The sequence below is a fragment of the Rhinopithecus bieti genome, unplaced genomic scaffold (genome assembly GCF_001698545.2).
Source record: "Rhinopithecus bieti isolate Rb0 unplaced genomic scaffold, ASM169854v2 scaffold_24392, whole genome shotgun sequence".
Taxonomy (NCBI): Eukaryota; Metazoa; Chordata; class Mammalia; order Primates; family Cercopithecidae; genus Rhinopithecus; species Rhinopithecus bieti.
This window is the reverse complement of record NW_016812542.1, coordinates 2,639,406-2,703,310: the sequence shown is the minus strand read 5'-3', so window position 1 is coordinate 2,703,310 and position 63,905 is coordinate 2,639,406. Positions and strand designations below refer to the sequence as shown.

Sequence of the window (63,905 nt, the reverse complement as noted above, 5' to 3'; positions counted from 1 at the left end):
AAAAAAGAGATATTACCAAATTGATTTTCAACTGTTGGAAAACTGTTTCCCCAGATACTTTCCAACATTCGTCAGACTTCTTAATCTTTGCCAATTCTAGGGGTAACAAATGGTTTTCTCTGGGCTTTCTAGCTTAATTTCAGTTCATCCTTTTCATAGTTGCTGGCCTAATCCTCTCTAATGACAGCACGGCTCAGGGCCTTGCCTGATCAAACACTCTCAGAAGCTCTCCCGCTATCTACTCAGTCCAAACTGCATCAAGTCCTCTGCAATCAACCTGTCCCACCTCATCCATCTGTGCCCAGCTGGACCAGAACGTACAACTTACCACTTTCTCAAACTCAGCTTTTATTTTTCTGCCTCTGCAACTTGATCATGCTCTTCTGCATTCCTGTATTGATTCAATAAATATTTATTGAGCTCTTTACTTCCTGCCAGGTGCTGGGAATATAAGGGTGAAAAAGAAAGACAATATCTGGCACTTATGTGACTTAATTTTTAGCAGAGGATGGACATGGGCAGAAAATAATCCAGTAAAAAATTTGAACACGGTAATTTTCCATGGTACTTTATAAGTACTATAAAGAAAGTAAAATAGAATGTTAATGAGTTTGGGCGGAGGAGTGATGGGGGTGGATATGGGGCATGTCCAGGTGGGAACTTTAGAGGGGCAGGTGCTCAGTGAAGGCTTTACAGAGAAGGTTATATTCCCCTTGAGACCAGCAGTGTGAAGCTCATTCACAGACTAGAAGTATTTCTGATCCTGAGCAAGTGCAGATGCCTGCATGTAGGGGTGGCCTCGAAGGATCCTGAGAGGAACAGAGCTGCTCTTGTGGCTGGCAGTCGGGGCTAGGAGAGTGGTGGATGCTGTAGGAGATAAAGGCAGGCAAAGCCATGCCTCTGAGGGCCTTGTGGATGCTGTCTTCCAAAGCCACTACAGGAAACTGTAGTTTGCCCTTTAAAGCCCTGTAAAGCTGTGATCAAATCCTTTCTTCATAATCATTCCTGATCCAGCTGGCTGAGCGCGCTCTTTCTGGACCACCATTGCACAGTGGCGGTTCCTCTTAAGGCATTTAACATAGAACTTTGGGATCTTGATGTCTGTTCTTCCCATGAGCTATTAGAATTTGTTTTCATGTTGCTATTTTGTTTCTACCTCACAAGGGACAATACTTTATTGTCTGGTATGAGGAAAGTAGGGGGAGAAAAGGTAGAACACAGAAGAAGCCTATCTTTTTTGATTGAGTCACTTTGGAATGAACTGAGTTTCAGTGAAATAAGCTTTCCTGTTGTATATTTGAGCTGACTTTCACAGTGGCAAATATGACAAATTTAATTTTCCTTAAAAATTGATAAGACCAGTTGGAGTTCTAAAAGTGATTTTTTCCACCCCTTGAAGATCTTTTCTCAGAATAGCAGTCTGTAGGCTGTCACCTAAAGTGTCCTGTTTTCAGTGCCGCACCTGCTCTGAGCTTCAGCTATTTATGAAGACGTCATGGTGTGCTATCTGTACTGGGAACCTTTCCCCAGCATCAGCCAGCTCCTGAAGATAACATTGTCTGCTAGAGATTGTCATGTATGTGGATTGTATCTCTTTATCTTCATGGTAATTTTGGAGTTGTGTGTTAGACCTATCTTACTGGTGAAAAGAATGAAGGTTCGTAGAGGTCATTGCTTGTCTGTTCCCAGGTTACGGAATGAGAGAATAGTGAACCTGACACTTGAATCTGGGGCTACTGACCAATTCTCTATGAAGCTTCCATGCTTTAACTAGTAACATAGCAAAGACCAAGCACTTGCAATTATTTCTAGATGAAGCCTTTGTGCTCTGAACCACTGTGATCACTGTTGATCGCATTTTCCTTCTTGAACTCATTTTCTATTAATAGGAGCATTTATCACAGACAGTGAGAAGCAGTTTGTGCAGTGGAGAAGAGCATGGGCTGTCTGAAGCTAGATTGTCTGAGTCAGGGTCTTCTCTGCCAGCTTGCTAGATATGTGGGGGAAGTTACTTAACATTTCTGTGGTTAAGTTTCCTTATTTTTAGTATGAGGATAATAACAGCACCTACATCGTTGGGTTGTTGTAAGGATTAAATAGGATAATGTACTTAAAAGGCTTAGAACAGAGCCTTGTACTTAATAAGTCCTCAGTTAATGCTCTCCTAGTCTCAGGTCTCAGCTCAAATGTCCTCTCCTAGGGAGGCCTTACCTGGCCCCTGTAGCTAGCCTGGGCCTCCCTCAGGCACTTACCATCTCCACACTCTGCCTGCACCCTGCCTACTTCCCTCGTGGTGGTTTCCCTCTTTTGGGGTACCAGGTTTATTATAGGGTTGTATCCTCGGTGACAATGTGAGCTTTCCACGGGTTAACTTGTATGTTCCAGTTTCCAGCTCCAGGGCAGTGCCTGGCATGTAGTTTGCTCTCAGTGTACATTTTTTAATGGCTCTCTGTTTCTGACAATCCTGAATCAGAGCTTTCATTTTGAGCAAAATAGTTGCTACTCTGGTTTCTTCTCAATATGCCATATGTATTAGTGTTCCCTGAAACTTCATTCCCACAGCTACAAACATGATCCCAAATGGCTCATAAATTTGTACTTCTAGCCCTGACTCCTCTTTCTTTCTTTTCTTTTCCTTTTTTTTTTTTTTTATGGGATGGAGTCTCACTCTGTCACCCGGGCTGGAGTATAGTGATGCGATCTCGGCTCACTGCAACCTCTGCCTGCCGGGTTCAAGCAATTCTGCTGCCTCAGCCTCCCAAGTAGCTGAGATTACAGGCGCCTGCCACTATGCCCAGCTAATTTTTTGTATTTTTAGTAGAGACAGGGTTTCACCATGTGTTGGCCAGGCTGGTCTCAAACTCCTGATTTTGTGATTCACCCACCTTAGCCTCCCAAAGTCCTGGGATTACAGGTGTGAGCCACCATGCCTGGCCCTGACTCCTCTTTCAATCTGTATTTCCAACTAACTGTTCATAAAACAAATTCTGGTAGGTACCCTTAGCACAACATGTTCAAAACAAATGCGCTGCTTTTTTTTTTTTTTTTTTTTTTTCCAAAACCAGGTCCTCTTTCTGTGCCCCCAGCCTGGTTGACAATGTGTGCCTTCATTCACCCGATTAGAAACCTTGGAGGTATCCTGTACTCTTCTATCACTTACCCTCAGCCTAAAGCCAGTCAGTCACTAAAGTGTTGTCTGTCATTGTCATTATCATTATCATCATCATTATCGTCATCATCATCATCAATGCTATCACCACTGATGGAGTGAGAACCTTGTGCAGATGAGCATGAACCCCAATTTCATTTGCAAAATGACCCAGACAGCAGATTTCATCTCATCTGCAATAAACAAGGTGAGGTTTTGATGACATTAAGGACATGGCTAAGAAGAGGTTGAGAATCAGCATTCAGCCCACCTGACTCCAAAGCTCATGACCCAAACCTCAGAGATTTCTCCAGCGAGGTCCTTTTTTTTAATGGCAGGATCACACCATTAGTCTGGACTGGATCCAACCTTGATTGTTGCAACAGCCTTTGATCTGATCCGTCAAGCCCTGTGCCTTCTGTGCAACCCATTCTCTTTTTTTTTTGCTTATTTTTTTTATTGTTTTTTTTTTTTTTTTTTTTTTCTTGTGCAACCCATTCTCTACCCTGGCACAAGCATTACTAAAATACCAATCTGGTCCTATGACTCCTCTGCATAAAAACCACTGCTGGGGCTGGTCAAGTGCAACAGTGTTTACAACTAATTGATCACAACCAGTTACAGATATCTTTGTTCCTTCTTTAGCCAAAACACACACACACACACACACACACACACACACACACACACACACACACACACAAAACCCCATTATTGGTTCCCTTTTGTATCTTTGGAATTTTAAACTCCTCACATAGCATAAAATCCCCTTCTGGGTCTTTTCCCAGCCTACACCCCACCTCCCCACCTGCCCCATTCCCCCTGTTGCTCCTACCTCTGGCCTTACTTCAGCCCCAGGGTCTCCTGCTGGACATGGCAGGCCTAGTACATTCTGCCCTGGGCCCTTTTACTTTGCTTTGTGACATATTTTTCATCCTTCAACCTTCAGCTCATAAGCCATATTCTCTGTGAAGGCATCCAGAGGGCCCCAGACAGCCCCTCCCACCTGTGTTCCTCAGAACATTCTGTGCCCGTAATTAGGGTGAACACATTTCTGAATCAGCAGTGGAAATGTTTCAGTTCAGACAGCTACGCATGCGTCCCTGAAGACAATGGGACAGTTAATTGAGCAAAGTCCAGAAGAAGCTCTTGGAGGTGATTTCTCTTTGTCTGTCTGCTACCCTGTAGAGGGGTGGGGAAGGTACTTCCAGGATAGAGAGCTGTGGGGGGTCCTTGTATTCGCCCACACCTGACACGATGCCTAACTCATTGTTTGCTGAATGTATGAAGATTATGCCAGGCCTGAGATTCTTTTGAACATATCCAAATGTCATGTGTTAGTTTCTCCAAATAACCAACCAACCAACAAACCCAGCTCTTTATAACAATGGACAACCCAGCATGAGTATTAGGACTCTGTTTCAGTCTCAGCTTTATCACTAGAACAGTTCTCATAGCCACACTTCTTCATCTGTAAAATGGGGAGAATAGTCATTACTTACAGGAGTTGCAGTGAAGATTTTATGAATGAATTGAAGGAAATTAGCAGGCACAGAGTCTGGCAAAGAAGTCTTTGTTTCAGGCACAAAGATATGTGTAGCCCATCACTATAAACAGGAACTAGAAGGCAAGGTCATGTTCTAAAATAACTTTTAAAAGTTAGGATATCATTGGGAATTTTAAAAGGTAAGACAATTAAAAATACGACTAATATTTGTCAAGTTTTTTTTTTGTTTTGTTTTTTTGTTTTGTTTTGTTTTTTTTTTTGATACAGAGTCTCACTCTTTCACCCAGGCTGGAGTGAAGTGGTGCCATCTCGGCTCACTGCAACCTCTGCCTCCTGGGTTTAAGTGATTCTCCCTCCTCAGCCTCTTGAGTAGCTGGGATTACAGGCACCCGCCATCATGCCCGGCTAAGTTTTGTATTTTTAGTAGAGACGGGTGTTCACCATGTTGGTAAGGCTGGTCGTGAACTCCTGACTTCAAGTTATCCACCCACCTCGGCCTCCCAAAGTGCTGGGATTACAGGCGTGAGCCACCGCGCCTGGCCTTATTTGTCAGCTTTAACATATGAAGAGACATCCTCCTAAATGTTAAAGTACCCTTTGACTTTTTACACATGCATTTTATAGTTGGGCTGGGAGAGATGTGACTCCCGGTTTGTTTTGCCTCACCTTTGCATTTCATCACCTGTGTCTGATCCCAGCCTAACCTGTGTGTCGGAATCACGTGGATGAGTGTTTTACAGACTCCTGGGCTCTACCCCAAACCCACTGAATCAGAATGGGGACAGGAAGGGAACTGTCAATCTACATTTATGAAAACCTCCCCTATGGTTTTGATAGTCTGCAAGGTTTGGGAATCACTAGTTCCCAAACACACCAGTAGAAAAGCAGATAGTGCTTAACATTCTCAATTTCTCAACTTTACAGTCTCTGTAATTTAACAAAATTTAGTTTATTTGCTTTTTTGTAAGTAACATTAGCTTTCTCAATGTCTGTTTCACCTTCTTTGCAGTCTGTTTATCCAGCCTGGGGAAAAAACTGGCTCCATTTAAACAATGGGACAAAAAAGGTGCAAACTTGACCAGCTTCCCTACCTTTTTTGCATTAGCGTGTAGGTATTTCCTCCATGTCCTACCGGGGCCATTTAAATGCTAATGTAGTTAAGTACAACAATCTTTTAGCAATCAGATAGAATTGTTTTACCACAATCTTATTTCTCATTTCTCCAGTCCATACTTTCCTTTTTTGGGGCAGGGTGGGGGTAGGGCTAGAGGGGCATACATTTAAATTCTTTGACCTTACAAACCTTAACAAAAATCCTCTCCTAATATCTTCTCAGCAGTTCTTGCAATGTATCTATCCTCTAAACCTGAGCTCTGCAATTTGAATGTGCTGAGTCACCTTGTCTTTGCAGGGTCGAACATTTTGCATCCAGGAAAAGTACTGCAGAAAATCACACTGTGGGCAGCTATCTGGTATGTTGTTATTTGAATATTTGAATACAAATAGGAAGACTGGAAAGGAGAAAGTTACTGTGTACACAGATACATAGTCACTTATATATACTTAAAACAACTTTTTTTTTTTTTTTTTTACAGATTTCTAATAGTCTGCTAAGTCCTCTTTCTGATTGATGATTTGTGTGTGTGTGTGAAATTCTCTAAATATTTATTTGTATTCCTAGAAAGTGAAAATGAATATAAATGGTAAAGCAGTTGCCTTGCAATGTTTAATAAAAGGAGAAAATAGTCTTTGCCATTATTCTGAAGCTTTGCATAATTAAGATTCTTGAATTAATTTTAAAGAATTAATAACAAAAAATACAATCATGAACCAGATATTGAGAGTTAATGTCTAACTTAAGTTCAACTTTTAGGAAGTCTGTTTTCCTATTTTGATTATGTAGTTGAATAGACAGTGAGGAGATGTTACTACAACTGTATTAATAGAGGAAGTGGCAGGAAGCTACAGTTTCCTTAGAATCAGAAAGAAAGTTTATGGAACTCACTGGAAATGAGGGTTATAGATAAAGATTGAAGTCGGAATAACTTTTATTTAGAACTGCTATTGTATTTTTGTAACATAAGAGTGGTTTTCTTTAAAGTAAGTATTTGGAGCTAAAGAGAATGCCAACACTCATCTCACAGGGAAGTCGGAAAGCTTACCAGTATTAACAAACATCCGAAGTCATTTCACAAGGTGGAAATTTACTGTAGAACCAATGAACATAATCTTCCTTCAGGGTGTTTTGAGTCATGAATGGGGAGCAACTTGCTCCCTTTGTGGATGGAGCACTGGGGACAAGCTTCTCTGCATCAGAGCCTGTGAAATATCAGTAGCAACAGCTACTGTACTCTGAGTGCTCACTTCCTCTATGCCAGAGGCTGGCTCTGGTCTTTCATCGAATTTGCTCACTCCATCCTTACAGCCCCCTGTAAAGAAAGAACACTAATTTTCAATACCTTAAAGAGGCCAAATCATTCCCACAGCATCGGTGGCAGAGGGGGTATTTGAACTCGAACTCCCTGGTAATTAGCCATGGTGGAGAATGTCTCCCAGCTCACAAAAATGACTACTCACTGGCAAGTAACACTAAGTACAGAAAGAACGTCATCAGTTGGTTGGTGTTCTTGCTTTCTCTCAATGAACAATTAAGAGGGAGCAGAGGTGAGATGGGGTGGGGTGGGATAAAGGGAAGGCCTGGAAGAAGGGACAGAAGGGTTGCAAATAATCACACAGGAGCCCAGTGAGACTCAGAGAAAGATTCTAACCTAAAATGCGTTTCTGCTGTCAGCCATTCTGTAATTGACATCCACAGATGAAAACATGAAATGTATTAAGAATCCTTTGCGTTTTTTTCCTTTTTTTTTTGAGATGGAGTCTTGCTCTGTTGCCCAGGCTAGAGTGCAGTGGAGCGATCTCAGCTCACTGTTAGCTCTGCCTCTCAGGTTCGCGCCATTCTCCTGCCTCAGCCTCCCAAGTAGCTGGGACTACAGGAGCCTGCCACCACGCCCGGCTAATTTTTTGTATTTTGTTTAGTAGAGACGGAGTTTCACCGTGTTAGCCAGGATGGTCTTGATCTCTTGACCTCGTGATCTGCCCACCTCGGCCTCCCAGAGTGCTGGGATTACAGACGTGAGCCACTGCGCCTGGCCGTTTTTTTCCAATTTTGACTGATGGACATAATAAAATGACTTGATAATTAAAAAAAAAAAAAAAAAAAAAAAAAATCCACAAAAACCAACAATCCCAAATCCTCAACTAACTGCTTTTCATCATTCTACTCCCTGATTAGACATGGAATTGGGCTCGTTGCTAGGGGTAGAATAATGGCCTATGTTGGGCAGGACAAGGGCATGGAGCTCTCCAGCAAGCAGCACAGTGGGACAGGCTTCTAACATGCATGGTTTCAGTCTCAATTGTTTACAAGCCTTGGGATCTGGAACAATTGATTTGAGCCCTATAACATTAGAATGGTTCCTTTTCTTGGAACCTAATATGGGGCCAGAGAAGGCACTCAGCCAGGAGGGTTTTTTCAGAGGCCCAGGAAGAACTAGTTAAGAGGCCGAGCCTCCTGGGAGACCACGTAGATGAGTGGGGTCAGGTGCCTATGTCTGAGATCTAGCTCAGGTCAGGGCAGTTTTCATTGAGAAGGTGAGATTTGAACAAAGATTTGAAGTTGCTAGCCATGTGGGAATCTCAACAGAAGAGATTTCCAAGAAGAGGAAACAACTAAGGAGAAACAGGAAATTGCCTTCTGGCAAGATCTAGGAACAGCAAGGAAGTAAGTGTGGCTGGAACAGAGTGAGTGAGGGGTAAAGTAGTTGAAAGTGAGGTCGGGGAGTAAGGGAGTCAGACTGGCCAGCGTCATTTTAAGGACTCTGAGTTTTAATGATGAGAGCAACATGGAGCCATTGCAAAGTTCTGAGTGGAGGAGGACATGTGACTGAGAGTTTAAAAAGATTGCTCTAAGCCAGGTGCAATGGCTCATGCCTGTAATCCCAGCACTCTGGGAGGCCAAGGCAGTAGGATCACTTGAGACCAGGAGTTCGAGACCAGCCTGGACAACGTAGCCTGACCTCGTCTCTACTAAAAAAGAAACAAAGCTGGGTATGCTGGTGTATACCTGTAGTCCTAGCTACTCAGGAGGCTGAGGCGGGAGGATCACTTGAGCCTGGGAAGTTGAGGGTGCAGTGAGCCATGATCATGCCACTGCACTCCAGCCTGGGCAACAGAGCAAGACCCTGTCTCAAAAACAACAGCAACAACAAAAATCTAAAAATATTGCTCTGATTGCTATATTCAGAATAGACTGGGTTTGAAGCAGAAATACCAGTTAGGAGCCATTGAGTAATCCAGACAAGAGATGATGATGGGTCTGACCAGGGCTCATAACAGTACGGGGGTGAGTAGTAGGAAGATTCTGGGTATATATTGAAGGTAGAACCAATAGGATTTATCCCTGGGTTGGATATGGAATGTGAGTGGAAAAGAGAAGGTGAGGATTTACTCCAGGGCTTTTGGCATGAGCACCTGGAAGGATGGCGTTGCCAATACCTGGGGTGGGAAGGATATGCAGAGGAAACAGATTTGGGGGGAACACCGAGGGTTCATTTTTGCCCATGTTGAGTGTGAGATGTCCACTTGATATCCAAGTGGAGATCAAATGGAGGAGGGAAAGGGTCTGGTCTGGTGATACGCTTTTAGAAATTACCAGCGTTTAAATATTTAAAGCCCGGAGAGAGAGAGAGAGATCATAAAGGGAGTACTGATAGAGAAGAGAAGGGGTCAACAGACTGAGCTTTGAGGTGCTACAATACTGCGAGTTCTAGAAAAAGAGGAGGGAGCCGCAGAGGGGACTTGAGATGGAGTAACAAATGAGGCTATCTTGAAAGGTGGCATTCACCAGGCAGAGTAGGGAAAGAATTCTAGGTGAGGGGAAGAGTGGGTACCCAGACCCACAGATGTGAAAGCCTGATTTGGGAGAGGGACAGGGAGAATAGTAAGTGGTGTGGTGTGGGGAAGAGTAGAGGAGAGGCTGCAAGATGGGCTTCTCTGACATGTAAGGGACTTGGACCCTCAATGGAAGACTTTAGGAGTTAATTTCATGATAATTATGAGGAAGATGATGGCAGCTAAGACTCACTGAGGTATTATTCTAACTTACCATGTGTCAAGCACTGTGCTAAGCAAATTACGTACATTATCTCACTTAATCTTTACACCTGCCCTTTAAGAAAGATAGTATTATACTCTGCAGATGAAGAGATGGACTCAGGGAGGTCAAAGTTATCAGTGAGTAAACTGCCTTTAACCCAGGTAGTTCCATTCCAGAGTCCATCCTTTTAACCGCTAACCTGTCCTGTCTCCTTGAGGTCCGGCACTTCTTAACCAGGTCTCAGAGGGTCAGCCTGAGAGCATGTGTCATTTCCCCATAGAGGACCTGACTTCACTGTTTCTCAGATGAGGTGCATTGCATGCAAAGGGTTAAGGTAGATTCTGGGCATCAGTGAAGGAGTTCAAGTGGAGCAGCAATTTGACAGGATTTGCTTGTGTAGGATGTTGATCTGGCAGCAGTGTGGTGAACAGAGTGCATGAGGGTGCCTGTTAGTAAGGGAGATACATTTGGGGAAGATTAGCTCAATGTGAGACCTATTGAGACCCCTATAGTGAGGGGCCTGAGGGCTGATGAAGCAGGGTGCTTCAGGCTGCAGGGTCAAGGGCTTAGTAAGAGATGAGCTAGATTTGAGAGTCACATGGCTGTAAATAGAATCAGTGGTTCTGAGGGAGGGAAGCAATTTTCAGACCTTCACTGTCCATATATACACACTTTTCTCAAATGGATCCCTTGGAGAACAGGGAAAATACACACCTCTTGCACTTCCATTATCTTGCTGTGGTGTGTTTGGGAAGGTAAAAAAAAAAAAAATAAAAACACCTCTGGGACCTAAACCTAGGGGGCAATTTCAAATGTAATGCATGTAGGAGAATGTGAAGGACTCAGGGCATGTGACGCTTCCTTTTACAAGTCAGGTGGGTCTGGCTTCTGGCTGTTCGCTTTCAACATACTTGAAGGGAGACCTAACACACACACACACACACACACACACACACACACACACACACACTTTCTCTGTCTCTCTGTCTCTCTTTAGAGATAGGGTCTCAGTATGTAGCCCAGGCTGGAGTGCAGTGGCTGTTCACAAGTGTGATCATAGCACACTACAGCCTGGAACTTCAAGTGGTCCTCCCACCTCAGCCTCACAGGATCGGTGGGATTACAGTTGAGCACCACTGTGCCTGGCTGAACATAAGGATAGATTACAAAGTGATTTGGGGCTATGACTTTCAAGGATTTCAAAGATTTGAGTGACATTGCTATAGCTAAAATACATCCATTCTTTTACTTATTTAAAGAGAGTTTATCACTTATTGTATCTATAAAAAGAAAAGTAGTGATATCATTATACCAAACTGTTTCATTATAATAATAAGTCATCCACAAACCCATTAATGAATAACAGGAAAATAAACCCGGTTCATCTCATTAATCTCATTAAAGAATGTATTTCTAATAAAACTTTATGTTGAATGATTGTCAAAGTTTATAATATACTTATGATGTTTTGATTAATTGTGTACTATGAATAACTAGAATTTACTACTACTTAATCCAGAGGAATTTTCTTTGTATACCTAGAAGATGATGGTCACAAATTTTTTTCTATTTTAAATTTTAATTTATGTCCATAGTTTTGTGGATGAAATATGTGAAAGGGTTATTAATAAAAGCTTTTTTTTTTTTTGAGATAGAGTCTCACTTTGTCACCCAGGCTGGAGTACAGCGGCATGATCTCAGCTCACTGCATCCTCCAACTTCCAGGTTCAAGTGATTCTTGTGCCTCAGCCTCCCGAGTAGCTGGGTTACAGGTGCTCGCCACCATGCCCAGCTAATTTTTGTATTTTTAGTAGAGATGGAGTTTTCCCATGTTGGCCAGGCTGGTCTTGAACTCCTGACCTCAGGTCATCTGCTGGCCTCGGCTTCCCAAAGTGCTGAGATTACAGGCATGGGCCACTGTGCGTGGCCAATAAAAGCTTTTGAAGCATAAAACAAATTTCATTTATAATTGGTGGGTAAAACAAAACTTTTATCCAAATGTTTATAGCAGCCTTATTCATTTTTTTTTTTTTTTTTTTTGAGATGGAGTCTCGCTCTGTCACCCAGGCTGGAGTGCAGTGGCTCGCTCCACTCACTGCAACCTCCGCCTCCTGGGTTTACGCCATTCTCTGCCTCAGCCTCCTGAGTAGCTGGGACTACAGTGCCTGCCACCACTACAGGCGCCTGCCACCATGCCCGGCTAAGTTTTTGTATTTTTAGTAGAGACGGAGTTTCACCATGTTAGCTAGGATGGTCTTGATCTCCTGACCTTGGGATCCGCCCACCTCCACCTCCCAAAGTGCTGGGATTACAGACGTGAGCCACCGCGCCTGGCTATAGCAGCCTTATTCATAATAACCAAAAAGTGGAAACAATTCAAATGTCCACCAGCTGCTGAATGGATAAACAAACTGTGGCATATCCATACAATTGAATATTATTGGACAGTGAAAGGAATGAGTACTGATTCATTCTACATCATGGGTGAACCTTGAAATATTATGCTAAGTGAAAGAAGCCAGTCACAAAAGATTACGTATTATATGATTCCATTTGTATGAAATGTTCAGAATAGGCAAATTTATGGAGACAGAAAGTAGATCAGTGGTTGCTTAGGGCTGTAGTAGGGGAGGAGACAATGAAGAATGAGTGCTAATGAGTACTAGGTTTCTTTTTGGGGTGATGGGATGATGAGGATGGCTTAAGGCTGATTGTACCAGTGGTTGCAGGCTGTAAATACGCTGAAAACCATTAAGTTGCATTCTTTAAATGGATATATGGTATTTTTTTTTTGAGACGGAGTCTCACTCTGTCACCCAGGTTGGAGTGCAGTGGCACAGTCTCAGCTCACTGCAACTTCTGTCTCCTGGGTTCAAGTGATTCTCCTGCCTCAGCCTCCCCAATAGCTGGGATTACAGGTGCACACCACCATGCCTGGCTAATTTTCTTGTATTTTTAGTAGAGACGGGGTTTCACCATGCTGACCAGGCTGGTCTCGATCTCCTGACCCTGTGATCCACCCACCTTGGCCTCCCACAGTGTTGGGATTACAGGTGTGGGCCACTGCACATGGCCTGTATGTGTTTTATATCTCAATAAATTATTGAGATATTTTAAAATATTTGTGGGAGGTTGGGCACAGTAGCTTATGCCTGTAATCCCAGCACATTTTTTTGTTTTTTTTTTTGAGATGGAGTCTCATTTTGTCACACAGGCTGCAGTTCAGTGGCGAGATCTCGGCTTACTGCAACCTCCGCCTCCTGGGTTCAGGTGATTCTCCTGCCTCAGCGTCCCAAGTAGCTGGGACTACAGGAGCGTGCCACCACGCCCGGCTAATTTTTTGTATTTTTAGTGGAGATGGGGTTTCACCGTGTTAGCCAGGATGGTCTTGATCTCTTGACCTCATGATTCGCCTGCCTTGGCCTCCCAAAGTGCTGGGATTACAGGTGTGAGCCACCATGCCCAACCTAATCCCAGCACTTTGGGAGGCCAAGGGAGGAGGATCACTTAAGGCCAGGAGTTCAAAACCAGCCCGGGTAACATAGTGAGAACCCAGTCTCTATACTTTTGTAAAAAAAAAAAAAGAGTAAAAAGTTAGCTGGATGTGGTGGCCCATACCTGTAGCCTCAGCTACTTGAGAGGCTGAGACAGAGAATCTCTTGAGCTCAGGAGTTTGAAGCCACATGAGCTGTCACTGCACCACTGCACTTCAGCCTGAACAACAGAACAAGACCCAGTCTCCCCCACCCTCCTCCCAACCAGAATTCTGTGGAGTAAGTGAATGAAAACAGAAGTTAAAGCAGAAATAAGAATGATATAATATTCTGACTACAAAAGAAGATATTGTATATTTACAAAACACTATCAATTCATTGCAACCATTTAAATTTGGGATTATAGCTACTTCGGAGGCTGAGGCAGTTGGACTGCTTGAGTTCAGGAGTTCGAGACTACAGTGAGCCATAATCTCCCCACTGTACTCTAACTTGGATGAAGAGTGAGCCCCTGTCAAGTAAATAAATAATAAATAAAATAAAATAAAATAAAATATTTGAATGTCAAATCAGAAATTGCATAGGAGGGCTCAGTGAGGTGGCTCATGCCTGTAATCCTAGCACTTTGGGAGGCCCAGGCGGGCAGATCATCAGGTCAGGAGATTGAGACCAGCCTTGCCGACATGGTGAAACCCCCGTCTCTACTAAAATACAAAAAATTAGTTGGGCGTGGTGCTGCACGCCTGTAGTCCCAGCTACTCAGAAGGCTGAGGCAGGGGAATTGCTTGAACCAGGGAAGTGGAGGTTGCATGAGCCGAGGTCGTGCCACTGCACTCCAGCCTGGTGACAGAGCGAGACTCTGTCTCAAAACAAACAAACAAACAAACAAAAAGAAAGTGCATAGGAGTATATAGTTTTGTTTTTGTGGGGTTTTTTGTTTTGTTTTGTTTTTTTGAGACAGGATCTTGCTCACTGCAAGCCTCTGCCTCCTGGGTTCAAGTGATTCTCCCACCTCAGCCTCCTGGGTGGCTGGGACCACAGGCCTATGGCCACAAAACCACTTGCCTCGACCTCCCACAGTGCTGGGATTACAAGTGTGAGCCACTATGTCCAGCCCGGTAGTTTTTATTTTAGGAGATTCTTAAGCAAAAAAGCCTGAAGCCCACTGAATTAAATCTCCTAAAGAGAATGGCTAGATTAAATGAGAAAAGAGGACTAAAGAAGGAAAATTTCAGACTAGCCAATGTGGCAAAACCCTGTGTCTACAAAAAATGCAAAAATTAGCTGGGCATGGTGGTGTGTACCTGTAGTCTCAGGTACTCAGGAGGCTGAGGCAGGAGGATCACTTTGACCCAGTCTCATTTAAAAACAACAAAACAAAACAAAACAAAAGGAAAGACAGAAAATTAGGAATACTAGCATCTAAAGAAAATGCAGGAGAAATGGAGAAGTAGGACTGGAAACACAGAAGGACGGTTTCCAGCTAGAGGGTAGCGTCAAGCATCCCTCAGGACTGTGGAAGCTCAGGACTCAAAATCATCTGTGATTGGCAATTATGAAGTCTTTGACTTTGACACCACCCATTTCAGTGAATTAATTGCAGTCCAGTGCAGAGACTGATGGCTGGGAACAGGAGTTCAGAGAGGTTAGAGGCAAGAATCAGAGGGAGGAAGTGAAGACATCAACTGTGAACTACGTTCTTGAGAAGTTAGAACACAGAAATAATACGGCAGTAGTTTGGTAACTTTTGGGAGAAGTGGTGTAAAGGTAGTTGTTACTGCTTTGAAAATGGGATTGATTTGAACATAAACCAAAGGTAAAAAGCTGGTGAGTGAGACAGTGAGTGAGAGAGAGGAGGGATGCTCATTTCTGTCGTATGCAAAATGTTCTGCAAATCAGCTAGCCTTGGCTGTGACCCCTGGGAAGCCAGATGGGATGCCATCCCCCTTACTTCAGAATTGTGGCCTTTCTCTTCTGGTGAGTTAGGAATTTTACTAAGTACTTCTCAGGAATTTTACAAACTCTCATCTAGGCAGTGAGCCACTATCTTGATACTCAGTTTCCAAAACTGCTTGTTTCTACAGAGCTCATTTTCAATGTTGCCAATGTTTAGGGCTACAACAGGGATGGGGGTGTGGATGGACCAACAGGCTAGCTCAACATTCTTTTGAATTTGGGTAAGTAACTGATTTAGGGTAAGAGTGGCTCCCAAATTTCTTGGGTAGGAGCAAAAAAGAGATTTTAAGGTTTGGTTTTTTTTTCTCACCTTAGTTCTTTAGAACTATACTGGAAGAAACCAATTCACCTCAAATACCAAGGAAATGGGTGTGATGTAGGAGGCAGAAGAGTAGCCTTTTCCATGCTGCCGAGGCAGAACAGTAGCCTTTTCCATGCTGCCGGCAGAATGGAGACAGACCTGGGCTCACACCCACCACCCGGACCCAGGAGTGGATGGTTCAACGTGTACTGTAAGGCTAAAGAAGGTTGGCCAGGCATGGTGGCTCATGCATGTAATCCCAACACTTTGGGAGGCCAACGCCGGCGGACCGCTCGAGTGCAGGAGTTTGAGACCAGCCTGGGCAACATGGCGAAACTCCATCTCTACAAAAAATACAGAAAAGCTGGGCGTGTTGGCATGCACCTGTGGTCCCAGCTGCTCTGGAGGTTGAGATGGGAGAATCACCTGCGCCCAGGAGGTGGAGGTCGTGTGAGCCCTGGTTGCACCACTGCACTCCAGCCTGGGCGACAGAGACCCTGTCTCAATTAAAATAAAAGACTAAAGAGGTCATGTGAAAGCTCACTGTGAACAGGATTTTTTTTTCTCTGTAGGTACTTCATTGTTACTTCAGTTTACTTGAACTCATTTCATTGTTTTCACACTCTTATGAAATGCTCTCAACAATAACTGCAACAATAAATAGAGAAGAAAGGAAGTATTTAGTAATATCAAGAGAGGGCCGTGGTTAGCATGAAATATCTTGCATTATTCACCACTGCAATGAGAAGAAAGACTGAGCAAAGGGAATTTCATCCATTTCTCAAGGATTTAGAGAGCTACATGCTCCATTTGAAGGTCATATTGTACATGTTGAGGTCACATTAAGGGAACTGACTTCCTCCTCTAAACCCCCCTGATCTTTATCTATTTCTTTCCTTGGTTTTATGCTAATACTTTGAAGAATTGAAGAATGTTATGAGGTGGCCAGGGAATGCTATGGTTCCAGGTAAATGTATTTTCAAGGTCTTTGGCAGTCGGTAAACCATTTTCCAGGACATACTTTGGTGTAAGCCTACTAGTCGTAACAGCAACAAGTATTAGCAGGATAAACTATCTTAGTTTTTTGAATTTATACTTAATATTGTTATTGTTATTGCATTGTTTTGTAGCTGAGATATTAAGTTCCCTGCTGTGTGCCGAGAGCATTGAGAACCCAAAGATAAAGAGGACACAGCCCCTCTAAACAGCTGTTCTTTCTAGGGCCCTGTGGCTCCTTGTCCTTGGGTGGAATTCAGGGGCCCGTGAACTTTTATAGGAAAAGATTACAGTTTCACCACCCTCTAACTGCAATACAGTATTTCCTTCAGTTATCAATGGTAATGACAAGCCACAGGAGTGGTAGCTATTCCCGTTTATACAGATCACTACTTTGAAATAATGGCAGTCATTTGACCTACCACTAGATCAATAACAAGGCGCATACGGTGTGACAGTCAATAAATGTTTGAATAGTTTGATAACCGTATTTCATAATTAGTTTTCTGAGTATGCCTGTGTCTATTTTACCTTATTTTGAGAAGGCTTTAGGAGGCACAAAAAAAGGTTAAGAACCCCTTTCTGTTTACTGTCTCATGAGAAAGACTAGAAGCTTCAACAGATAAAATCAGTACAAAGTGGTGAGTGGCAGCTAGAAACATGCTCAGGAGCTTTGGAGCACAGGCTTGAGCTGAGATTCAGGGAAGGCTGGTGGAGAAGATTCCTGATCTGCATCTGGAATGAAGAAGAAACGGAAGCAGGAGGAGGTCATTTCCAGGGAGAGAACAGAACAGATCTTAGGACAGGAAATGGCCTGTGTGGAAGGCGGGTACTGAGAGTCAGGGCTTGCTTACTGTGCTAAGTCTCGGGGGCTCAAGAATGAATGAGGCATCTCCTAGGTGGTCATTGTGCTCACTGTTCAGACCAATGTTTATGGGGACAGGGTGGAGAGGGGTACTGTTTGAAAAAGGAATTTTTTGTTTTTTTTTGGACACGGAGTCTCACTCTGTCTCCCAGGCTGGAGTGCAGTGGCACGATCTTGGCTCACTGCAATGTCTGCCTCCCAGGTTCAAGTGATTCTCCTGCCTCAGCCTCTTGAGTAGCTGAGATTACAGGCGTCCACCACCATGCCTGACTAATGTTTGTATTTTTAGTAGAGATGGGGTTTCACCATGTTGGCCAGGCTGGTCTCGAACTCCCAAGCTTAGGTGATCCGCTCGCCTTGGCCTCCCAAAGTGCTGGGATTACAGGCATGAGCCACTGTGCCTGGCTGCCTTTCTAGAATTTTATATGAGTGGAATCATACACCATGTGCTCTTCTTTTTGGTCTAGCTTCTTTCACATGGCATAATGCATTTGAGATCTGTTCATGCTGTTGCAAATCAGTTCATTCCCATTTTTTTTGCCAAGCAGTATTTATTATAGAATTATATACTTTGAAAAGGGGAAAAAATCAACCTTTGTTTTCATAAAACAAAATTTTAAAAGGAGTGAGATTTTAATGCTCGTCAAATGGGAATATGAGTTAAAAATTGTTGAGAAATGCTGCTCCAGCGTGTGGTCAGAGCGCATTCCAGCCCAAGATTTTCTTACCGTCAATGCTACATTTGAGCACATTTGGAAGTATTTTAGACCTGAAAGAAGGCAGGACATGAAAACAACCACTAGAGCCGAGTGGGCCTTTGTAACCACAGACTCTCTGACGAAAAGATTTGTAAAGACTCTGCCTAATGAAGAGTTCAAAAAGCATTTTGTGTGTCATCTGTTTTCCTTACAGTCTCCTCACTTGGTAGATAAGGGGCAAGGATTATTTTCCATGTTGCATAAATAGGAAATGAGGTATAGCGAGTTTGAGATACTTATTACCCAAGATCCCAGGGAGTCAGAGGCAGACTGAGGACTGCAAAAAGATCCCTCCCAGTCCTGAATCCTAGCCTTGCCAGTAGGCTGGGCTGAAAGCTTTAAAAAGAATACAGTAATTTCACTTTCACTTTTGTTCTTGTTTGAGTTGTGATAGAATCTTTAATTTGAAGGAATGAAGGGTTTTGCTTTCCTTCTTTGTTTTTAAACTTCCCCCTCTTCTTGGTAAACACCAACATGTGTGGTGACTCTATCCAGTTGAACTCAACGACCTAATGCCTGTTTTGTACCAGGCTCTTTTCCAGGCACTAAGGAGGCACTGATCTGGATAAATCCTGGAGGTTACTGTGAAGCAGGTGGGACAAAATGACCAAATGAGAATTAAATTACTTTTCTGGGGTCATGGAAGATTTGAAAATCTGGAGAAGCATATGTGTCCTCCCTCCTCCCAAAACTGCACATAGTGTGTGTACACACACACAAACACACACACACACGTGTGCGTGTGTGGGCCCACATGATTTTGCAATGATTTTAGGGTGTTTAGAGATCCCCCTGGAGCTTGTGTGTAGGATTGGCCTTTGGATGAGTATTTTTGGCATAGAATGAAACAGTAATGCCTTGAAGGCAGCACAAAGCCATAGTCACTGAATAGAGAGAAAGATTCAGAGGATCCTGTGAGATGGGTGGGGCTATTAGAGTTAGTGTTAGTGTTCTGATAGACACATGTACTGAGTTAGGAGGGTACTAATCTCTGGAAAGCAATATTCCAGGCAGAGGCCACGTCTGAGAAAGCTAGGAGGGGAGGGAAGCAGAAAAATGCAAAGCAATCTGAGAAACCCAGTTTGGCTGGAGGACAGATTATATGAAGAGGAATCTTCAGAAACACCCATAGAAAGGTAGGCAGGGGTCATATTGTGAGCGATACTGTAAGCAAGGTGAGTAGTCTTGTATTGTTTTTATCTAGATTCACCAGTTAACATTTTGCTGTATTAACACTGGTTCTCCCTCCCAAACCCCCTTCCTAAACCATTTGAAAGTAAGATGCAGTCACAGTGGCCTTTACAGTTAAGTAACTGAAAAATAAGAATATTTTCCTACATAACCATAATATAATTATTACATAAAGAAATTTAACCTTGGTTTTATACCATTACCTAACATGCGGTCTATATTTGCTCTTCATAGCTCTTTGTTTTTTTTTTTGATTCCCAGATCCAGTTCAAAATCAGGCATTGCATCCAGTTGTCATGGCTTTAATCTTAATGCCTTCCCTGCACTGTTTTGGGAATATCTTGATACTGATATTTTTGAAGAGTCCACATCAGTTATTCTGCAGAATGTCTGTTGATTTGGCTTTGACTGTTTCCTCATGAGTAGATTCAGATTATACATTTTTGTTGATGTTGGGTTCTTCTCAGTGAATCACATCAGATGATGTCAGCACAAGGCCTGCTCGTTTGGTTTAGGCAGCTTTCACTAGACTTTTTCATTGTAAAGGTACCTATCCCTTTTCTAATTAATAAGTAATATGTTGGGTGATAGTTTGTGTGTGACTATCCTTTTCTCCGGTGACCTTTCACCCAATAGTTTCAGCATCTTAGATGATCCTTGCTTGAGTCAGTAGTTTCAGTGGCGGCTGCAAACTTGTGGTTTTCCAATTCTAGTTTTTTATTTTTTTGTACCTTTTTTTTTTTTTTTTTTTTTAGTAGAGACAGGGTTTCACCGTGTTAGCCAGGATGGTCTCGATCTCCTGACCTCGTGATCCGCCCGTCTCGGCCTCCCAAAGTGCTGGGATTACAGGCTTGAGCCACCGCACTCGGCCTAGTTTTCCAATTCTATCATCACTTTTACATTTATTAATTGGCAGTCTATGACTTCTTATAGCCACATAAAGATAATCCAGGAATTATCTGAACCTATGAATGTTACTTTATTTGGAAAAAGAGTCTTTGCAGATACAATTCAATTAAGAATCTTGAGATGAGGAGATTATCCTGGATTATCCAATGGGCCCTAAATCCAATGACAAATGTCCTTGGTGGAGGGAGATTTGAGACAGACAGGAGAAGAGAAGACATGAAGGAGGGAAGGAAGCAATGTGACCACAGAGGCAGAGACTGGAGTGATGTAGTCACAAGCCGAGGAATGCCAACAGCCACCGGGAGCCGGAAGAGCCCAAGAATATATACTAATACCTGGATTTAGGACTTCTGGTCTCTATAAATAGGAAAGAATAAATATCTGGGTTTTTTTTTTTTTTTTTTTTTTTTTTTTTTTTGAGTCAAGGTCTTGGTCTGTCACCCAGGCTGAAGTGCAGGGGCGTGATCACGGCTAACTGCAGCCTTGACCTCCTGGTCCCAAGCAATCCAACTTATCTCAGTCTTGAGTAGCTGGGAGACCAGCCACCACACCCGGCTAATTTTTGTATTTTTTTATAGAGATGAGGTTTTACAACATGTTACCCAGGCTGGTCTCGAACTCCTGAGCTCAGGCGATCTGCCTGCCTTGACCTCCCAAACTGCGGGGATTACAGGCATCTGTTATTTTAAGCCACTCAGTTTTTTACTACAGCCACAGGAAACCAATACAAAGGTCAAGGGAATTTTTTGTTTTTAAAATATACAGGCCAGGCTTGGTGGTTCACGCCTGTAACCCTAGCACTTTGGGAGGTCGAGGCGGGCGGACCACTTGAGGTCAGGAGTTCAAGACAAGCCCGACTAACATAGTGAAGCCCCCCTCTCTACTAAAAATACAAAAATAAACTGGGCATGGTGGTGGGAGTCTGTAATCCCAGCTACTTGTTCAAGAGAATCACTTGAACCCGGGAGGTAGAGGTTGCAATGAGCCGAGATAGCGCCACTGAACTCCAGCCTTGGTGACAGAGCAAGACTCCATCTCTCTCTCTCTCTCTCTCTCTCTCTCTATATGTGTGTGTGTGTGTGCGCACGCGCGCATGTGTGTATGTATATATATACACACACGCACACATATATACGCATATGTATATACACATACACAAACAGAAGGTTTCCAGCATACCAGAAAGGCATTCTTTGTTTTTTCTATCTCTCTCTCTCTCTCTTGTTTTCTCTCTCTCTCTCTCTATACACACACACACACACACACACACACACAGAGAGAGAGAGATACACACACACACATATACACATATATATGTATACACACACACACACACACACACACACACACACACACAGAGGATTTCCAGCACACCAGAAAGGCATTCTTTCTGTTTTTTTTTTTTTTTTCCCCATTTATGTATCTCAGACAGGTCCAATAATTGAACTTGGAAAGACTGGAAATCTTCCTTTTGTCCCTCCATTTCCCCTCTCCACACTTCTCCACCCTGACCTCTCCTGGGGGAGTCTGGCCCTTATGAACCACACCAAAGGATCCTCTGGCTTCCGCTTGGGTTTGACCAGCTGGGAGCCCCAGCAGATGGAGGGAAGGTAGACAGCTTGGCTGTGTCCTCAAGTAGAAGGTCACTGGTTCTCTCAGCACGTCCTCTCTACATGCATGTCAGGGTCCCCATGACCACTCCCTTGCTGCATCTTTGAGGCCTTGGAAGAGACAGCACTGCTTGCCAGCCCCAGGAACCTGCACTTTTCCTTGAGGTTTTCTGTACCCTATCTATATTTACAAATAGCCTCTTTATTAAATCCTCTTGGAATTATGCAGAGCTGGGGCCGGGCGCAGTGTGTAATCCCAGCACTTTGGGAGGCCGAGATGGGCGGATCACGAGGTCAGGAGATCAAGACCATCCTGGCTAACACGGTGAAACCCCGTCTCTATTAAAAAATACAAAAAACTAGCCGGGCGAGGTGGCGGGCGCCTCTAGTCCCAGTTACTCAGGAGGCTGAGGCAGGAGAATGGCATAAACCCAGGAGGCGGAGCTTGCAGTGAGCTGAGATCCGGCCCCTGCACTCCAGCCTGGGCAACAAAGCGAGACTCCTTCTCAAAAAAAAAAAAAAAGGAATTATGCAGAGTTGAATATGCCATCTACTTCTCTGTGGGGACTCTGACTGGTGGTGATACACTTTGAAAGGACAGAAAACCTTGAGTCTCTGGACATTTCTATGGTGTTTCACATTCAGCATTGCTGGTATTATAGATAAATACCTGTCGGATAGTTGTATCATTTTCACACTCAATCATTTTTTAGTAAAAGTGCTTCAGACTACTATTAATATTCAAGGTCTTTGTGTTTTCTCTTAGACCTCCCTAAGTCTCATATCTTATGCTATTTGCTAAATGATTGTATTTTTTAAAAAATTTTTAATATTTTAAATTTTTTTCTTATTTTTTCATCACTCTCAGGATGTGATTACATTCTTTATTAATATATTCTTTCTTCCACTTCTTGCCCACAAGTACCATCTTGATCATGAGTAAATAATAGCATTAATTTAAAAATTTCAGCTCATAGTCTATGTTTTTTTCGTCCTAAGAACTTCAGGAAACAACATATGTTTTAAGTTATTTGTATACGTGTCACGGTCACTTGTTTGGTAATTAAATACTGTGTCCTTTGAATGCCTGTGGAAAGCTGTTTTCCCTGATACCTCTCTCTCAAGATAGCCATGAGCCCACAATTCTGATTATCAGTGCAGAGTGGAGCTCCAACTTTTTATTTTTTATTTTTATTTTAGAGATGGAGTTTTGTTTTGTTACCCAGGCTGGTGTGCAGTGGCGTAATCATGGCTTACTGCAGCCTTGAACTCCTGGGTTCAAGCAATCTTGCTGCAGCCACCTGAGTAGCTGGGACTAAAGGTACATGCTACCATACCCACCTAATTGTTTTTTTTTTTTTTTTTTGAGACAGAGTCTTGGGCTCTGTAGCCGAGGGGCCTGGAACATAGGCAGGCGATCTCAGCGCACACTGCAACCTCCGCCTCCCAGGTCAAGCAATTCTCCTGCGTACTGGGATTATATGGCATGCACCAAGCATGCCCGGCTAATTTTTGTATTGTTAATAGAGACAGGGTTCACCATGTTGGCCGGCCTGGTCGTGAACTCGCTGCCCGCGTTATTCACCCATCTCAGCCTCCCAAAGTGCCAGAGTACAAGAGTGAGGCCACGCGTGCGGCCGGCTAATTTTTGTATTTGTAGACATGGATTTACCCACGTGGCCAGCGACTCTTGAACCCCTGACCCATGACCGCCTGCCTCGGCCCCCCAAGTGGTCTGGATTGCAACATTTTTTTAAAAAGTTTTTGTAGAGACAAGACTTGGCTATGTGCCTAGGCTAGTCTCAAACCCTCCTGGCCCCCCCCAAGTGACCCCTGCTCAGTTGGCCCCCAAAAGTGCTGAATTACCAGTGTGAGGCCCCACGACCTGACCCAACTTAAAATTAGACAAAAAAATGTATAGCCGGCGGCGTGGCTCAAGCCTGTAATCCCACAGCTTTGGGAGGCCGAGGCGGGCGATCACAAGGTCAGGAAGGTCGAGACCATCCTGGCTAAACACAGGAAACCCGTCTCCACTTAAAAAAAATACAAAACATTAGCCGGGCCGAGATGGCGCGGCCTGAGTACCGCAGCACTGGGGAGGCCGAGGGCAGGAGAATGGGCGTGGACCCGGGAGGCGGGAGGCTTGCAGGAGGCTGAGACCAGCCAGCTGCACTCCAGCCTTGGGCGACAGACGAGACTCCGTCCAAAAAAAAAAAAAAAAAAAAAAATATTTGTATACCTTTACACTGGCATAGCTTCCTAGTCAGATCACCTTTTAGGTTTTGTTAAATATAAGATAAATATAGACAATGGTGAAACAAGAATATTATTGACATTGGGATCTTCCAGCCTTGGCCTCCTGAAGTATTGAGATTACAGGCATGAGCCACTATGCCACTAGGCCCAGCCTGTTTATCATTTTCAAATGAAAATCCCGACACAAGACCATTTCCAAGCTCTAGCTCTGGTGAGGCGTGGCAATCTCCGAACTTGGCTGCCTCGTTTTGTGGGTGAGGTTGACTCCTGCAGTGTGAAACCTCCCCCCGCAGCCTTCCATGCTTAGTTGGCAAAGCACATGCTATGAGCAACTCAGATTGATTGTAATCAAAATTAAACGTAGACAGTGCCAACTGGGGAGCCAGAATACACGATAGTTTGGGGTTGCCTTAGTCAAGGATGGCACACTGCAGGTGAAGAGGACAACTAGGATTACTTGGGAAAAAAATAGAATAGATTCTAAACATTCACGGGACACCTGCTGTGTGCCAGGCACTGTTGTCTAATTTTTTCATAGGTTCTTTTTTTTTTTTTTTTTTTGAGACAGAGTCTCACTCTTGTTGCCCAGGCTGGAGTGCAATGGCATGATCTTGGCTCACTGCAACCTCCACCTCCTGGCTTCAAGCTCCTGCCTCAGCCTCCTGAATAGCTGGGACTACAGGCACCTGCCACCATGCTCGGCTAAGTTTTGTATTTTTAGTAGAGACGGGGTTTCACCATGTTGACCAGGCTGGTCTCAAACTTCTGACCTCAGGCGATCGCCTGCGTCAGCCTCCCAAAGTGCTGGGATTACAGGCGTGAGCCACTGCACCAGCCTTTTTTATTTTTATTATTATTATTTTTTGAGACAGAGTCTTACTCTGTCACCCAGCCTGGAGTGCAGTGGTGCGATCTCAGCTTACTGCAACATCCACCTCCCGGGTTCAAGTGATTCTCGTGCCTCAGCCTCCAGAGTAGCTGGGATTACAGGTGCATGCCACCATCACTGTCTAATTTTTTGTTGTTGTTGTATTTTTAGTAAAGACAGGGTTTCGTCATGTTGGCCAGGCTGGTCTCAAACTCCTGAGCTCAGGCAATCCGCCCACTTTGGCTTCCCAAAGTGCTAGGATTACAGTCATGAGCCACCACTCCCAGCCCAAAGGTTCTTACATAATGTTCACAACCATCCCGATTATCTTCTTTTTCCATCTTTGAAACCGAAGCTTTGAGGAGTGAAGCATGGAGTGAGGATTTGGACCTGGGACTCCTGACCCCTTACCTAGCTAATCTCTCCAGCCACCCACAGAGCACAGCACTTGCAGACAGGCCCTGGGATTGGCGCCTGGCTTCTTTAGTGACCAGTTGCAAGGTTTCAGACATCACTTTCCTGTCTCTAAAATAGGGATGATGCTTCACAGGGTGTTTAGCGAGTTGAACGTGGTCATGTATGAGAAAGCACTGAGCCTCTTGCCTCTCTAAAATGACCTCCCCTGGTCAATTTCATTATCCTGTTTGTTTCCTCCATACCAAGCACCCAGTCTGCAATTATCTTGTTTGTAATCAGGTTGTCCTGTTTAAAACATGTGCTTCCTAAGGGAAGGGACTCAGCCTGTTTGTCTTCCCTGCTACATTCTCAGCAGCACTTAACACAGTCCTTGGCACACAGTAGATGCTCAATAAATATTTTGTTGTCTCCCTACCTCCTCATCTACTTATCATTTTCTTTCTTTTTTCTTTTCTTTTTTTTTTTTGAGACGGAGTTTCACTCTTGTTGCCCAGGCTGGAGTGCAATGGCGCGATCTCAGCTCACTGCAACATCTGCCTCCTGAGTTTAAGCGATTCTCCTGCCTCAGCCTCCTGAGTAGCTGGGATTACAGGCATGCACCACCACACCGAGCTAATTTTGTATTTTCAGTAGAGATGGGGTATCTCCGTGTTGGTCAGGCTGGTCTCGAACTCCTGACCTCAGGTGATCCACTTCCCTCGGCCTCCCAAAGTGCTGGGATTACAGGCGTGAGCCACCGCGTCCAGTCTTGCTTATTTTCTAAAGCAAGGGTCCACAAACTAACTCAAGGGTCACCTCTGCCTGTCACCTGTTTTTACGTGACTTGTGAGCCAAATGATTTTTACATTCTTTTTTTTTTTTTTTTTTTTGAGACGGAGTCTCGCTCTGTCGCCCAGGCTGGAGTGCGGTGGCGCGATCTCGACTCACTGCAAGCTCCGCCTCCCGGGTTCACGCCATTCTCCCGCCTCAGCCTCCCAGGCAGCTGGGACTACAGGTGCCCGGCTCCCAAAGTGCTGGGATTACAGGTGTGAGCCACCGCGCCCGGCCGATTTTTACATTCTTAAACGGGTGGGGAAAAAAAGAATTTGTGACATGAAAATTATGCAAACTTCAGATTTCTGTGTACGTATGTAAACTTTTAATGGAACACGGCCGTGTCCATTCATTGACATATTGTCTATGGCTGCTTTCAAACTACAGTGCAGAGCTGAGTAGTTGCAACAGAGATTATATGAACCACAGAGCTTAAAATATTCACTATTTGGGTGTTTACAGAAAAAGTTTGCCTATCCTTGTCCTAAAAGATAAATAGAAATTGTTTGAAAACTAATAGTCACTCTGCTTCTTTACCCTCAGTTATTCATGTGCTTACCTGATTGTCTTTCATTCAGACATTTATTTATTCAACAAATATTTATTGAGCATTTACTTCTTCTACCAAATAGATCAAGGGACTCAGTTCTGTTTGCCCTCCCATAGTTGGGAGGTGTGTCAGAGAATTGGGGGAATGTGGCCCTAGTGATGGTGACTGAATTTGTGTTAACCCATCAGCTCCATACCCCTTTGTTAAAGTGGCATATGGTGGCTGTTGAATAGAAAGAAGCCACATACATCCCACGGGGCTTGAACCCAAGCTTTTGGCATGATGAATATTGAAGCGCTAGGCAGGGTCTCATAAATGGAGGCCTGTTCTTTTAGATCAGGATTTTCTTTTTCAGTCTAGGACTCACCTGTTACTTTTCTAGGCTGTGAAGCTCTGATCTCTGCTTTTGTCTCTCTGTCTTCTGCATCTCACAGTGTAAATATAACTAAAACATCTGCAGGCATCCTTCTTCCTCTTCCCCTATGGTTTCCATTTCCTCTGTCCTCTGTCCTAGCTGTTAAAACTACATTAGCTACGAAGGGGGTCAGAGGAATGAGAAATAATAGTTATCAATATTTGTTAAGTGCCCAGCACGAGCATTTTCATTTTTAATCTTTTCTTTAAAAGGTGGGTACTTTTATTGTTCTCCTATGTTACAGATGAAAAAACGGTGGCTCAGAGAGGCAAAGCAATTTGCCCAGTGTGACATACCTGTGAAGCAGTGAAGCCTGGAATTTGAACCCAGGCAGTGTGACTCCAGAGATGGAGCTCTTAAGTATGGTGACAGATCAGGCATATCTGCATATTCTATGACAGGAAAGCAGTGTGGGTGGAAAATAGGGGTGCCTTCCTTTTTTTTTTTTTTGTAATGGCATTTTGGCAACTCCCTCAGGTAAATACCAAAGAGAAAATTGGTAGTCACTGTCAGACCAGTCGCCCTGCATCTCAGAAAAAACATTTTCTACTAAAGGGACTTGGAAGTGCTAACAGGCCAGAAAAAAACTGGATGAGGGACAAGAAAGACTGACACATGTGCTTTCTGCTGGTGTGGGGTTATCATGACTTTGCAAAATCAAACATCTTGAAAAAACATCAAAACATCTTGACATCTGACAAACCAGGTTGTTTCTCAGGATTGACTCAGACAATGATTGTCCAGAATACCAGGCCATAAATTTAACAGAACTGACCCAACCAGCAATGCCCGAAGTGCCTGTGGAATGTTAATCATGTTACTAGAAAAAAGGAGTGGTCAAATAAGTATGGGGATGTAGAGTTAAACAAGGGTAAGTAGGATCTTGATTGTGTGAACTTCTGTGACCCTCCAAGAGGGTCAGATATGGATGGCAAGATATGGATGGCAATTATCAGACCTTGGCCATGTGTCAATGGCTATCTCAGGGGACTGGTGTTCTGAGTGTTCCAGGGAACTCCTTTGGGGCAATGCTGCTTTAAGCCTTTCCCTTTTCCTTTTAGCGTAAGAAATCCCAAAGATGTTTGTGATTTCAGAGCAGTGTGTGTCTTGTGTCAATTCATTGCTGCTTCTAGGCTAGGAAGGGAAAAGGGTTGCCATGTTTCCAGTGATGAAAAAACTTTGTTAGGAAAGATGTTGAGATTAATAATACAAAATTAGACTGGAGTTTTTTGAGAGCCTTTCAGTTATTCAGCGGTGATGTCTCAGTAAAAGTGGAAGTAAACTGGGAACATGTCAACCTTTCTGAAGTGTTAATGTTTCACATAGTTTAGTTTGCTTGGTCTTTTACATATTGTTCAAACCATTAAGTTAGACCTCAGAATATAAAGCATGTTTATTTTGTAATGATAAAGGAAACACACATTTATGTGACTAAGATGTGGGAATTGTAGCCCTGGGCTCTGGTTATGTAAACATGGGAATCTGTGGAATTTACTCATAGTTTACAGGAAGTAAGGTGTCATTGTTTGGATAGTTTCCCGTCATAAAAAATTATCTAATTCGATTTTAAAATAGTAACCTTAGATGTTGTTTTCTACTCAGAAATTCATAGGAAACCCAAAATTGTATGTTTTTTTCTTTTCTTTTCTCTGTTTTTGTGAAAGAATTTTCTGTATTTTCTACCGAAAAGAAATTAGATGTCTCTGTTCCTGGCAGTGCACAATGTAATGATGTATATATTTACCACATGCACATGTGTAGGTGACCTGATATTAAATGTAGGGAAACGCTGTGTTGATTTCAGTGATGAGCTCCACGTACACAAAACCATCCTCCTTACTTGGTCATTTCCACAACTTCCAGTCCTGAGAACTGGTCACTCCAGCAGGTTTCAAGTAATAATCTGTGGCTGTCAAACGATTTTACTTGAAGCATTTTTGGCTTGTACTTCATTATAAGCTTGTATTTAAAACCAGAGGCAGGCCGGAAGCAGTGGCTTATGCCTGTAATCCCCAAATTGATTTTTGGGGATTTTGGGGAGGCCGAGGCAGGTGGATCACCTGAGGTCAGAAGTTCGAGACCAGCCGGATCAACTTGGTGAAACCTCGTCTCTACTGAAAATACAAAAAAGTTAGCCGGGCACTATGGTGGGTCCCTGTAGTCCCAGCTACTCAGGAGGCTGAGACAGGAGAATCACTTGAACCCGGAGGTAGAGGCTGTAGTGAGCCATGATCGCACCACTGCACTCCAGCCTGGGTGACAGAGTGAGACCCTGTCTCAAAACAAAATAAAATAAAATAAATAAAATAAAATTTCTTTCTTTCCTTCCTTCCTTCCTCTTCCTTCCTTCTTCCTTCCTTCCTTCCTTCCTCCCTCACCTCCCTCCCTCCCTTCCTTCTTTCTTCTTTTTTTTTGCAACAGAGTCTCACCCAGACTGGAGTGTAGTGATGCGATCTTGGCTCGCTGCAACCTCCACCCGCCAGGTTCAAGTGATTCTCCTGCCTCAGCCTCCTGAGTAGCTGAAACTACAGGCACATGCCACCACGCCCAGCTACTTTTTGTATTTTTAGTAGAGAGGGGGTTTCACCATGTTGGTCAAGCTGGTCTCAAACTCCTGACTTTGTGATCTGCCCGTCTCGGCCTCCCAAAATGTTGGGATTACAGGCATAAGCCACTACGCCTGGCCAAATTTTTTTTTTTTTTTTTTTTTTACTGTGGTACAATGTAAAACATAAAATGTACCAATTTTACCATGTTAAAGTGTACAGTTGAGTGGCATTTACTACATTCACAATGCTGTACAATCATCACCACAATCTAATTCCAGGGTAGTTTTATCACCCCAAAGGGAAACCCCACACCTATTGAGCAGTCTTCCCTGTTTTTCTCCTCCCTCCAGCTTTGCTCTCTCCATGGATTTGCCTATTCTGGAAGTTTCAAACAAATGGAATTGAACAATATGTGGTCTTTTGTGACTGGCTTCTTTCACTTAGTATACTGTTTTCACAGTTCATCCACATTGTAGCACATATCAGCATTTCATTCCTTTATATGGCTGAATAATATTCCATTTTTGGGGGATATTACCTTTTGTTTATCCCATCATCAGTTGATGGATATTTGGGTTGTTTCCACCTTTTGGCAATTGTGAATAGTGTTACCATGAATGTTTCATGTACACATTTTTATTTGAAAACCTGTTTCTAATTCTTTTGAGTATAGATCTAGAAGTGGAAATGGTGAGTCACATGGCTATACTGCTTACCTTAGTGAGTCACCACTGACCTGTTTTTCTCTTATCTTTTTTTTGAGATGTGGTCTTACTCCATTGCCCAGGCTGGAGTGCAGTAGCACAATCACAGCTCACTGCATCCTCAACCTCTGAGCTCAAGCAGTCATCTCACCTCAGCCTCCTGAGTAGCTGGGAGTATAGACACACACCACCATGCCTGACTAATTTTTATTTTTAATTTTTTTTGTACAGACAATGTCTCACTTTGTTGCCCAGGCTGATCTTGAACCTCTGGACTCAAGCACTTCTCCCATCTCTACCTCCCAAAACGTTGGTACTATAGGCATGAACCACCATGCCTGGCCTCTCTTATCTTAAATGCCTTTCTAAAAATAAAAATGCACCACAAAATATCAATCATGAGACTAGGGTTAAAGAATGTTTATATTTCTGGACCGAATATTAAAAGCCTAAGATGTTGCCTTGAGGTCAAAATTCATTCAGAATACTTTGCTAAATGAACAGACAAAGCAGGCAGAAGCCACTTCTATTCATTTGCTTCTTGCCATCCTTGGCCTTTTCCTAAAACATTTGGCCTTTCACAGAATTCAGTATCTCTAAAGATGATGGTTATAAATAGATGATACCGTCACTCTCCACTTTGGTTTTGTAATTTTTCTGGGTCAGACGGAAGCTCTCTAATCTCTTGTGTGATTTGGTTAAATGTAGAGTTTAATCCAGCGGTAAATCCGAGTTAGCTGCTCATCTTCCTTTTTATGTTTACTTTTGCTTAAATATCATGGTTCCCTAGGGCAGGGTAAAAGGATGACAGACAATGCTGATAATTTCCCAGCATGAAATTTGCTGGTGAGGATCCTAGTCCCAGCTAAAAATGAACAATAATGCAAAGTCTGACTGCCACAGACAGTGAGCTCCACAGAAGGGTATAAGAGCTAGTGAAAACCAAAGTGTTTTCCTATTCACACTCCCCACAGCACAGAGCTCCCTAGTCACCAAAATGTGTGGGGTTTTTTTCCCCCACCAACCAAGCAATTCCCCAGCAGACACCAACAGGCTGTCTTATGATTCAATTTAATTCTGGAGTTAGAGTCAGATCCTGCGGGTTAAGGGCTCAGTTCCACAGGCTGCTCCTATTTCAGATGCCAATTGCAAGTCCATAGCATGTTGTCACCTGTACTTCTGGGTTTGTTTGTTTGCTTTTGTTTTTTTTTTGAGACAGGGTCTTACTCTGTTGCCCAGGATGAGTGCAGTGTTGGCTCACTGCAGCCTCGATCTCCTGGGCTCAAGTGATACTTCCACCTCAGCCTCCTGAGTAACTAGGACCACAGGTACGTGCCACCATGCCTGGCTAATTTTTTATTTTTTATAGAGATGGGGGTCTTACTACGTTGCCCAGGGGGGTCACAAACTCCCGGAACTCAGCACCCACCTTGGCCTCCCAAAGTGCTGGGATTACAGGTGTGAGCCATTGTGCCCAGCCCACTTATGCTTCCAACCTACCGGCTATAAATCAAGTTACCAGGACCCCTTTCTCAGGTTCCATTAATTAGATAGGATGTCTCACAACTCAGGGAAACAGTTACTCACATTTACTGGCTTGTTATATTAATAAAGGATGCAGACGAGCAGCCTGATGAGGAGATGCACAGGGCAAGGCAGGTGGAGAGGAGCACAGAGCTTCCTTCCATGTGCTCCCAGGTGCTCCACCCTCCAGACACCTCCACACGTCCAGGAGCCTGGAAGCTCTGCGAGCCCTGTCCTTTGAGTTTTTACGGAGGCTTCATTACAAAGACACAATTGATTACATCATTGGCCATTAGTGAATAACTCAGCCATCAGTCCTCTCTCTCCCCCTGCCTGGAGGTGAAGGTGGGGTGGAGATAAAAGTTCCAACCATCCAATCACATGGTTGGTTCCCTTGGCAACCAGCCCCCTTTGGGAGGCTACCAAAGTCCCCAACCATCAGCCATCTCATTAGCATACAAAAATACTTATCCCTGCGGAGATTCCAAGAATTTTAGGAGCTGTGTGTACCAGGAAACTGGGACAAGGACCAAATACATAGTTCTTACATAAATCACAACATCACAAGGGTGTGTAGCCCATTCATGAATATGCAGCTCCTCATCCGTTAACTGCTCTTTGGTGGCTCAACCTTCCCAACACTTTTCAGATTTAGGGAAATAGTTTAGGAATTTTTCTCCATGAGAGGTCTGCTCTCACCTAGGACTTAGATCCCAAATATTGAACAATCAGTATAGTGCAGGCATCAACCAGTCTGCGCACAGGACCTGGGCCATGGTATAATGCAGCAGGTTCTGAATTCCGTCCCCCATCCCACCACCCCACCATCAGGCTCAATGCTGTAGTTGCTGGAACATGAAGTTTCTGGGTCCTGGAATTGGGATAAAGAGGCAATGACCATGGGAGGGCATGTTAGGGTATCGACTATTTACCAACCGATATAGAAGTAGAAGTATTTTATTTTCTATTTATTTTTTTATTTTTTTAAGATGAAGTTTTGCTTTTGTTGCCCAGGCTAGGGTGCAATGGTGCAATCTCAGCTTTCTGCAACCTCTGCCTCCTGGGTTCAAACGATTCTTCTGCCTCAGCCTCCCAAGTAGCTGGCATTACAGTTGCCCGCCACCATGCCTGGCTAACTTTTTGTATTTTTAGTAGAGACGAGGTATCACCATGTTGGCCAGGCTGGTCTTGAACTCCTGGCCTCAGGTGAACCGCCTGCCTTGGCCTCCCAAAGTGCTGGGATTACAGGCGTGAGCCACTGTGCCTAGCCCAGAAGTATTTTAATGTTTACACAGCTAGTATGACTGCACTGATGTGCTACGAGGATTCTATTACTAGAACTATCTTTCCCCACCATCCTTAACCATAAATCTTCAGGATCAAGATTCTGCTGTCTTACTCTACTGTCTTTCCACAAGTAGTTACCCCTTTTCCTATTCGAGAAGGCATCATTGTGCCTCCGTAAGAGATGACCCTTCTACCTACAGCAGTCTAGGAACATTACTGTCATGACCTGTGGTTCCTTGTTCTTTCAGGAATATCTTCCTCTATCCATTTTACTTGATATTTCCATCAACTTTTTTTTCTAAAGCCTCAGTTACACTTGGTCATTGTCCTGCTTAATAGCCATCAGTGTGTGTCTGACGCCTAAAAATAAACAATCCCCCCACTTCCGGCAAGGGAAAAAAAAACACACATATAACTTTAGAATGACATTCTAGGCCTCGGTTTCATTCCCAACATCTTTTTCAGTGACAACTTCTCTTCGTATCCTTCTCCCTATGCATGGGAATGCCTATTCTCCTCCAAATACACCCTGGCAATCACCATCTCTGTCTCTCAATTCCCTCAAGTATTCTCTTGCTAAAATCCTATCATACTTGCTGGTTATTCCTTCCGTGTCACACCCTCCCTTTTTTTGGAAGCTGTGGAGGAAGAATGTGAGCTAAGCTGAGCAGCCAGCCTTTTTCCGGGGTTGATGTGGGCATCTGGGGAGAGACCGTGACCGTCAGCTCTGAGGCTGTGTGAGCCTGGAGCTGCCACGACCATTTATTCTACGGCGTGGCAAAACCTGTCGGAGAACAAACTCAACGCGGGAGCAGGGCCAAGGAGTCAAGGGATTTCAGGAATGTGCCCTGATAGGCATCAGTGAAACCCCTGAGATCCCTCCTTGGATTTCTCTTCTGCTGGGGACAATACATTCCCTTTTTTTGCCTAAATTAATTTGAGTTAGCCTTTTGTAGCCTGTGAGAACGAGGTGGCCCTTCCTCCAAGACGCGGGTCATATGCCAAGTCCTTCTTGTGTTCCTGCCTCCTTTTTCTCTGGCCTTTATTTGCACTGTTTCGCTACTGCCTTGGGGTGTGTTGTTTTGCACATGCTTCATCCTGCTAGGACGTAAGGGCCTTCGGGAGGACAGATTCCTGGAGCGTCAAGGCCAGATTACATGGTTAATTAGGGAGGAAGTGGATGGTGGGTACTATGAGTGAGTTGCTCTTTTGTGAGATTAGGCAGGAAGAAAGAAAGGCTGGTAGGAAAAGGCGTAAGGGACCAGGCTTAAGGCTGGCTTAAGACTGACTCTAGAAGGCTCAAGAAGAAAAAAATTCAGCTCAGAGTAGATATGAGCGTTCATGCTTTTAAACAAAAGGAAGTCAGGGAAGAGGGAGGAAGAATGTATCAAAGAAAGAAAGTTCACTGCAGAAATTCCGTCTCAGGATCAGCAGGAGGGCCGGGAGAAGAGCTCAGAGAGGTTGAGGTTTGGGAAAGAGAAAAGGGTATTTATTCAGACACATGAATGGAGAAAATAATGTGTTAAGATGTGGTGACAATGTAACATGAAGAGGAGTTGAAGGAATACATACTTTATGATATTAATCTTGGCAAAGCAGCAAATCCTCAGTTTACTGGCCATGTTATCTAAGGATTTTAATTTAAGGCTATTTTCCTTAAAACTGCCTTAAGGATTTAACAGCTGTGTCTTTATTTTTCCTCATCACTTCTGGAGGTCACTTCTCATCAACTTCCTAAAGGGTCTCCTTGTCTGTATTCTCTTTCCCTATTAATCTCTTCTCTACCCAGTGTCAGGCATTCTGAAGTGTAAATCTTATCTTGTCACCTTCTTTCTTGAAACACTGCAAATCTTCTCAGAAATTCTAGAATGAAATTTCCAGTCCTTAGCTTAGCACATAGACCCTATATTCTGGGGATACAGATGTCATAGCCTAGCATGGAGATATATGTGGCAAGCAGGCCCTGCCCACCTGTCCAGAACACCTTCAGCCACCTCTTTCCTGCCCCCTTGCTTCCCTAATCCCCACCTCACATTTCACACCTCCACGATACTGAAGTTACTTGGTATTTTCTGCCAAACCGTGTGCTTTTCCATCCCTTGAAATCTTTCTGTATATTGCTTCAACTTAATTCAATAATATTCATTGAGCACAAAAAAGGTGTCTGTTGCTGTAGTGGGAGCTACAATAATCTTACTCAAACTGATTTACTAGGTTAACTCCTAACTTAGGTTAACTGCGGTGAAGGGATTGCCCTCCCTCTGTTGGAAGGCCCCCAGCCTGTCCCATCTGGCAGGAAGGGGGCAGCCTGCAATCCCCAAGGGCTGGTCTGGGGCTGCCAGATGTTCCAGGCAGGAAGCCCGAGGGGGCTCACCAAAGCTTGGCCTGGAGGAGATGACAGTGCTGCCCCTAGCTTGTCTGCCTGGGTACAGTAGTCCTTGACCTCCTATAGCCATTTGCTGGTAATTCATGCAGGATCCCTGTCAGCTTCTTTTTGATGGCATCTTTGGAGCTGCCGTAGATCATTCTACTCTTAGGGGTGCAGACTGAGGTGCTCAGAAGATAAACACCAGGTCCTCCACTTGGCTCTCTTTGGTCTCATAGGTTGCATCACAGAGGACATAGTGGCAGTCCTTGTCTGGCAGCATCTTGACAACGGTGGTGGTGTAGGAGTCGTCAACAGCCTACCCCGCTTCACCTGCCAGGGTCCCCCTGCCCTCCTCAAGGATAATGATCTCGTCCCCACTCAGGCAGAGAGCACCGCCATCTTACGTGTCTTCACCTCCTCTGCTGTTGAAGACTTGTGCTCCTTCTTGTCATCATGTCATTGAACACCATTTTTTTTTACTTTTCTCTTTTCTCTTTTTTTTTTTTTTTTTGTTTTTGAGACAGAGTCTTGCTCTGCCATCCAGGCTGGAGTGCAGTGGTGCGATCTCGGCTCACTGCAGCCTCCACCTCCCAGGTTCAAGCAATTTTTATGCCTCAGCCTCCCAAGTAGCTGGGATTACAGGCATGCGCCATCACGCCTGGCTAAGTTTTGTATTTTTAGTAGAGACGGGGTTTCACAATATTGGTCAGGCTTGTCTGGGACTCCTGACCTCAGGTGATCCACCCACCTCAGCCTCCCAAAATGCTAGGATTACAGGCGTGCGCCACCACTCTGGCCTCATTGAGCACCTTGATGATGACATCAGAAACAGCCACACCCGATGCCATGTTCCTGGAAGTAAGAAGGAGATGGCAGGGAGCGCCCCAGAAGAGGAGAATTGCTGCAGCTGCTGCCGGGATCTTATGAAGGCGCTGGGTTGAAGCATGAAATTCAAATGCAAGAATGGTACCTTTTACCTTTTGCTCCAGCGTTGAAACAGACTGTGGCTTTTTTTTTTTTTTTTTTTCAGTTGAGCATGAGGTGAAGTAGTTGGCTTATGTTTTGGGGCCAGGAGTCTCTTGAAATTCTCCACTTACTAATGCTCACTGTCCCAGAGGCATTTAGGAAATGCAAGGCATTTAGGAAATCACAGCCACATTCACTACAGTCCTCATTTTGTGGAATGCCTGGGCTATTTGTTTTGTTTTATTTATCTTGTTTAAAAGAAAATTACTGAATGAGTATATTTGAATTCACTTAAGTCAGATACTGATATGATGTGACCCCATTGTACAGGTCTGAGTTCTCCAGAGAGTTCTAGTCTGGGAATGCATTTGGAAAGTAATCAGCATGTAGTTAGTAGTTAAAGCTGTGAGTGTGAATGTGTTCACTAACGGGAGTGTGTGTGAAGAGTAAGAGGCGGCAGCCTAGGGCAGAGTCTTGGTGAACATGGATGTTTATGGGGCTGGAGAATGAGGAACCCAAAAAGGAATCTATAAAAGGTGTGAGCCTGGAAAGTAACTGGAGGCCAAGGATAAGAGTTTCAAAGAAAAGAGAGTGGTGAAAAGTGTGTAGTACTACAGAAAGATGTATTCCCCTATCTTCTTTAATTCAGATAAGCCTGGAGGGTGTCCTTTAGATTTAACAGCTTCTCCAAAGCAGCCACCATTGAGAGGCATAGTTGGGGGAAAGAGCAGATTGCAGAGGAAGGAGCTGGGAATGGGAGACTGATTATTTCAAGAGTTAGAAGTGAGCATGGAAGGTTACTAGAGAGGGGGTTGTGGAGTAAGAAAACACTTTAAACATAAATAGAGGGGAAATTCTTGAGCCTGTTTTATGATGAAGAGGAGAACTAGTTAAAAAGGAGAGCTTACAAATAAAAGTGCATGGTGGTGGAGATGATTAATGGAACAAGGTCCTGGAGGATTTGGGAGGGGGTGATCTGAAGGCCCGGTCCAACATTTCACCTTGGACTGGAGGAAGGAATAGGAAAAGCAAATATTTTGCAAACCAGGAGCATGTCTTATTTGTGTCTTTACCCCTGTGCAGCATGGTGCCTGTTTGCTGGAAGGTGAGGGAGGTACAGATGACTGTGCTGTAGGTGAGGGATGAAGGGTCAAGTGAACACTTGCCTGTTTTCAAAGAGGAGCAGTCAAGACCCTCTATTGAAGACACCTGAGAAAGTGGTGGGGCTTCGGAGAGAGAGTGCAGGTTGGGAGGACCCCAGAAGGAGGTGGAGAGGAGGAGGGAGAAGTAATTGTGCTGCTGGGAAGGCTCGCTAAGATTGGGGACCATGAAGTTAGAAGCCAAATCCGTGGTATTGGGGGATCTTCTCCAGGAGTGTGCAGATGCCCTTGGGTAGGAGTCAAGAAGGCAGCACCTGGCTGGGCGCAGTGGCTCACGCCTGTAATCCCAGCACTTTGGGAGGCTGAGGTAGGAGGATCACCTGAGGCCAGGAGTTTGAGACCAGCCTGGCCAACATGGCGAAACCCCGTCTCTACTAAGAAAAATACAAAAATTAATTGGGCTTGGTGGCGGGCGCCTGTAATCCCAGCTGCTCGGTAGGCTGAGGCAGGAGAATCATTTGAACCTGGGAGATGGAGGCTGCAGTAAGCTGAGATCATGCTGTTGCACTCCAGCCTGAGCGACAGAGTGAGACTCCATCTCAAATAAAGAAAGAAGTAAGAAAAGGAAGGAAGGAAGGAGGGAAGGAAGGAAGGAAGGAAGGAAGGAAGGAAGGAAGGAAGGAAGGAAGGAAGGAATGAAGGAAGGACATGAAAGTAAGCAAGCAGGCAGCACCTGTCAGAATAAGTCATCCACGTGGGAAGGGGATGAGGGGCTACTCTCTACTTTCTGGCATTAACTTTCCATTTCTCCCCCTGAGAGCTCAGCACCTGCTCTTTCCTCAGACACTGAGGTGGAGAGAGTTAAGCTCCTCCAGGCTCTCCCTTGGGGATTTGCATCCGTTTAGTGACCTGTGCTGACCATCGCCAGCCCTTGAACCAGCCTGGGTTGGGGGTTATGATTACTGCACTTCTGTGCTGCCCAGTTCCACCACACCCTTACTGTGCCTGTTCCTTTTTGTCAGGTTCCTGTGCTCCCTACATATATCCTAGAATGTTTAAAAATGTTCAACAGTCAATACCAAGTGTTATTGAGGATGCAAAACAACTGGAACACTCAGATACTGCTTGTGGGAATGTAAATGGAAAAAAACACTTCGAAAATTCTTTGGCAGTGCTGATTGTAAATATACCCAATGACAGTAATTCTACTCTGAAATATATGCCCAAGAGTAAATGCACTAAAAAATAGATACAAGAATGTGTATAGCAGCATTATTCCTAAAAATAAGCCAAGATTAGAAACAACCTAGATGTCCATCAGTGGTAGAATTGATAAATAAATTTGCTATGGTCCTGCAGTTGAATACAATTTGGTAGCAAAAATGAGCTGTTGCTACACGTGAAAACATGGATGCATCTCACAAACATAATGCTGAGTGAGAGCAGATGGATGCAACACACGTGCTGCGTGTTGTAATTACAGATAAATTTCAAAAGCAGGCAAAACTAATGGTTGAAGCAAGGACTGGGAGGGGACATGAAGGAAGTTGATGGGTCACAGAATGTTCTCTATCTTAATCTGGGTGGTGGTTACATGAGCATTTTTACATTTAAAAGTTGTCTAATTCTTTCATAGGTTCTTTTTCCTTTTTTTGAGACAGAGTCTCACTCTGTCACTCAGGCTGGACTGCAGTGGTGCGATCTTGGCTCACTACAACCTTTGCCTCCTGGGTTCAAGCGATTCTCCTGCTTCAGCCTCCCGAGTAGCTGGGACTACAGGCGCATGCCACCACGCCTGGCTGAGTTTTGTATTTTTAGTAGAGACGGGGTTTCACCATACTGGCCAGCTGGACTCAAACTCTTGACCTTGAGATCCGCCTGCCTCAGCCTCCTAAAGTGTTGGGATTACAGGCGTGAGCCACCACGCCTGGCCACGTAGACGTTGCTTTTGCCATGCAGCATCTATTCCCCATTTCTGTGACAACAGCACTCTGTCTTTGCTTTTGTGGGTGCATTAGTTACCCATTGCTGTGTAGTAATATTATCACAGACTCAACAATATATTTGTCATCTCATAGTCTGTAGGTCAGGAGTCTGGGTGCAGCTTTACTGGGTTCTCTCCAAGGCTACAACATGGTGGCTGTGGCTGTGGCTGTGTTCTCATCTGAGGCTTCACTGGGGAAATATCTTCTTCCAAACTAACATGGTCATTGGCTGAACTCAGTTCCTTGCAGGCTACTGGAATGAGGGCCTCATTTTCTTATTGGCTATTATTATCTGGAGGCCAGCCTCAGGTCCTAGAAGCCATGCTCAGTCCCTTACCACACAGGCCCTCAACACAGCTGCTTGCTTAATGAAGTTAGCAAGGGAAAGAAAAAGACTTCAGCAAGACAGGTTCTACAATCTTTTGAAACAATTATATATGCCCCGTCACCTTTGCTGTGTTCTGTTGGTTAGAAGCCAGACACAGGTTGTGTTCATTCTTAAGTGGAAGGATTGCACAAGAGCCTGAATGCCAGGAGGTGGACTTGTGGCAGCCACTCGTATGAGTATTGAGTCTATCCACCACAGTAAGGAACAGTCTGTTTCTCATGCCATGTTTCAGGTCCAGCACACTCCATCCCTCTCACCTTGGCTAAGCCAATCACCACATTCCATTCTCTGGCCACAGTGATTGGATCAAGGTTGGGCATACCACCAAGGTCAAGCCAACTGGGGCCCATGTGACTCAAGTGCTCAGAAAATATAATGTTGAAATGTTAGTTGGGCCGGGCGCGGTGGCTCAAGCCTGTAATCCCAGCACTTTGGGAGGCCGAGACGGGCGGATCACGAGGTCAGGAGATCGAGACCATCCTGGCTAACACGGTGAAACCCCGTCTCTACTAAAAAAGTACAAAAAACTAGCCGGGTGAAGTGGCGGGCGCCTGTAGTCCCAGCTACTCGGGAGGCTGAGGCAGGAGAATGGCATAAACCCGGGAGGCGGAGCTTGCAGTGAGCTGAGATCTGGCCACTGCACTCCAGCCTGGGTGACAGAGCGAGACTCCGTCTCAAAAAAAAAAAAAAAGAAAAGAAATGTTAGTGTTAGTAAAGCCGACTCACCCTTCCACAGGAGAGGAAGGGGAGAACACTGGCAAGGGAACCCAGGATTCAAAAACAGTGGTGCTGGAAGGTAGATTCTGGAGTTACTATCTGTGTCCCGAATCAAGCCCACCTGAGGTAGTCCCTATTTCTGGTTTTTGAGTAATGGACATGTCACACTTTGGAAATCATTGCTCCAACCAATTGAATACATACATTGTGTGTTTGCCATACTCAAGTAGAGATTAACATGGTGTCAGGCACATAAACTTGCCTTATATTAAGAGAATAAAAGTCAAGTGCCAAAATGAGTGGGCATAGCATGTAATATGACCAAGGTTGATATTATGAATTGCATCACAATCTAAAGAAAAAGTAGATTCTACCTGTTTGTCTGTAACTGTGTCAGGCTAAATGTCTGAGTGGATTTTCACTACATTTGGAGATCGTATTTGGCATGGCTTGACTTAAAGCATAGGTTTTGAGTAAGGTAACTATGAATTCTGATTTGCCCAGAAAAGCTCCAGTTTAGACCTGTTGTCCCAGTATAATTATCACTAGTGTTTCCTTTCCCTCTCTAAAGTGTCGAGTTTGGGCAATAAATTACATGATTGGCCCAGCTCAGCAGTGTGTTCCAGATTCACTTGGATAGCCTTAGAGAGGACCATTTCCATTTCCAAGAGACAGCCTGTTATTCCCTACAATTGCAGTCAGAGGAAGAACCCCTGTGACTGCTGATTGAGAGAGACATGCACGGTATATAGTTATTAAGATACCGTGTACAGGACAAGCAGGGATTCCAACTGAATATGCACCCAAATTCTTAATAAAAGAGTTATAGGTGTTGACTTGCAGTTTAGATGCTTCTAACATGAGCACTATATCTTGAACTTCATGGTTAGAAGCAGCAGGGATTCATTGAATTATTAATGAAATGACTGGTTCTTTCAAGGAACTCTAGTTCTGCAAGTTAAGAAATTTAGGTAAGCAATGAGTCAGAGGAATTAGAATTTGGAGACCTGCTTGGAAGCAACAGATGAAAGGAAGGATACAAATAGCAAGTGGAGATCAAGGAATCCCGTGGTAGGTCCGCAGAGGCCTCAGCACCCTTCAGACTCCTCTCTTTTTCCTTCCTTCCTCTCCTTTAGAACAAGGACTAAAAATTGCCTTCAAAGAAAAGGAAAGGAAGGTGGAGAGTTGGGGTGGGATTGAGACCATGGGAGAAGATGAGGAAGGTGGTGTAATTTAGAATCTTTACAATCATAAGCTCTAGAGAGAACTACTAGGATTTGAATATTGACTCTTACCTTGATAATTTTATGTGCTTGGACAGAGTTACTATGATCAATTTAATCATCCACAAATTATGCTAAATTATGAGGATTAAATGAGATAATATGTGTGATATGACTAGCACAGTCCTCAGAACATAGTAAAAATCTTAGTCAAAATTAGCTTCCATGAAGAACAGTTGTTGGGCTCCATACAGAGTAATGTATCATTACTACTCATGTTACCATGAATAACATTTGTTGAGCTCCATACAGAGTAATGTATCGTGTACGTTAAACACATTACCTAGGTCAGGTGCAGTGGCTTACACCTGTAATTCCAGCACTCTGGGAGGCTGAGGTGGGAGGATGGCTTGAGTCCAGGAGTTTGAGACCAGCCTGGGCAACATGGCAAGACCCCGGATCTCTACAAAAAATACAAAAGTTAGCAGGTATTGTGGCACATGCCTGTAGTTCCAGCTACTCGGGAGGCTGAGGTGGGAGGATTCATTGAGCTTGGGAGGTCAAGCCTGCAGTGAACCATAATCGTGCCACTGCACTCCAGCCTGGGCAACAGAGTGGGACCCTGTTTCAACTAAATAAAATTGATGTGTTAGCTAATTTCATACAATGGACTAGACATTTCCCTCACAAATGGAGGAAACTGAGGCTCAGGAATTCCGTAATTTGCCTTGCTGGCTAGTGAGAGGTACACTAGAATTTATGTTTCTGTAAGCCTGGCTGCATCTGACGGCTCTTCCACCACCCCAGGCTGCTTTGTCTGAACCACTCCTGTATCCCCAGAGCCTAGAACGCTGCCTACCACTCAGGGGCCCACCAAGTATGTGTTGACTGACTGCATGAATACTTCCTGTCTCCTCTCACCATGACGGTTCTTTTGTTCAGTGTGTTGGGCATTTGAGTATCTGGCCCGCAGTGTAGGGCGCTGCACTCATTAGTATGCTGCTTCTTGTCTTTAAGCCTTTGTTTGTGTGTTGCCAATCCCCTGGCTAGACGGGGAATTCTCGGGCCAGGATTGCCTTGTATTCACTGATGCAGGGGACTAAGCTCCAGCATGTTGGAGCCCAGAAAGCATTTTCCAGAAAAATATTCTTTAGAACATCCAAGGATGGAGTATCCTGACTTTTTTTTTTTTTCTTTTAAACATTCAGACATCAAATGCACACTTGGCCAGCTAACCTGTCTTAACTAGGATCAAATGTATGAAACTGTCTTCACATTGGCAGCTCAGCCAAAAATGAATATTTGGCATGCTTAAAACAACCGTTGCCTGCTTTTGTGTTTGAAGGCTGTGTATTTCAGCAGAAAGACTGCTGGACTTGGGGCATGAGTCATTTAACTTCTTGGGCTCTCCTTATTTATTTATTTATTTATTTATTTGTTTGTTTATTTATTTGTTTTTTGAGATGGAGTTTTGCTCTTGTTGCCCAGGCTGGAGTGCAATGGCGTGATCTCGACTCGCTGCTACCTCCACCTCCCGGGTTCAAGTGATTCTCCTGCCTTAGCCTTCCAAGTAGCTGGGATTACCCGGATGCACCACCATGCCTGGCTAATTTTGTATTTTTAGTAGAGATGGGATTTCTCCGTGTTGGTCAGGCTGGTCTCGAACTCCTGACCTCAGGTGATCCTCCCGCCTTGGCCTCCCAAAGTGCTGGGATTACAGGCATAAGCCACCATGCCTGGCCTTCCTTCCTCATTTATAAAGCCAGGATGATAATGCATGTTCTTGTAACCCAAAGCTTGGTGAGGTCAGAAGATACAGACTATTTTAAAGGCATTTTTGTAGTGTACCACTAAATTAAAAAGAGCTCTATCCTCATAGAGCTTATTGGTGGTGAGATTATGGGTGATTTTTTCTTCTCAATTTAGCCTGTATGTATTTCCTAATTTTGATATTATGAACTTTTTTTCCCACTTTGCTTGAGTTACTAAAAGTCATTAAAGATTCCTGGTAGAAAGATTGTGGGCTGGGTTAAGTGCTCATCCCTGTAATCCCAAGGCTTTGGGAGGCTGAAGCTGGAGGATCACTTAAAGTCAGGAGCTATATTCCTTGGGCAACATAGCAAGACTCCATCTCTACAAAAAATAAAAATAAAAATTAAATTAGTCAGGCATGTTGGCATATGCCTATAGTCCTAGCTACTTGGGAGGGTGAGATGGGAGGATTGCTTGAGCCCCTGAATTTGAGGTTGCAGGGAGCTATGATTGCACCACTGCACTCCAGCCTGGGTGACAGAGTGAGACCCTGTCTCAAATAAGATAAAATGAAATAAAATAAAATTTAAAAAGTTACGACTTACACTTTGATATTTTAGTTGACACTTGAGGGTCATTTTGGCAAATATTTGATATTGTACAATTGATGTATCTAAGTGACAGTGTAATTAATATAAGAGAATGATTACTGCTGATTTTTAGGGTAGTTTACCTGTCACAGTCTGATAAGGAGGTTTGGTTTCTCCTCCAGCCTGACCTCTGGTATGCGGCTGGTGGTAAAACAGGCCTGGACAGTTTTGCCTGTGAAAAACTAAGGTCCGCCGGGCGCGGTGGCTCAAGCCTGTAATCCCAGCACTTTGGGAGGCCCAGTCGGGCGGATCACGAGGTCAGCAGATCGAGACCATCCTGGCTAACATGGTGAAACCCCGTCTCTACTAAAAAATACAAAAAAAAAAAAAAAAAAAACAGCCGGGCGAGGTGGCGGGCGCCTATAGTCCCAGCTACTCGGGAGGCTGAGGCAGGAGAATGGCGTGTACCCGGGAGGCGGAGCTTGCAGTGAGCTGAGATCCGGCCACTGCACTCCAGCCCGGGCGACAGAGCAAGACTCCACCTCAAAAAAAACAAAAACAAAAACAAAAAAAAACTAAGGTCCTTGGGATTCTACCCCTGTCCAGACTCTTGCTAGTATCAAGAGAGATCATTAAAATTAAACACAACTGTAAGTTCACTTTTAAGCATGGATAATGCTACACAGGACTACAACAAATTCAAAAGTAGGAAGATGTGATCTGTGACCTTTAAGGTTTTTAGGGAGTCTCTCAGGTTCTCCTCAGTTTGGCTTCTCCCAGTTTACGCTTTTTCTCCCAAAGGTGTGGCTTTAAAATTACTGAGGAATAACACCTACTCATTGTTATTTCTGCTTCTTTTAACCTGGTGATTATTCGGAGTCACATGTTCAAGTATCACTCTGGCACTGCCTTTTATGATGGCTTGGCTGCTTTCTTTGACTTCTGTGGACCTGAATCATCCTAGCAGTTGAGACTGAGAAGTGCAAGTCTCAGCTGAGGCCCCAGCTTCAGTGGAGGTTTCTTCTGCCCACACCACATTTGCCACCAACTATTCCTATTTAATTCCATGGTCTTGGAATGTTTTTTCCCATATACACTTCTAGAGATAATTTTAAAGATTATGGGCAGCGGGCATGGTGGCTCACACCTGTAATTCCAGCACTGTGGGATATCGAGGAGGGAGAATTTCTTGAGTCTAGGAGTTTGAGACCAGCCTGGGCAACATGGTGAAACCCCATCTCTATAAAAAGTTTAAAAATTAGCTGGGTGTGGTGGCACATGCTTGTAGTTCCAGCTACTCGGGAGGCTGAAGTGGGAGGATTGCTTGAGCCTAGGAGGTCAACGGTGTAGTAAGCTGTGTCCGTGCCACTGCACTCCTGCCTGGGTGACAGAGAGAGACCCTGTCTCAGGAAAAATGTACTCTTTTCCACAAGTTTTAGTGAACATTTAACATTTTTCATAAATTTAAATATCAAATTTTGAAAATCAATAATAAATCTATAATATCCTTTGTTTAAGGGTTCTCAACCAGGAGTGATTTTGCTCCCCAGGGGACATTAAGCAAATTCTGGTGGTCACAGCTGTGTGTGTGTGTGTGTGGGCGCGCGCACACACGCATGTGTGTGCAGAGATCAAGGATGCCGGTCAAGATCCTATAAGGCACTAGACAGCAAACTATAACACAAATTATCCAGCCCCAAATGTCAACAGTGCTGAGGCTGGGAAACTGATTTAAATGTGTCCAAAGGAATATGAATATCATGGGATTTTGCACTCACCAGCACCAATTTAAAAAATACATGGCTTGGGGCCGGGCATGGTGGCTCACGACTGTCACTTTGGGAGGCTGAGGCAGGCATACCACCTGAGGTCGGGAGTTCGAGACCAGCCTGACCAACATGGAGAAACCCCATCTCTACTAAAAATACAAAATTAGCCAGGTGTGATGGTGCATGCTTGTAATCCCAGCTACTCGGGAGGCTGAGGCAGAAGAATCGCTTGAGCCCAGGAGACTGCGGTTGCAGTGACCTGAGATCACACCATTGCACTTCAGCCTGGGTGACAAGAACAAAACTCTGTCTCAAAATAAAATAAAATAAAATAAAATAAAATAATAAAATAATAAAAATAAAAAAGTTATGCAACTCTCTTCCATAGGCATGTTCCGTTCTACCTTGGAATTGATATTATCCATTTCTCTTTCCTCATAGAATTTTACCTTAATGGAAATACAGCCTTATGCTTGAAAGCCCTCTATTAAGCTATCAGTATAATTCTCTGCTGAGCAAAACTAACTAGGTATGTAAATTGAAATTTCTTTTCAAATATCCTATAAGTTGCTAAATGTTAACATTTTTCTTCTGTATTGAGGTAGCACTGGAAATTGATCAAAACACCATAAATATATTACAACGTGTTTGATATATTTGACAGATGAGTTTTTTTTTTTTTTTTTTTTTTTTGAGGCGGAGTCTCGCTCTGTCGCCCGGACTGGAGTGCAGTGGCCCGATCTCAGCTCACTGCAAGCTCCGCCCCCCGGGTTTGCGCCATTCTCCCGCCTCAGCCTCCCGAGTAGCTGGGACTACAGGCGCCCGCCACCTTGCCCGGCTAGTTTTTTTTTTTTTGTATTTTTAGTAGAGACGGGGTTTCACTGCGTTAGCCAGGATGGTTTTGATCCCCTGACCTCGTGATCCGCCCGTCTCGGCCTCCCAAAGTGCTGGGATTACAGGCTTGAGCCACCGTGCCCGGCCGACAGATGAGTTTTAAACACAAAAATCTTTTGGTTGAAATGCATCTCTTAGTGGAATGAATTGGTGAGGAAATTTCAGGGACCTGGTAAATAGGCTTTGGATGAAGTGGAGGTTTATATTTTCTCAGGTGGATCAATTTTAGAAAAGGATTTTGAAATGCATTTCCTTAAAACTATTTGTGCCCACGTACCCTCTGGAAAGTCTTCATGTACCCACAGAGATACTCACATATCAGCCTGATTTGGCTCTCTTTGGTTTCTGAGTAACTTAGCAACGCTTTTCTTTTAATGATTCAGACAGTTTTGCATGCAGCTAATGCATGTTAAAGAAAGCTAAGCCAGTGTGTATTATAAATACTTTATAAGTCAAGCAAGTAGAATTTCTCACAGGAGTCATAATTATAGTGGAGGCAGCATACCATTGTAGTGAGAATTCTGGAGTCAGACACAGTATTTGTTCCTGTTCTTCATCACTACTGGCTATGTGACTTGGGGCAAATGATTACCTGCTCTGGTCTGTAGCTTTCTCACATATGATAAACAGGGACCAATAACAGATTCTTCATTTAGTTATCATCAGATTTAAATGAATCATGCATACAAAGCACTTAGTACAATGATTGCCCAACATATCCTAAGCACTCAATAAATACTAGTTGTTGTTATCTTTAGATATTATAGGGTTTATCTCAAGAGATGAGCACTAGAAAAGCAATGGAATAGGTATTTCAGTCTTTTTTCTTATTTCATGGCTCTTTTGTGCACAATTTACTGTACTCGACTTCCCTGATGTTACGGACAACAGTGGGTTTTTGATATTCCCATTGATCATGAGCTCTGGAAGCCCAAGGCTGTGAGGCTGCTGCAAGGCACCTGCTCCCAACAGCAATGTGCTCTCATTTTCTGGTCAGCCTCACAAGGACAAACATAAACTTTCCAACACCTGGGAGAGTGAGCCTCTGAATGCCTGAAGTTATTTTTAATATTCTCAGAATGCTGTCTGGGAGTTGCATGATGTAGATGGACGGCACTCATTTGGGGTCTCCTGTAGGGTCACTTGGACAAAACATGTAAAGGCATGACTTCAAGTAACATAACCAAAGTACCTTAATCCTTGTATTGACAACCGTCCTATTGGGTTACACAGTTTTAATCCCAGAGGAGTTGTCTCTTGACATTAAACTGTCCAAACGGTATTTATATCTGTGGCTGCCCTGCAAGATCACTTAACCCTGCACAGCCGTTTAAAAGTAGTTAATGACAGAACTGGCGTGACTTGCCCCTTATGAATGATCACATAAGTTCGACCTGTGCTGTCATGGTTTATGGAGGAAGGCAGTTTGTCCATAGCCTGCTTCAACCACAGCAGGTAATTTGAAATGAAATGAGACAGTTTCTACAAGCAGATTGATTTGGGAATCTTGCCTGTTCTTCCCTTTGACCCTTGACAAGTTGACACTACAAAGATTGTGACTTTAAAAAATGATTGGGTGCAAATACATTTAGGTAGATGATTTACTGTGTGCTGAAGCAAGGACAGTGCGTTTAGAGCGATGCTGTGAGGGAAGGTAATTGTGAACTTTAACAACTCATGTTTTATGTTTCTGTATCTTATTAATTATCCTACCAAGTGAATCTACTGATAACCCTTGATCAAGTAGTTTATATTTCTGGTAAGAGACCAGAGACCCAATTTCAGGATTAAGAGATATAGTATTTATGATAAACTTATTAAAAGTTACAGATTCATTTTGTTATTTTGGCCGTAAATCACAGCTTGTGTATAAGGATAAGAAGTCGCATTCTCTTTCATGGATTCTGTTCTTTTTCTTTTGGTTTTCCTAAATATAGTTAAACATATACAGGAGAAAACACTGTGATTAAAAGATAATCAGCTTGATTTTGATAACCAAAGAGTCACCAGGGATATCTGAAAAGAAAAGAAATTCCCAACTATGAATTCACACGTTATTTTCTAATTTAGATTTTCACACCAAATAGTATGTAATAAGTAAACAAATATTTTCCGCATTATTTCTATTCTATTCTTCTGGTGCAGTTTTCTTAGAAGTGAGGTTTTGTCATGAATCAGTGCTACCATAAGCAGAATTTTAAAATTGACTGTCTTCCAAAACAAAATAAAAAAGACAGTAAGATAATTTTAAAAAACTGTTTCCTTAGTTCACAGTGATACAATATTTATGCTGAGATTGTTTTAAATGAACCCTGTGATAGAACTGTTGATTTATTAATATTTGGATTTGGGTTGATGCTCCTTTTACATTTGCTGTAGAAAACACCCGCGGCGTGAGGTTTGTAAGCTTTTGTGTTTTTCTCTATTCTAACCACTCTGCTTGAAATATAATTTTGAAGATGCTAGTAAAAAATATAACAAATTCCCTATTGGTCTCCATTTAAATTATTTACTACCCTTTTGAGGCATATCTTCATTGAACTATGTTAAAAGTATTTTGCTGAAATGTTTCTTTATGTTGTCCATCGGGTTTAATAGACGTGCCGTTTAATAAGCTCTCTACCTGTAAGGATAGACTATTTGACCTCTATGCCCTGCCACTGGTAGACATAGTATAAGATTGCTTTGTGAAATAAAGCTGTCGGTAACATCAACAAAATAAAAAATGATCGTATTCCAATACTCTCTGCTGAGTACTATGACAGCACTGAAATATGGAATAAAATTGAAAGTAGATTAGTTTTGGGTCTTAAGTCATGTTTTGACAAGAAATAAGAGAGGAGAACATATCTTTGAACTTTTAGTTTTAAAGTTTTTTAATGAAAATATTTATCATTTTGTAAGCTTCCTTCTTTCTTTATCACATCTAGGCTGTATAACCTTAAAACAATTCGTTCTCTTATTGTGAAGGATATAAATACTGTTCTATCTTTATATTAAATATCATAAAGGAGACACGTACAGTAAGAGACGGCTTGACACTTACAAGTTAAAGATTGTCACACTAATAAAAAAGCTTATTGAAGAGGTTGGAAAATCAGTCATTAATAAGCTATATATTTTTAGGGTATGTAAAGCATGTAAATACTGTAGACAAGCAGGCTGCTTTTGCTGTATTTTTTGTTCACTTTTTGGAATGGTTTGAATCTGAAGAGGAAGAATAAATATGTCAGAGTGGAGAAAGCCTTGCTGGTGATTGCTTTCAACCTAAAGGAATTTGAAAATTGCTGCGACGTGCAGATTGTGAAATTATTTCTTTTGCCTCTGTGGTTACATATTAATCAGCTGAAATCATGACAAATAAATGGCATTGATGGCCCACAGGAGAATGGGTTGAGTACAGTAACCTTTCCCTCCAGGAGTTTGCAAACATCCTGTGTCACCAAATGGGAGATTGTGGAGCTCTTAAAAATGCAGTGCCTACTTCCCTTCATTACATATGTGGAGTGATTACACAGGAGGCAGGTTAAGCCGCACACCTTATTCATCTCAGAATGAACTTTTCTTTCTTCATGTTCTTTCCCTTTAAAACACAGGATACGAGTTCTCTACACAGGTCACTGGGCTGCCCTTGCTCTCTCCAGTGTGTTTAGGGACCCTCAGCCCATTGGGGCAAAGCTCACTGATGGGAGCCTTGTAACCCTTGCGTCATTTTAAAAAATTGAAATTGACCCCCCTGCTCCCCACAAGTAAATGTGAATTACGTGATAGCATGGGGCTATAATTTTGGTCAGACCCTTATGAAATACTTTTTTTAGTCATGAAAAGAGCCATTGTCTTAATCTTAAAGTTTCCATATTAAGAAATTTAAAAAATAAATGGAAAAAGCTAAGGTTGTATTGGCTAAAGTTTCTGGAAAAAAAGTTTTCTTGCAAGGTTTCAAACAATCTCTCCTATGATATTTTAAAATGTACAAAGGGAAAAAATTAGAGGTATATGAAATATAGCTATGTTTCCTAGTTGAGGTGTATACCAAAAGTTTGGTGGAGGTCCTGAAATATCAGCCCTTAATTTGTTCCATTACATGGTTTTAACCTTGACTTTGCTAAATAATGTCTTTAAACAGGACAATGAATTACTGTGGTCATTAGGTTGATATCATTTGTCATGATCGGTGTAGGCTTGACTCCTGAGTATAGAAGGTTGTTAAATAACTATATAGTTATCAATGATCCAGACCAAATTTACATGTGTGTTTTATTCATGTTTTTTTTTTTGGTCAAATGTCAAGCTCTAGGAAGGGCCCTGAACATCTTGAAAAGGTCAAAGAGTGTGCTGCAGACTTTTAGAGGACTGGGGGTGGCCATGTCCTAAGAAACAGGCCCTTGGCCTGTGGAGATTTCTGAGAAGAGATCAAGGCTAGGCAAGGAAGGAACTGTGCATAAGGGTAGGGAAAGGTAACAAAATTGGAGGTGAGATAAAATTTTAGTATTCTAGAAGAGAAAAGAGAAGGGTAGTATTGGTAGAAAGTTAACAGTAATTATAACATAGGGAAGGGACTTGGAAGGCATTTCATTGTGAAGTAGGTGAGGGGATAGTTTTCACAGTGGTATTCCGTATGTCAGCCTGGGGTTTAAGGATCAGGTCTGCCAGATAATAGCTGTGATACTTTTGACAAAAGATGCAAACTTTCTTAGTGTCAGGGTTTTAGTTGTAAAATGGAGATAAAACTGAGGTGGCTGCGCTGTGTGTGAATTCAATAACCTACTTGAAAGTGCCTAGCATGGTTGCCAGCACACAGCAACTATCCACACAGTACTGGTGGTCTTTTCTCCCCTCTTCTCCATGCTGAAATGAGGATGTCAACCTCTTCTTTCTTTCAGATTTTATGAACCTGAAGACGTCCATTCTATTATTGTGAAAGGGAGTATTCTAGAAGTTTTTTTCACCCTCACTAAACCAAATTTTTTTTTTTTTTTTTTTTTTTTTTGAGACGAAGTCTCGCTCTGTGGCCCAGGCTTGAGTGCAGTGGCCCGATCTCAGCTCACTACAAACTCCGCCTCCCAGGTTTATGCCATTCTCCTGCCTCAACCTCCCGAGTAGCTGGGACTACAGGCGCCCGCCACCTCGCCCGGCTAGTTTTTTGTATTTTTTAGTAGAGACGGGGTTTCACCATGTTAGCCAGGATGGTCTCGATCTCCTGACCTCATGATCCGCCCATCTCGGCCTCCCAAAGTGCTGGGATTACAGGCTTGAGCCACCGCGCCCGGCCTAAACCAAAAATTCTTATTCTAATTTCATTTACTCCAGTTATTTAGTTTAAGAAATCCAGACTAGAACCTAGTGTGAATGAGGTTTAGAGATAATTTGCATTGTGGCTTTGTAATTAACATTGATTAATATTACAAGAGAATATGGGAGATGAGGTGAATAAGTTTCTCACTTGGGCTCTTGTTTATTTATTCATTTATCTATTTGTTTATGCATTTGGTCATTCTTGAAAGATTCAATTTGGTAGAAAAAGAAGGTTTCCTGAAGCAATACATTGCAATAAGATCTTTGCTCTCAAGCAATTTAAAATCTAGTAAAGAAGAAAAAGATGCCTACAAAAGTTTAACTAAGCCTGGTAGTAAATGGAAAACGATATGGTCAGGAGGGTTTTGCAGAAACATTGAAGTGACCATTGAGAAGTTGCCATCTTTGAGATACAGGATGGAGATGAGCATTCTGGGACAGGAATGAGGACCAGGAGATCTGTGAAGGATGTCCCAATTATTGTGGGGAGCACCTGTCCTGAGAGGCACCCTCCAGGGCAAGAGTGCCAATACATCATGCCAGCAACAGATGGAGTTACAGGGTGCATGGGGTTAATCTCAGCCATAGCCTATGGGATGTTTGCCATGCTGTGACTTACTTTTCAGATGTCATTTGGACATTACTAACCTCGTGATGATCTCTAAGTTCAGAAACAGTGAGAGGATTAAGTTCTAGTAAGAGAAGGCAGATGACACCAAAGAAAATAAAAGTAGCATATTTTTCTAAAATGATGAGCAAGGATATATGCCACACATGGTTAAGGATGAGTCCTCACTTGGGCCATAAGCTCAATGCAGCACAAGGTTCAGGATAAGAACTCGAGATTTAACATCACCATGATTTTAGAAGCTTTTGATTTCTTTCCCTCCCTTCCTTCTTTTCTTTTCTTTTCTTTCCTTTCCTTTTTTTTTTTTTTTTTTTTTTTGAGACGGAGTCTTTCTCTGTCACCCAGGCTGGCGTGCAGTGGCGCAATCTCGGCTCACTGCAAGCTCCGCCTCCCAGGTTCACGCCATTCTCCTGCCTCAGCCTCCCGAGTAGCTGGGACTACAGGCGCCCGCCACCATGCCTGGCTAAATTTTTTGTATTTTTAGTAGAGACAGGGTTTCACCGTGTTAGCCAGGATGGTCTCGATCTCTTGACCTCGTGATCCACCCGCCTCAGCCTCCCAAAGTGCTGGGATTACAGGCGTGAGCCACTGCACCCAGCCTCCTTTCCTTTTCTTTCTTTCTTTCTTTTTTTTTTTCAGGGTCTCACTCTGTTGCCCAGGCTAGAGTGCAGTGGTGCGATCTCAGCTCACTATAATCTCCGCCTCCCAGGCTCAAGCAATTCTCTTGCCTCAGCCTTCTGGGTAGCTGGGATTACAGGTGCACGCCACCATGCCCAGCTAGTTTTTGTATTTTTAGTAGAGATGAGGTTTCACCATGTGAGCCAGGCTGGTCTCAAACTCTTGACCTCAGGTGATACACCTGCTTCGGCCTCCCAAAATCCTGGGATTACAGGTGTGAGCCAGTGTGACTGGCCAAAGCCTTTAATTTCTTAGAGAATCTTCTTTATCACTGTTAAAGTCAGAGGACAATAATAATAATTGTAACACTACATATATGTGTTCACTATGTGCCAGGCACTGTTTGATGTAATTTATATATATAAACTCATTTAAACTTCATAACAACTCTATAAGGTAAGATATTATTACCCATATTATAGATGAGAAAACTGAGGTGCAGAGAACTTGTGTAACATGTCTGTGGTCATCCAGTAAGTGAACTAAGATTCTAAACCAGGAAGTCTGATGTAAGAGGCCACGACTCTTATCAAGCCTGGAATGAAGCATTGTTTTGCAATTTATTCATTTATTCATTCACTCAACCAACCAACCAACCAACCAACCAACCAACCAACCAACCAGCCAGCCAACCAACCAATCAACTAACCAACCAACACATTTATTGAGTATGTACTACATGCTAGTTACTCAGCAAGACATCAGAGCTAGACTGGGGGCCAAAAGCAGATGCTACCTTCATGAAATTTATAGATAAATCAGAGAGATAGGTATTATTCAAATAATAACATCAGTAACCATAAAATTTCAATATGAGCAAGAGGTGCAAGGTGCTAAGAAAGCTCACAATAGGGAAACTGAGCCTAGTAAGGGAAAACTTCCTTGAGAAAATAGTACCTGAAGCTGGGATCTGAAAGATAAGTAAGAGTTAACCAACTAAATGGGAGCAGAATTTGTGCTTCAAGCCCCTGTGACAAGAGGCTGAGGAACTGAAAGAAGGTCATTTTGATACTAGGAAGAGATGAATCCTACACGAAATCAAGCCACGTAGGAAGAGTTTGTGGGCTATGGAAAGGAATTTATTGTTTGTCTTAAGATCAACAGAAAGCAATTGAAATATTTTCAATGCGGGGAGGGTGGCATGGTGTGGGTTTCACATCACTCCTCTTGCTGCAACATGGAAAATGGATTTGAGATAGACCTGAGGTGGAAGCAGAGACTTAGGCTATAGGCCAACTGCATGAATTCCAGTGAGATATGATGGAGTTCAAACCAGAGGGTGACAGTGGAGGTGGGGAGAAATAGACAGATCCAAGGGATACGTGGCAGGCAAAATCCACAAAGCTCATTGTTGGGTTAGATGTGGGGAGATGCAGTTAACCTCTGGATTGGTTTCTGAGGCTGGATGATGGTGGTGCCATCCCCTGTGATGGGGACACTGGCAAAAGACCTTGGTGGTTTTTGTTCTGCTTCTGGACAAGTAGGGTTTGGAGGCTTTTTTTTTTTTTTTTTGATGGAGTCTTGCTCTGTCGTCTAGGCTGGAGTGCAGTGGTGCAATCTTGGCTTGCTGCAACCTCCACCTCCCGGGTTCAAGCCATTCTCCTTCCTCGTGCTCCTGAGTAGCTGGGATTACAGGTGCCCGACACCGCCCCTGGCTAATTTTTTCATATTTTTAGTAGAGACAGGGTTTCCCCATGTGGGTCAGGCTGGTCTCAAACTCCTGACTCAGGTGATCCGTCTGCCTTGGCCTCCCAAAATGCTGGGATTACAGGTGTGAGCCACCATGCCTGGCAATTTTTTTATTTTTAGTAGAGACAGGGTTTTGTCATATTGGCCAGGCTAGTCTCAAACTCCTGACCTCAGGTGATCTGCCCGCCTTGGCCTCCCAAAGTGCTGGGATTATAGGCGTGAGACACCAAGCCTGGCCCCATCTCAGTCTCTTAAGTAACCAGGACTATAGGTGTGTGTTACCATGCCTGGTGAATTTTTGTAGAAACCAGGGTCTCGCCATGTTGCCCAGGCTGGCCTCAAGTGATCCTACTGCCTTGGCCTCCCAAAGTGCTGGGATCACAGGTGTGAGCCACCATGCCTGGCCCATTTTATTACTTGTATAGTACCACTTTATGTTTATGAACAAATGCACTTAAAATCATCTTTTGGAACAAAACCTGTCACTAAAGAAACAACTCCTCTACTGTGAGTATAATTGCTTCTAAAATACCAATTTATAGATAGACTTGAGTAAGCCATCATTAATTCTTTGTATGATTAATGCATAAAATGCAGAGTTTCTATTAATGGAAAAGTAAACTCAAGCATCACGTGGATAATATCAATAATATGCATTTGTAATTACATACTGTAGATAACTGTAGAAGCTACATTTTATTACGCTAATAAAACGTAAAAACTCCTGAAGCAACCCAGACTGGGCAGCAGCAACACTATTAGGGCTCGCTGCTTCATCAGTTAGGAGTCTGTTCAATTGTTCTTAGCTGGTAGTAACACTCGCAGGGCATTGGGAAACCTTTTTTCTCCCATAAAATAATGATGATCTATTTTCCAAGATAAAATATTGCATGTTGATGGAATAATACAATATGAGAGTTATGACAGTAGCAGCAAAGATAAAAATGAAACTTAACGAGGACAAAAAGGAAGATGGGAGAACTGCTTGTTCCTCTAGGTAGACCAAGTGACCAGGTTCTGTCACTGTACATGTTAAAAATGGTTTATTCCGTTAACATGCAGCAGATATTTGGGAGAACTCATAAAGAGAGTGCTAATTTTATGAAGGGGAAGTGTAAAGGGTTTCAAGTGTTACTGGGTTAATACCTTGGTCACACTGACAGGCAAAAGGAACAGTGTGTTGGATGAACTGGACCAATCGATATCTCTTTAGGTATCTGCCAATCATGCCATTAGACTGGAAGACTGCGTGGATTAGTTCAAGCAGTTTCTCAGATGCTCCAACGACTCAGCCAGACACTTTTCCCTAGGTAGGAAATGGGAAGGATGACTTCATTTTGGGGAGGATGAGGAGGACTCCAGAATTGGAGAGCACTGGGATATGCTCTCCCATTGATACCTTTTAAAAAACCTAGCTAGTTCAAATATAAGCATTTTAAGTAGAGATATTAAGGTTCTGGGTTTTGGCCAGGGGCGGTGGCTCATGCCTGTAATCCTAGCACTTTGGGAGGCTGAAGTGGGCAGCTCACAAGGTCAGGAGTTCAAGACCAGCCTGGCCAACATGGTGAAACCCCGTCTCTACTGAAAATACAAAAATTAGCTGGGCATGATGGTATATGCCTGTAATCACAGCTACTCAAGAGGCTGAGGCAGGAGAATTGCTTGAACCGGGACCCCAGAGGCAGAGGTTGCAGTGAGCTGAGATCACGCCACTGCACTCCAGCCTGGGCTATAGAGTGAGACTCTGTCTCAAAAAACGAAAACAAAACAAAACAAAAGATTCTGGGTCTTAATATGGCTGATGGCAATAAAATGTCTTAAGATAGACCTGTTTGTTTAATGGTATATATTATGTGCCATTAGTAATTCTTAGTGATGAAATTAAGCCTGTGTTTAAATCTTGAACAAGTCAAGCATCAGTCTTTAAAACACTTGGAGGCAGCTGGCAGCTCTGTGTAACCTGTGCTGCAAAAATATTCATAGAAACACAGAAGACATTTCTATAAGCTAAACAAATAAACAGACCCACCAAGTTACTTGATCCAAAACCCAACTGCCAGAGGATTTAAGATATCAACAATAGAGGTGTCAAAAGCATAATGTTTCTGTTGGAAATACCACCCAGAATTCCCAGAGAGCCTTTCCCGTTGATTAACTTTGAAACAAAATCCAAACATTCTTGGCTGCAGGGAGAAGTTTATGGTTTTTTTTTCCCCCAACACACTACCAATTTTGAATTAAAAATCATTTGATGTCAAAATTTTTTTTCTGAATAAGATACTATTGGTATCTTATATTCTAATCATCCTCCCAGAATATCTAGTTTCTTCCATTTTACAGAATTTTTGTCACGACACGAAAAATGAGGTTGCTCTGCTGAATTTGTAGTCTAGAAAGGGGTACATGGATGGGCTTCGAGACGTCCAGATTTATCTACAAAAAACTATTGTGTATGTGTTTTTTTTTCTGGAGAGAGGATTCAGAGCTCTCATAATATTCTCCAGACTGAGCTCCTCTTTCCCCATTTAAGAAGCTTTCATGGTCCTAACATAAATACTATAGGAATACAATTTGCAACAAGAGTTCCCCTTTCCTCTTCCTGAGATGTATTTCCTTATAAGGCCGAGAGGTGGCAGCATAAACACCAGCCTGTAGCAGCCCCATTTTCCTGACGGTGGAAAACTTTTAAAGGTAAAATTTATCTATGTGAGATCCTGTCAATAACCTTGATTTGGTTTGGATAGATTGTGGACATAATGTCCCATCAAACTGCCCTAAAATATTCTTAGAGGAGTAGCGTGAGATTGAATGAGCAATCCTGGACTTTAAGGTCACAAAAATTGAAAGACAACATTTTGTTAGGAGTTGAGCACCGTGGAGAGAAAAGCACAGAGCAAGATTATTGGTTCACTCAGAGGCATATAAAATCAAATATAATTTCCTGAGTGGCGATTAGTATTTTATTTTACTACGTAATATCATTGTTTAAATACTATGTAAGTTACCCTAAGAAATTACTTATTCTGAACAGGAAAATACTTTCGTTTCTTGGAACTAACAGCCAAAAGATCTCTTTCAGTTCTCGCACTCCTTAGGTGACTGAGAATAACAGAAAGAGGAAGTTGTTTTGCACGTGTAGATTCTGTGGATTTTTATTTTGATAATTAAGTATCACTTTCATTTTCTGTGAAAGTATGAGAAGCATGGATGCAGAGGCATGCTATAATTTTTATGCATACTGGATACTTTTTTTCTTCTTTAAACACATCTAGCCAGTTCAAATATAAGAATTTTATGTAGCTGGCCAGGCACGATGGCTCACACCTGTAATCCCAGCACTTTGGGGGACTGAGGTGGGCAGATCACTTGAGGTCAGGAGTTGGAGACCCAGCCTGGCCAACAAAATTACAAAAATTAGCAGGCATGTGGTGTGGCCTGTAGTCTTTTAGCTAATTTTTGGGAGCTGAGGCAGGGAGAATTGCTTGAACCCGAAGGCGAGTTGTTTAGTGAGCCCAAGATCGTACCACGCCCACTCCAACCGGGCGAACAGGAGCAAGACTCTGTCTCAAAAAAAAAAAAAAAAAAAAAAAAAAAAAAAAGAATTTCCCAGTAGCAGACTCAGACTCTAGGTCTTTTTGTTTTTTGTTTTTTGTTTTTTTGTTTTTTGAGACGGAGTCTGGCTCTGTCTCCCAGGCTGGAGTGCAGTGGCCGGATCTCAGCTCACTGCAAGCTCCGCCTCCCGGGTTTACGCCATTCTCCTGCCTCAGCCTCCCGAGTGGCTGGGACTACAGGCGCCCGCCACCTCGCCCGGCTAGTTTTTTGTATTTTTAGTAGAGATGGGGTTTCACCGTGTTAGCCAGGATGGTCTCGATCTCCTGACCTCGTGATCCACCCGTCTCGGCCTTCCAAAGTGCTGGGATTACAGGCTTGAGCCACCGCGCCCGGCCGACTCTAGATCTTAATATGATTTATGATTATAAATGTCTCAGGATAGACTCATTTGTTTAAAGGGGTATATGATGTGATACTAGTAATTCTTAGTGATGAAATTAAGCCTGTGTTTAAATCTTAAAGAAGTCAAACATCCAACTTTAAAATAAACAATCACAGCTGGGCATCATGGCTGTATCCCAGCACTTTGGGAGGCCAAGGCAGGTGGGTCACGAGGTCAGGGGATCGAGACCATCCTGGCTAACGTGGTGAAACCATGTCTCTACTGAAAATACAAAAAATTAGCAGGGTGTGGTGGCACACACCCATAGTCCTAGCTACTTGGGAGCTTATAAGGCTCCCAAGCTTATAAGGCAGGAGAATTATGAGGCAGGAGAATCGCTTGAACCCAGGAGCCAGAGGTTGCAAGGAGTTGAGATCATGCCACTGCACTTTAGCCTGGGTGACAGAGCGAGACTCTGTCTCAAAAACAAAACAAAATAATCACTCGATGGGCTTAGATGAGACAGATTTTGCCTATTATTTCGATTCCTTGAGAAAGTTTCCATAAAATTCATAATTATTAAGTAACAGAAAGCATGAATGCACACATAGCTTCACAGTTTCAAGCTATTCTGTGTGGGAGAAGATGATAGATATGAAGGGCCTGGTGGCATTTGACAAATAGAAGCAATGCAAATTTTGTGGGTGGAATAGAATTTGAGAACTATTCGCCAGCTTGTTTTAGTTCATTTTTCACAGTCCAGTTCAAACTGTGAGGTTCCCTTGAAATGTAAGATAATCTCCTGGGGTGAAATAGGAGCAAAGTGTTTGCATTATGAGTCCAGCTTCTCTCAGATAATTAGTAACTTTTGAAGGGCCATCAGTTGATCAATTAATTAATCAATCAATTATTACTTATTTGGACATCTATTTATTACCTAGTCATCTGTTAAGTGTTGTGAGGAATATGAGGGAAATTTAATGCATAATCCCATACTTGCATCCATTTTACCTTCTGTGCCTTCATGTGTGGGGTAGGGAGAAGGAAGTGTGCTATAGGGAGCCATGGATAGGCAGGGATGTCAAAGGGCAATTTTTTTAGGTGTTTTAACATAAACACTTCTGCCAGGTGCGGTGACTCATGCCTGTAACCACAGCACTTTGGGAGACTGAGGTGGGCAGATCTCTTAAGGCCAGGAGTTCGAGACCAGCCTGGCCAACATGGTGAAACCCCATCTCTAGTAAAAATACACAAATTAGCCTGGCGTGGTGGCACATGTCTGTAATCCCAGCTATTTGGGAGGCTAAGGCAGGAGAATCACTTGAACCCGGGAAGTGGAGGCTGCAGTGAGCTGAGATTGCACCACTATACTCCAGCCTGGGTGACAGAGTGAGACTCTATCTCAAAACAAACAAACAAAAAAAACATAAACACTCTGTCTCACTTTCTGAGGAACCTCTCCGATTGAGAAAGACTAAATGCAACCCTTTTCATTTGCCTACTCCCCTCTTCCTATTAGTCCAGGTGCCTGACACACCTGGAGTTCCTTTTATAAAATGTTTTCATTAAATAAAAATTAGTCCAGATGGGTCACAGTTTGAACAGCCCTTAGACTGCTAGCTTGACCGTCTTGTTCTCAAGTGTGATGTTTGTACTTTTTCTTCGTAGCTCTGCCTCAAGGGAAAGAAAGCACATATAAGGCTTGTCAAACATGCAGGTCTTCTGGCAGCTTAGAGCCTGCTGGGGTGCATGGCTGTTTTTGGGGGGCAAGAGTGGGGCTCAAGTAATAATAGAATAGGTTCGGACTGGGTGGCCCTTTCTCCTGAGCCTTGAGTCCACTTCCAACACTGCAGGAATCTATACCTAGGGGACTATTTTTAAATACTCCAGGTGTGTTGGGGCTAATGGGGAGGCTGACTCAACCAAGATAAACTGTACCACACTTTGGGTTATAGCTCCCATGGGGGAAAAAGGGATATTTCTGGAACCTTCTTATTCAGTATAGTTTCAGAATTCTGACATGATGTCTACTCTTCCAGTTATTTAAAGCATTTTTATTTTTGTTTTAGCACAATGGCTTTATAAAATTCAAAAATAACTATTAGAGCCAACTTCTTCTTAATTCTCTTAAAAAAATTCTTATGCTTGATCTTGACATCTCAGTTTTATTTGACATAACATTATTCCGTATATTAGATGCTTTAAATCACCAATTCCTAAAGTATAATCCTGGAAATACGAATTCCCCAGTGTATAATAAATCTTGCTTGGAAAAGGATTCCACATCCAAATAAATTTGGAAAATGCTGGGCTGAGCCAAGTTCAGCAAGTTTCTTGACTGAGAGCCTTAATGTGAGATGTAACCCTTACAGAGAGAATGGGCAGAGTTTCCCAAATACACTGGCCAGTTTCTTTCCCAGGGAGGAGCTTGCAGAACTGGTGTTCTAAGAACCACATCTTGGGAAAACACTTGTTTATAGATTCATTTATGTTTGAAAAGATTTAGTACAGAGGAAAAGTGGACATAGGGAAGGCAAAAGACTGTAAAGGGGTTTATTTTGAAGGGCGAATGGCATGAATTGGCATATCATTTGAAAAACTTCTTTTTTTTTTTTTTTTTTTTGAGACAGGATCTCAATCTGTTGCCCAGGCTGGAGTGCAGTGGCTCCTTGCAGCCTCAATCTCCTAGGCTCAAGCCATCCTCCCATCTCAACCTGCCAATCTCCTCAGCACTCCCAATTCCCTTCCCCCAACCCCAGTAGCTGGGACTGCAGACAAGCACACCACCATGCCTGGCTAACTGTTTTTTGAATTTTTTATATAGACAGGTGTTCACCATGTTGCCCAGGACTTAGGGAGACACAGGACCACCGACCCCCTCTTGCATTCTCTCACCATTTAGTGTCTGCCGTGAGCTGGGCACTCTGTAGTGTGTCTGTGCATGTGTGCATGGATGAGACAGGGATCTAGACATTGTAAAGAAGCTACATTGTAAAGAACTCTTGGGCTCAGGCAATCTGCCCTCCTTGACCTTTCAAAGTGCTGGAATTACTGGCATGAATCACTGCACCCAGCCTGGAAAACCTCTTTTAATTACATGTTTTATTTTCTGGTCACCAAAAGTAACCTAAGACCAAAAGGCAACAGACAGACCTAGAACACATTATAAGAAAATGCATTTTACGACTTTTTTAAAAAAAATGCATTTAGGACAACAAATTGGTGAAAATATAAGGAAGCATTGAAAACAATGCATATTTTCAGGCACAATTTAAAATAAGGATCTCATTAAGATTCATGTCCCAAGAACATTTTTGTTTCTAAAAAATAGGCTTGGTACAGCTTAGGCCTTTTATGTATAATTTAACAACGGAAACCATAACGACAATAATATATGGATAGGAAGAGTTTATTCTCTTGAATGAACAAATTAGGTCACCATCAAGCCGTTTTATTTAATGGGAATCCCCCGTGAGGTATTCACGTAGTGAGAAATAGTTCTTCTCCCTTTAGAGAAGAATGCTGAAAAGAACATTCCCCTCCATTTCACACAAGAGTGGAAGGGTGCAGTGAAAATTGGGAACGTGTTAATTCCTGACAGTGATGCTGGAGTGCGTCCGCTGATCCAGCTGTCAGCGCTGTTAGGAGCAAGGCTGAGCCTGCAGCCACTACGTTCTGTACTTGTGCTAGGTCCCAGCGTTTGAAGAAAAGATAGCAATTTCTCCCTTGCTCCCTGCTCCGTGGTTCCAGAGCAGGTCTCTGATTTGGAGCTTATTAATAGACCTCCATAATAAGATCATCGATAAAATTCTGAGCACCCAGTGCATCTACAGTGTAAGAATTCTTACCAGTAGGGGTGACAGCACAAAGGAAACTGAGGTTCTAATTTTGACTCCCCACGGGTGATAGGCATCTCCTGTTAAAAATCTGCGTGGTGCGGTAGGCTGGACTCGCAGTGCTGGGGATAACCTTGGAAACATCTCCAGCACCTTTCTCAGCAAGCCTAGACCTGAAACTGGGAGGGGAGGATTTGCCGTTGATGGTGTGTGCAGCACCGGGGGAGCAAAATCCTGAGCTGAACTTCCTTCAGAGAGAGCGTAACCTTTCTATCACGTCCCATGCTTGGGACAGGTGTTCTTTGAATGTGTAAACTGAAGTAGTACTAAAAGTAACAATGCCGACCGTAGTGTGTGCCTAATGGGATTTTGCAGTATGGACGAGGTTCTTTTAGGTAAGACTGTCAGGAGAGCGAATGCTCATTTTCGGTTTTCTTTTGCAAAGGCTTTCTCCGCATGGGGAGCTAACCCGCTCTGCAGGGGGTGCGGGGCCGGGCGCAGCCGCTCCAGGGCTCCCTACTCCCGGGTCGCGGCAGCTGGGGGCGCGCGGAGCTGCGCTGCGGTGAGGTTGCACTCCCTGTTAATTGCTTTAACCTCTGCTGGTTTCAGCAGTTGTTGGCAGAAAGATTCGGGCTAGAGCGCGTTATGGGATAAGGCTTCGGATCGTGCTCACAGGGGAAATAATGGGATGGATTTTGAGGAAACCGACCCAAGACGTTCATTGGCCGCTTAGACACTCAGGGCCCTCTGCAAATATTAACATAGCCTGGGTATAAACTCCCAACGCCAGGAACTTCGTTGTTTGGTACTCGTTTTTTTT

At 43.3% G+C, this 63,905-nt stretch overlaps 1 pseudogene; it reads right to left on the bottom strand.

Annotated features, from left to right (window-relative positions):
* Nucleotides 1–35,500: 35,500 nt before the first annotated feature.
* Nucleotides 35,501–36,489, bottom strand: LOC108545036 (cofilin-1 pseudogene; annotated as a pseudogene).
* Between the last annotated feature and the right edge of the window lie 27,416 nt (nucleotides 36,490–63,905).